This window comes from Ammodytes marinus (assembly GCF_949987685.1).
Source record: "Ammodytes marinus genome assembly, chromosome: 3".
Lineage (NCBI taxonomy): Eukaryota > Metazoa > Chordata > Actinopteri > Uranoscopiformes > Ammodytidae > Ammodytes > Ammodytes marinus.
The window spans coordinates 18131773-18199625 of record NC_137232.1 but is presented as its reverse complement, the minus strand read 5'-3'; the positions used below and the strand labels follow the sequence as shown (position 1 = coordinate 18199625).

Sequence of the window (67853 nt, the reverse complement as noted above, 5' to 3'; positions counted from 1 at the left end):
GACAATAATAAATTATCATTGAATTTAAGCAAAACAAAAATCATGTTGTTTGGAAATTGTAATTTAAATAGTGATGTAAATGTTAAGATAGATGGTGTTAATATTGAAAGAGTGTATGTAAATAAATTCCTGGGTGTGACAATAGACCACAAGCTATGCTGGAAACCTCACATAAAACATGTTAAATCTAAACTGTCACGAAGCATCTCAGTCCTGGGTAAAGCAAAGCATATATTGGATCACAAATCATTGCATATTCTCTACTGTTCAATGATCTTACCTTATTTAAATTACTGTGTGGAGGTCTGGGGGACCACTTACAAAAGCTCACTGCAACCACTAGTCACACTTCAAAAACGAGCCGTAAGAATAATCAATAAAGCTGGATATTATGATCACACCAACCTCCTCTTTTTACATTCCCGCATCATAAAGTTCAAGGACCTGGTTGAATATCAAGTTACACAAATCATGTTCAAAGCTAGAAACAAACTGCTACCAGGTAACATTCAAAAACTTTTTTTTGACAGAGAGGGTGGTTATAATTTGAGGGGACAGTTAAACTTTAAGACACTGGCTGCACGCATGACTTTAAAATGTCATTGCATCTCTATTGGTGGTGTGAAACTGTGGAATGGTATGAGCACGGACCTAAAGCAATGTCCAAACATGATTCAGTTCAAAAGAAAATTCAAAGCAATGATTTTTAAAAGGTACAGGGATGAGGGAGAGATTTAAGAAGGAAAATATATTAAAAAATAAAAAATAGTAATAATAAAAAATATATAGGGGAAGGTGGGGTGATTTGTGCAACTTTTTACTCAAAGTGATTTTAAAGTGAGGCCTTGACAGTTATGTCTCCAACTCAAATATGTATATATATTTCAGGATGTTGTGCATCCCTGGCAATAAAAACTTTGGATCTGGAATAAACTGTTTAAGAAATATAGCTTTCGGAAAAAAAGTTGTCTTGTCGCACAAATCACCCCACTACGTGGGGTGATTTGTGCGTCATTGTGTCACAATGACAAAGTCACCATCATCATCTTTCTGGCCATCTGAACTCTCATCAGTGGTGTCGTTAAGTGGAATTGAGATGTCACTCTCTTCTGAGCTACTGTAGACAATCACTTTCTTTTGGTGACCAGCGTATACAGCCATGCCACTGGCACAACTCTCAGAAATGTACTTTGCACTAGTTGCTCCGTGCTTGTGGAACCAACTGCCACCTGACAAATGTGATTCCCCCTACATTTCTGCCTTTAAATCAAGGCTCAAAACCCATATGTACACCCTGGTGTTTCCTCCCCATTAACCTCTGCACTACTTACTTACCTCTGCACTACTATCTGTGTTTATGTGGATGTATGGGCTTTACGTCTTTTATTTTGGTTATTGTTATTTTACCTTCATTGTTTACCTACTGAATGCACTATGTACAGCACTTTGGACAGTGCAAACTGTCATAAATGTGCTTTTATAAATACATTTTACTTACTTACTTACTTATAACTCACCCAGGCCCTTGCGCACAAATCACCCCATCCCCAGAATTTTGGATAATAGGCATGATGCAGCAATTTAGGGTTGACATTGTGCTAACTATATAGACTCAAAGTGTAGCATACCAAAGCACTAAAACATGTGTCAAATGTTTTCAAACGTGTCTATAATTGTTCAGACACAATAATCAAAAAACCTTGATCATGGAAATTTTACTTTGAAAGGCAAAACACAGTTTTTTGAGCTTAAATGTGCTTATATCTTATTCCTTGTGTCTCCCTTCTTTACAGGATGAGTCAAATGGATGGCTCTTCTTAAATATGTGGTCACATTTCCAATTTCTTCCACGGTTTTCTAGAAACAAGGGGTTTTGCAACTTCCAAAATGCACAAATCACCCCACCTTCCCCTATGTTTGTTTTTTTTAATTGTATATATTATATATATATTTAAAGTGTAATTATGGTGCATCATATTGAATGAATATTTGTATATAGATATATTGATTGTATAGATATGTGGATACATGTATATAGATATAGATATGTGAATTGTACAAATATAAAGATATAGATATATGGATTGTATAAATGCATATAATAGATATATTTTTGTATAGATGTATGTATATAATAGATATAGATATATGGATTATATAAATATAAAAAAAATAAAAAATTATAGTATCAAATTGTATATTTGTATGGATTGTATCAAATATAGTATAACCAATTGTATAGATTTGTAAAAAGGATCATAAAGAACACAGGAAGCTAATATAATAAATATAAGTTATTGAGCTGTGGAAAAGGGGTAGGATCAAATAAGTTTATACTTCTTCCTACTCCTTTTCAGGCATATCAATTCAATATGTTATTTGTTTATTTTGTTTATTTTTATTTCTTTTGTGAAATCATTTGAACATATTTTTTTTATTGTATTTTCATGCTTTTCATTTTTCTTTTTTGTGTAAGCATGTTGACATAAAATATCATTTTGTAAGGTCAACTGTGAGTGATGGGAAGATAAGTTTGAACTTTTGCCCCACAGAAGAGATGGTAGCAGATGTGATGACAAAACCTGCAACACAGTTTAAGTTGATTAAGTTTGCAAGGTTCATGTTTGGAAACTAACCATGTATATGAAGTAATGTGCATGAAGAAAGCAGAAAACCTTAATGTTTTGTTTTGTTATTAAAGTATGTACCAATGTGAGCGCAAGTGGGGGTGTTGACATGTAAAAGTATATGCCCTCCATTGTCACAATCTGTTATATATACTTTGTTAAACATAATATACTGTATGCTGCGTTGTGTACAGTGGCAGCCAATAGGATGTCCCTGAATAGACATGTGACCTACGAGAGGTCAAGTGAGCATGCGTTTAATAAACGACTGCAGTTCCAGTCAAACAGCAATGATGCCGCACTGTGTGTTATTTCTACATTTATTATATTCGGCCTAGCACTGGGTATGCACGCCAGGATCGTTGAGCGGACCATCTCTGCTAACAAAGCTTGATATGACACACTTTTTTGAAAACTACACATCAATAATTTTTAGTCTTTTGTTTCTGTTTCTATTGCATGCATTGCACTCCAAGATTCCTACTTTTAGCTCTGCTTTTGATCCTCACCAACTCTTGAGGCACATATCTGGCTTTTTCGCTGATAAATGCTACACTATGTTCACCAGAAGAATAGGCCTATATGCTAGGTAATAAAAAAAGACACAAAATAGAAGCAGTAAAACAATACACACAATGGGCCTAGTAAAATGTAGATGAATAACCCTTTGTTATCAACTGATATCTCTGCCTTCCAGGAGTAATCAGGAAAAGAAAAGCAATATTGTACCTTAAAAAGTTTTCCGTATGCTATCTGATCAGGTGGAGACTTTCCTATCTGCATCATCATCAAGCCTTGAGTTTTCAGGCCAAACCCTTTGGGTCCAATCATCATCTTGTGATTAGTCAGATATCAGTGTTGGCTATAATCACAGGAATCAGGCATTATTAAGCCAAAGCATGGGGCGTGGGTGGGATCAATAGGTGGGCTGTCACTAAATTTGCCTAATAGCAGACTGATTTGAGCCTATTTACACATATAGGCCTATCTATGCTGTTTAGGCCTGACATGTAGCCTATGCTATGACATATGCTGACAGTAGGCCTAGGCTACAGTGATGCTTTGGAATCCAACAAATTCCACTCTGGAACCTGGTTTCAAAAGTATATGTTTTTAGTACGCTACCAATAAACGCTGTTGGTATGTAAACAAACGGCCCTAACTGAAAATACTTTAAAGTAGTAGTGTATTAGGCTACGTGACCTTATAAACAGCCCCCGGCGATTTACAATGCTGCTTGCACCTGTTTTAATTTTATTGGCATCTTCCCTGATGGGTTCCTGACACGGGGCAGGTAAGGAATGAAAACTAAATAATTGAGTAGGGCCCATTATTTTCATGATTAGGATATGTCCTAGCTACGGGAGACTAGTCTGTTCGATAGACCATCTGCTCAGCTGACTGAAGGCATCGGCTCAATTGTTAGCTAGCAAGATTCAAAGTAGAAAAAAAGAGAAACATTGCGCACAACAAATAGTAGGCCTAGGCCTTAATTGATTCAGCCAATATATTTAAAGAAAGCTTTAGCTGCTTAGCCAGTCAGCCATTATTCCCAAATATAGTCTATTAAAATAAAATAATAAACAAACATTTCACGGAGAAAATGACTTTTGAACATCTTTATTTAAAAGAAAAAAAATTACACTGGCGAACGGGCTACATGAGTATTATTGGCTGCAGCCTGAGGCAACGTGGGCTGAACAGTGACTGATAGCAGGTCAGATGGACAGTGAAACCGGGCTTCAGTGGCTGAACATATTAAAGGTGCTGTAAGCGGAATGGTTCTTTTAGCTAACTTCCTGTCAGTTATGCCTTGTTTCCACCGAGTAGAGCGGGTCGGATCGGATCGGTTCGGTCCGGGTAGTTTGGCTTTTCATTTGCCAAAAGTTGGGTAGGGTACAGCGCACCTAACCGCTCTAAGCCACTCCTAATTTCGGTACTCCTCCGTTGGGGTACCAGCCGCCTGAAAGGGTGCCGAAAAGGCGGAGCTTCACATGCCGTCCGTTTATTGGTCGAAAGAATCATTTCCGCCGTGTGTAGTCACCTCGGCAAGAGTAAAGAGAGTCTTGTGTTTTGGCGAATATGTTTATTGTGTGTTTTTTTCCTCGTCATTAAATGAATCAGTTGGCTACACTGTGTCCCACTGCTACGATGTCTCGTAGCTGCCGCAGCCAACGCTGTTCACTCACTGTCTCTGTCAGTTGCACCGAGCCGTCTCTGTGCGTTTACGCTCACAACAACACGGGGTGAATAAGTAAAGAAGCGGCTGGTTTGACCAAGCAAAAACGAGAGACCGCTGGCTTGACTACAGTTGTTCCACAGCCTGATAGTTTGACCCATATTCTGGCTGCGGCTATCGCAGTCCAGCCTAAACCCCGCCCTACCAGTAAGGGTAGGGTCGGCGGTGGAAACACCACAATATTCTTAAAAGTGAGCTGTCCCGCTCTGAGCCGCTCCGTCCCGACCCGCTCTACTCGGTGGAAACAAGGCATCACCGCAGTTAGCAGTCCCCTCGCTCGTCCCTACGTCACCACATTAATGCACTGTGGTCTTCAAGCAGTGAGTTATCTAGCGTCATCTCAGATCCATAAGTGTGATAAAACATGATAAAAACCATCAAAAAAGACATTGGGAAGGATTTTTACCAGCTCCGCCATTGTAGGTGCATAAACATTCACCCATCTGTTGCTCTGGCGTGCACCGTCAGTGAGACAATGAGTGAGACGGGTGTCGGTTTGTTTGCTGTGGAAACCACCCGCTTTAGTGGCAGTGTTTCAGCACCGCCAGTAATACTGCTTGCTTTTTTAGCAGTTGGCATTTTACCAGTCCCGTTCACAATGTCACATTTTAAGTAATGTATTAGCTAAAATCAATAAAGTCATAAATATGTCCTCATTGGTGTAAAATCACCTCTGCCAATAATCTGAATTATCCTCCTGAGCGGAGAATTACAAATATTAATATTACATTTTGTACATTGAGCAGGCAAGTCTTATGGAGGCATCCATTTTTTTGGAATGTCATTAGGTGCATTGTTTAGAATTTAGAATTGTTCTTGTCCTTGAAGGCCACTGTAGCTTCAGTGGCCTTCAAGGACGAGAACAATTCTAAATTCTAAACAATGCACCTGATGGCATTCCAACTATGACTCTTCCAACATGGCGGCGCCCAGGCCTTGGTCCAAGGTATGGAGAAATATGGAGATATATGAGACCCTTTCTAAGGGAAAACATAATAATTGAAAATAATAAAAATCAGCTATTATACACTAAATTAAACGTACTCAAGGATATTATAATTATTTTCTACCAAGTCTGCTATGAAAAAAATCCCAAAATTCTACACACTGCAGAAACTATTGTTTCATCATCATTCTCTAAAGAGTTTTTTTTTATTGTTTTATCTGAAATCCCCCAAATACCATAGATACAAGATATTATTTAAGATACATAGATATTAAGATATTTAGGCCATTAAGGGGCAGCAGTACACTTTGTAAACATTGACATGTTATCACAACAGTTGCCCATTTACATATTCAGTAGTTGTGTTTTTGTCGGCCCCCAATTCCTTGGCAAAATAAGTCACTAAATGCTCCTCTCTGTTCTCTTTGTTACAGCTCGTTGCATTCTCCCAGCTTCAGTTTCCTAGTGGAGAGAAGATGGTGAAAACCTACAGACCAGTGCAGCCCTTGAACAGACGGCAGGTGTATTACTCGGGAGGCCATGTTGCTTTGGTTAGCACTGGGTTGCTCATCATGTCAGTGCTGGTATCCAGTGCAATGTCCCTTCACACTCGAGATTGAGAGGTCTGTTTAATGTCTGTGTATCTAAATGTGAATTTTGAATGTGAATCTACCATTTGCACTGTGTGCGATCATATTTCCTAGTACAATGACAACCTCATACCTCAATAACAGAATTATCTTATATAAATATTTGTATAAAGAAACACTTCATAATTTAGTTGATCAGAATTCAAATTCAAAATCATCAGATTTGGAAATACGTGGTTTGTACTAACAGTAATTCATGTTGAAAAATAGATTTTTTCACCCCCTCAAAAAGGCATTTTTAATATTACATGTAATATTGTCATTGCTGTTATGGATTTTTTTTTTATTGTTTTCATTTTCTTTTTTGTTTCTATACATTTCCTTTTGTTTTAACGGTATGATTCTGTGCTTATGTAGTGTTAATTCACTTATTTTTGTGTTGTTATAGTTTTTGGGTGGACAACGAGGAAGACAAGCATGGACCTTGTGGAAGCTCATAATCCAAATAGAGAATTGAAAATGTAATTTAAAAATTTTACGAATATTCATCCTTTCAGTTTTATTTTGAAATGTTCTACATTCCACACTGGATTTTGTAAATGTCACCTCCACAAACATCCACTATGTGGCAGTACTGAACAAGTCTAAATGGTTGTTTGGCTTCTGCTTTATAGTGTAATAATAGCCTTCTAAATGGATAAAAGTCCTCAAACGTTAGTGTTTCTAACTTCAAGTGTCCTGGGGAACTTTCATCTCTTATTGGGTTATTTTCTAACGAACCCAGAGCCATGATATAATGAGAGAGTTAAGATGTTGACTGAACTGAAACAGGAACAGTGGCTTTTTGTTATATTTGTTAACTCACAGATAGATGAAGAAGATTCCAGCTGCTGTCCATGACCATAACTGCTCAATCCTGGTTCCTTATAATATTTGTAATACTATTTTCCGATTTCATAAACAATTGCACTACCCCTTTAAAAGGAAAGTGCAACTTACAACTCTATTGCACGAAATTGACTCTCCTGTCTGAGATCAAGCATCACAGGTAAAACATAATTCAATCAGTAGACTAGCAGGAGGGCCCCTCAGATTTAGGCCTAAGCAGTCACTTGGCAGGATAACACCTACTGGTGTCATTACATGCTACACTTCTTTTTGTCACCACAGCGCTATCTATATCAGACTAAGTACTCGAGGAGAGCACTTTGGATGTAATCCCATGTTGCACAGAAATAGATGTCTGATGCAAGCACATCCTCTAGCCTCGCGCAACAGTGCTGAGTTAATCTGCAGGATGCAAAGTCATGCTTGCATGTTGCAGAGCGTCATTCCTTGTTCACATATGGACTCATTAACACAAACATATAAAACCTTTTATAGAGCGGGCAAGTGTTGTTTGACAGGAAAAAGTATTTTGTGGCAAATTCACCAAATTTCACTTTTTGCTAGTTCCTGCAACCTGTTTTTTTATCACTATTACTATGTGCTTGTCATTTCTTCTTTCTTTCTTCTCACAAGGACATATTTTTCTCGGTTTGTGCACGCCACCCATCCCCCACTTCCTCTTATTGCACTTAGTGCGACTCTGAGGTTTGGGTTGTCGTGACTACGGAGGACACAGGCCCGTCTCTATTCTATTTGTGAAGTTTCTGTTGTTGCAAGCATATTGCACATTAGCTGCTGGGATAGGGAAGAGCAATGTGCCGCCACCGCACCCACACCTCGTCACAAACATGCAGGCGTGAATGAGTTCTCAGAAATATAGACAAGATATTAATCTCTTCCTGTAACCTATGCAGAAGACTTTTGGACTAGCAGAGCTGTCAAATATGTACTGTTCGGGGACTGTGCTAAGAAACGGCACACAATTGAACAGCTTCAATATCTCCAAAATGAGCTCACTCAATCTATAAGTCTGCAAAGAATCATTAATCGAATACCAGTATGTTAAGTATATGCCTCCATACAGCATTGGTCAAGGGTATTTTGTCCTGAGATCATTTGTACATTAAACATTATGACTGGGATCAATATTTGTCTGCTTGAGCGTCTGACTTCATTTTTTAAAGCAGGTGTCTTTTCATCACTGTATGTCCTTAAATGGGATGAGCTCAGGCTTAGCGGCATTGGTGCAGTCTGCAAGAGCTTCATGGGCGTAGCCCCCCCAACCCCCTCCCGGTACTACATTTGTCTGATGGCTACGTTACTTTCATGAGTAAAATCTGATAAAATATTAACCTTTTTTGCGGGGAAATTTACATCGTGGCAACAGAAAAAGGGCTAAGCAGGTAAAAGTGTTAAACGCATAATAAAATAAGTATACAAATGTATAGCCAAGTAAGTAACAAACAAATAAATGAATTAAACAAACATACATAAGCGAGTGAATGAACAGTCTGATATATAAGATAAGTAAAATGTACTGCAGGGCTTTGTTAGAACCACTACCCAAAAGTATATGAAGTTGTAGAAACTTCATCCTTCTGGAGCTGCAGCTCATACACTAAATTATTTATTTCTTCAAAAATAAATAATTATTTCTCTTTTAATTTATTTTAATGGACATGTTTCACATAATATTCCCACCACTGTGTGTGTGCGTGCAAGCATGTGCACATCTGCCCACAATTCCCTGCATGTTTTGTGTGCGTGTGTGTGCGTGTGTGTGTTTGCATGCCTGATTGTGTGTGTGTGTGACTGTTAGAGCTTTTCCTGTGTTAACCACGTGTCTCAGACAGGGTTAATAAAAGATCACGTTCACTTCTGGTTTTTTCTTTCTTCCTTGGAGTCCAAGCTTGTGGTAAGACCCTGACAGCAAGTAACTTAATTTTAAAAAATCTGACAATGGCTGCTTTTATTTTGTTGCATCTTTCCAATGAAAAGGCACTACAATATATAGGAGGTGCTGCTCTATGTATTATTAGTGACTTATATTAGAATGATTTTAAGCAACATTACTGTCTAATGCTGTGGGTGCAACTGATATTTTCATGTGTTTTTTATTTACTCAACCCTGTCATGTCGCCAGAGTTTTGAGGTGGAGCGACTAGAAGCGTCTGATGTACAGTGTTGTCACCCATAAAGTTGAAAGCACTACTAAACTTCACTAAACAGTGTAGTGTTTCCTACTTTATGGATGAGTATACTGTTGGCTGCAGAGAAAAGTAAAGGAAGAAACCAATGGAGTCCGAGATTTTTAAAAAACAGAACAACTTGTGGGCCCGTCATGGAATCCTGATGTGTTTCTGTTGCTTTTTCTCATTTAAGTTTTTATTTGTGTTAATTGATTACAAATTGAAAATGCTGACTATGAAGGTTATTTAATTTAACATAGTAAAATTACAAAACAGTAGCTGAGGTCTCAAGTTCATAGAAAGCAGGTAAGCATTGTACACATTTTACTTATTTTATTTAAAATTTCTGCTGTACAGTTCTTTCGCTGATATCATTATTTATTATTACATTTATCATTTCCTTTATACAAAGTGTCTGTTGTTCATTTTCCCACAAAAAAACTGCTGCAAAACTCATCTACTTCCTCTTAATTATAAAAAACTAATAGCCAATTACACAAAATATACAAACAGGGTATAAGGCAAATATGGATGTTCTATATTAATACACTCTGGTCTGCACAAAACTGAGACTAAAAGTGATTTATTAAGGCTAACATAATGTATCCATTGCCATCAGGTATGACTGAAATAATTACAACTTGTTCATATTGTAATTGTATTTACTGATATACATGTATATCCACACAGTTCATTGTGTGAATTCAGCTATTGGCTTAGGTTGGACTTTTTGTGAAAGGGCAGAAGTTTATGTTGGCATTTTTCACACTGTGAAAATTCTATATTTTGTTTTCACCAAATTATTTGTAATTGTCCTTCATTTTTTTCAATAAACTTATTATCTGACAATTGTATTACAATGACTTTTTTCACACCACACCATCCTGATCAGCACTAGTCAGAAACATGTAGTAATAGTAATTGGTGACTTACTGCATTGGCCCCTCATTGATTTGCTATCGCATTACAATATAAACATTTTAAATAAATATATTTTTGACACATAAAATGTTCATTAAACTGTTTTGTTTAAATAAAAACTGCTGTTTTTTCAGACTTGGCATTGGTAGCAAACATCCTCGCATTGTATTTTCTTCTAATCCCAGGGAAGCGGCTGCAGGAAGTTTGATGGAACCAAACCTCGACGTCCAAGCAAATCCCCCTAAAATTAAAATTACACTTGTTTGCAAGAGTCACTGTAAGAACTTAAAAGCATTGTTTGTACTATGTAGTAGAAACATGATGGCACTCACATAGTAAAACCCATCAGGATCCATGTCACCCAACACATAGATGATGTCTCCTGAACGAAAGCCAAGTTCAACCTTTCGAGAAAAAAAAGTAAAAACTTTTTAAAACATCCACTCAAACCACTTAGTTGTATTTAAAATCTATTTTGAAGAAAGTGTTTAAATGCATAATGTGGTTCACGTATCATTGTAGTGCTTACTTCACTGTCCATGTTGGGGGAACTTTCCCATGGATCGTAATCGAATAAGGCCACCATGCGTCGAACGCCCACGTCCTCAGTGATACTGGCTATGTCGCTCAGTTCTGGCGTTGAAGACATACCTGAAATATGAGTAACAAACCACAAAGAAACGACTGCTTAAAAAGCTAACATTCCTTTTTATATTTAAATTATATAATCATAATTGCAAGTTTTCACATACTTCTGGTTGATGAATTTAGTAATTTTTGTAATATACTCTCAAGATTTCTGTATTACTTCTATTTTTATAGGTTGCAGTGTTTTCTCTCTTCTAACTTCCTATCATCATAAACTCAGTGCAAACTGCAGCTCACAGACGATGGGAGAGCTGAGTTCAATAGTAACGCCAGAATAGTTTTTGAAGGTGGAGAGAGCATTTCTTTTTGACATGATTTTCTGGGTTAACATCTGTGCATTTGTAAATATGTTACCACTCTGCTAGTGTGCTACAGTCCTGCAGAAACAGAGGGCGGGTACCTGTGTGATCCACAGGGAGGAATCCCTGCTGCATGAGTAGATGCTTCAGGTACTCATCGTCCACGGGGATCTCAGCCACCATGTTACTTGGCACATAACCGGAGAGACCACCAGACTCACCGTGATAGAAACCGTCAATGTCTTGGTGTCCTAACACCTAAGAAATGCAGAGAGAGCTGGTTTTGTAATTCTATTTTGATGCTTCGAAAAAGACAAAGAAATTGACGTCTGTATTTTCATGTTGAAGCCGCCAGACAGATTCGGTGAAAAAAGGCGGCAAATAATTTCAATCTGTCGGAAATGGTGGCAGGAAGTAAAGATAGAAAAAGGTGAAGGCTTTGTACACATTTAGATGGCCTGACTGTAGCACAAACAGGAAACATCATAGTGTTCTTTCAACTGATGAAGTGAGGAGATACAGCTCAAACATGCCAGCACAATGAGAGTGCACCATAAAAAATAAAAAGAATACTTTAACTATTTTATCTGCAAGACTTTAACATTGGGTTGCAAAGCTAAAAAGTACATGTTTCTTACCTTGATTATCTGGCCTGGTACAAAAGGTAGCTCCTCTGCAGCCGTCTCGTAGTTTGGAGACATTGCAGCGGGGTTATACGGGTAAAGTGCCACAAAGAGCCGGACGACAGGGAGGGACACCTGGCTGGCCGTCTCAAGATCCCATTGTGTGATATCATCGGGAGTGGCGATCCTCACTCGGTCTGGGAAAATCAAAACATCCAACTCCAGACCTGTCTCCATTGACAGCAGCGAGAGCGCTCGAGCGTCCACAGACAGATGGCCGCTGCATGTGTAGCCTACAGCAGAGCTCTCCTTTATCCTAATTTGAAGTAACTAAGCTAAGCAGAAAAGTAATCCTCTTTGAAGCAATCGGGAGAATCATTACTTCAGCACAAAGGTGAACTATGCAGTTTTCAAGCGACATTGCTTTGTTTACATTAAGTTAGTTTACAAAACATATTTTCACTATGTAATTCCTATTATTGAATTATTCTACCATCATAAATCAAAACTAAATTATGCGGAGGCACCTGGAACCAAAGGTAAGATGTTTGTAGACAAAACTGTGGGCCCTGCTGCTGTAAACAACAACAACAACAACAACAGTGAAAAAGTATCACTTTTAAGAAAGCTTTCTAACTTAAAACAGTGTTCCAGGGATCCAATTTTCCTGTGAGGAAAGTGTGTTCATTCAGTTATCAGAATACACCTTAGACAATCTTTACTTCTTTAACACCCAAAGTGACATAGTGCACCTTTAATGCTGTTTCTTACTTACATGTGGCTTGTCAAATGTTATCTAAGGTTATTTGATAAATACATTTAGAGGATACTCTTATGGAAGTAGAGGTGCATTGAAAAATAACAAGGTTCATTCCCAGTATTGGAATATATAAAAAGGCAGAGAAAAGCGTTCATCATTACATATTCTGTAAAATGCCCAAGGTGACTATAGCCAAGAAGAGGTATTATTTATCTCATCATGACAGGACTTGACCTAGTTTCTACTCCATTGGACGTCAACACTTTCTCCTTTGACCTTTGTCCGGTCAACATGTCATAATCTCCTCCTGCAGAGGAAGGGAAGGGTTAACGCTTCTCTGAGTTTGTTTATGTTTGTGTCTGTGCTTTAGAGAGAGAGTGAGCAAAACAGAAACACAGACTCACAAAGGTTTGGATCAAGGGATCTCAAATGTGTGGTTTTTTGTAAAGCCACCCTGAAAAAATGTAGGTGGTGTTTTATTTTTTTCAGATGTCATGCATCTAATTATTAATCATTTTAATTGACATGCGTACACCCCTTAGCATTCAAATTTTTCCCATTTAATATATTCATTATTCAGTTGTTAAAAAATGGTTTTCAGCTGATTTTCTTTAAATTTCTATTATGTTTGTATACACTGTTGTAGGAGGCAAAATCCTGCAGTCTACAATAAAGTCTAATTGAACTGTCCCCCTCTGGCCAGGGCGTCTTTAAAAACTGCTGACCTGAGAACAATTTAATTTGTGTAGGTTTAAAAAGACAGCACTGTGGTTTTCAGACGCCTTTCCTTAAAATAAAAAACAAATATATTATTTTTAAAAGACTCACTGCAGAACATGTCTCAACCTCTTTGAATTCCACTTTTGTCCACAGGAGGGAGCTGTGGACAGTTGCCTATTCAGGGGATTTTAAGTAGCTATGTACTGACTGATTCATACTCACAGTATGAAGTGAATATGTGTTTGTGGTTGAATATAAAGATGCTAAACTGCTGCCTTTGATAAACATGTTCTTTTCTCAGTCTTTGTATGAAGTATCTGCACAGATGCAAATGCACCAGCAGAGTTTGCCCTTTGCATTGCTCTCTAACATTTGGCCTTGAGGACAGGAAGTGCTGGGATCTCAGATTACAGTTCAGTGAGAGAGCTGCCCTAACAAAAATGATGTCATGCTTTTGAAAAAAAATTACAGAAAAATGTAAGCGATCAGAGGTACATTTCTTGTCAAACTGAGAAGCAAGAAGATTTTTCAAACAAAAAAATTCAGTTTAAACTCAAATCTTAACCCAAATTGATCTAATTTGACACTCAAACAATAAATAGGTCACTGAATTTGATGACCCATTAGACACTGCATCCAAACAAGATTCAGTTTATCATTCTGATTCATTTAGTAGAAGACAAACTCTTTGCTGAGCACTGAATTAAAATGTATTTAGACTTGCAGCACAAATGACTTTAGTATCGTATGATATTTCAACAGCTCCCACAAACCTACAGTAAGTCACCAAATACTGTATATCCATCAGGATCTCCATCCTATCCTTATGTTTGCCAGAATACCAGCTTTTCATTTTGAGATCTGTCCAGGAACACAGAAGCTTCTGACCCCACTTGTCTCAGGGTCACTGAGCTCAGCTGTCTGTGAGTGTCGTGTTACAAGTATGTACAGTAGTTCTGATTTGGCCAATACGTCTGCAATATCCTGTTCAGTGAAAACCCAAAGGGCTTAATGCTTCAGGTTGGTGATCTTACTTAAAATCCCTTTGAACATCATCATCTGACTGCAGCCGCATTAGCTCAGATGATCTAAATTGCATAAACTGTCCAATACACCCAATCAGCTTCAGTTATTACTTTCACTAAAAGCAGCGAGTGGTGCAATGATCGATGGGACTATGGCTGGTTCAGGGCCTTTCAAAAACATATTAAGGTATTACAATTATCAATATAATAATATTAAGGGCTACCAGGCAAATATTTGCTTACATACACACACACACACACACACACACACACACACACACACACACACACACACACACACACACACACACACACACACACACACACACATTTAGGAACCACAGTATTACATGTATGCAAACAAGGCTACAGTGTGTCAGCAATTATTTAATTGCAATTTGCAAAATGACTCAGAAGTGACACATGATGGTATTTGTCACAGCTGGTGTGTGCACAGGGGCAACCGTGATGGGACCCAAATGCAGACAAGCGAGGCAGGTTCAATGAATTATTCACAAAAATATCATCTAAAGGCCTTACAGGACCACAAGGTAGGCAAGGGTAAACACAAGAACAGCTGAGAAATTCCAACAAGGAGCAGGCAATAATCTAATAAAGTGTCTCAGTTACAGTAGAAGGTGACAAATGACAGAATAACAGCGGCTACAAAAAAAGAATCCTGTGAGAATTTCAATAATCTCGAATGAACCTGGTGTATGTGCTGTGAGGCTGGCGAGGGAATGAGATGTAGTAATAAGGGAGGGACAAGTGTGTAGATGGGATCGTGTTCTGTGATTTGATTTTAAAATTCGTATGCTGGTAAATTAGCTTGATTATGATGCTGGTTCGGTTTTGTGGTTCTCACCACACACTGAGGCCAGTTTGGTTTAAAATGGACATGTTTGGTTGGGGATCTTCATATACAGTATGTACTGCTTCTTTAAATAATGCACATTTCTCTTGTGTGGCCCAGATCGACTGAATGAGTATTTTTCAGTCGACTCACCCTGAAGTTTTCCCCCATTAACCCCTTTCTTCTTTGCATCCGGTAGTTTTAGAATTTTTATTTAACTGTTTCAGCCTTGGCTCATAGCGATAATAATTAATGTATGGCTACTACTGAACAATTAATGTATTACTAACACTTTAGTTGATTGTTTCCATTTTATGATAGCCTACTTTTTCAATTAGGTCCAATATAAGGAGGAACATATTGTACTTTTTATGACACTACATTTATTTGACTGCTAGAATTACTTTGCAGATTAAGATTTCACATTTCACAAACACTTCAAACCATCAAGTCTCTGATGTATAGCGTCGGTGTGAAACAACGACTTTGGACATCAGGGCACTTCATTTCCCTTAAGGAATTTAGCCGCCCAGCTGCTCCCATCCATCCATCCAACCATCCAGCCATCTATCCATCCATCCCCTACATGCCTGGCTCTCTGGCTCCCATGTACGGAGTGTTACATCATTGGTACAGAGACACCCACCTTCCCGAGTGATGACGCAGCCCTGGGAGAGTGCGTGAGGAGGAGGGGGTGAGGGAGAGAGAGGAGAGGGTGTCCCGTCTGCGCGCAGCACAGACAGACAGCAGGGAACAGCTGCAGCGTTAGGTCCGCGTAGGATTTCACTGCATTGCGATTTTGAAATATCCATCATTTCATTTGCCCCGAACCCAAGTTGCGCAGCTCGACTAAAGCAACCAAATATCAATTTAGAAAAATGGTCGATCGCGAGCAGCTGGTGCAGAAAGCCAGGCTGGCTGAACAGGCTGAGCGATATGATGATATGGCAGCCGCTATGAAATCGGTAAGTCCATTCAGAAAAAAGTAAGAATGATAATAATCTAAGGTGTGTATGAATTCTGTTTTTACGACTGCTCTCTGTGCGTAAAGTCTCGCAAGCTCGACTTTGTCGCGTGTAAATCTGAACTCTGGCTTCATATTGCTGCACAACAATATGAAAAATGAATGATAATATCTTCATTTGTATTGTCGTCAAGTCACCGACAGCACGGTGCCTTTTTTTCTCCCTTTTTGAGTTGAGTCCAAATCGCCTGCTCATTGGGCGGTGCCTTTCTGTCAGTGGTGCCGTTCAATGAAGGGATATTGCAATGCAATGCACACAGGCCTGAGCTTCATCTCATTCTCAATCAGAGGCTCACATCTTACCAAGGCTCTGCTCTTTTGCACTTTCTTATTTAAAAAAATATTTGTTCACCACCCCATTTCTCCCTCCCATCCATTATGACGAATTTCTTAAAAGCTGCTGCTGGAAGGCATGTGAGGTTGCTCGGAAAAAGCCCATCAACTGCTGCTGCTGCTCCCTCCTCCTCCTCCTCCCTCTCCTCCTCCTCATATTTCTCTTCCTTTTTGACACAGTAATTACATTCATATACATCATCCTGCATATTTTCATTCTAGTTCAAAGGCTAAGAGGCATTGTTTGAGCATGATTGCTTTATTTTAGAAGAGAAAAGAATGCTCACAAAAGAGCCCCTTTAAAAGTGCTCTTTCCTCCACACATAGGTAGGAGGCAGTAGAATCTCTCTAGAATATTCTTTGTCATATTGCAGTGAGTCAATGTGATCAGATTTAATTGTGGGCTTTGTTTCTCACCCCCTCTCATTCCATTTTGCTCCTTGTACGTGCTCTCTCGTGTCTCAATCAGTGCATGTGCTGTAGGTGCTGTGTCAGAACCCTTCGGAGTCATTTTGGTTTAATGACCCTTATCAAGAGATGCAATATTCAATGCAAAAAGGATGGCACAAGCAGAATCTCGCCACACATGCTTTTTCTCAGCTTTTATAGGCCAGTTTTTAAGGACAGAGCCTTTGTCTGCTTTTTTTTGCCCCCTTCAGAAATTCTGGAAACTAGATTAACCAGTGGGTTCAAAACTGCTGTGTCACACCTGCTCATTCGAGACCCAATGGAATCCTGGGAGCCTGTGTTAGCTGACATACAGTTTAAGCATTGTCATTCCTGCTTTAAAAGCGAGGAATATTTTGTCTTACGTCCCTCAGGGGGACAAACCCTCCCCCCCCATGGATGGTTTGTCATTGATTTTTTTTGGGTTTCTGGTTGCAGGAGGTGGCACGATGTGTGAGCAGGGGATGGATTCCTTTCCCTTTAAAACAATCTGCCATGTCAGTGCGGGCCCTTTTGCAGGAGTGTGTGCTCTCACTCTCGGATCAAAGGGAATCCCTTGCCATTGCAGACAATCTATATGTTCTTCGTGTGGATTCTCATTGTAACAGCCTTTTATGCCTCTTTTCAGACAGGATTTTATGGATATGCTAGTGCTGCAACTAACAGTAATTTAAATTATTGATTAAACAACTGATTATGTTCTAATAATATCTTTAAATGTCTTGATGCATCTGAACAACGGTCCGAAACAAAAATATTTTTTGTGTAATGTCAACAAAGATTAAAACTGTAAAAATTCACATTTGTATGTTTTAAACAAATGGTCGATCAATCTCGGACAATCAACTGATTGATTGATTAAATTATTGATTGTTTCAACTCCAGATGCATGTTGGGTCAGGGTAGATGTCATAGGTTATTATTAATGTCGCCGAGGACCTTGAAATCACAATATGTGTGTCCACCTGATGTGGCCATGTGACGTGTTTGTCTTTTGGATGCAGATGTTTGTGTTCCAGTTGTGGGCAGGCAGATAGAAGGCTTCTCTATAGGTTTCTATAGGTTGAGCCTCACTCTCCATCCATCCTGTGCCATCTTTGTTCTCCTCTGCCTCAGCAGCAAATGTCAAAACCGATAAATGAGAAATCTTAATGCATCATGCTTTTCAGAATAAAAGCCAGTTATAAGCTACATGTTGCTTTTTTCTCTATATATTCCAGCAACCTGTGTTAGATATCGATCGGACAAAAGGCTGTGATCCAACACAAGGTTGCTTTTCAAATTGGATAATGCTGAGTTATACTGCCTTTTTTTTTACAGTGACATAGCCTCTTTGACGACCACCCAACTATCAAACTGATCCGTCAAAATCTAAATTTAACAATCTAACCCGGGGTGATGTCACGGCGCTGCGTTTTAGACAGGTAAAAAGGTCAGCTTCAGCCTGAGAGAAGGTCACTGGGACATGTGAACCGCCTGTGTGTGCAGTGATGGTTTTCACTTACAGTGCAGCTGCCCCTGGAGTGCGCGTGGGAACATTTTAGCCATTGCCAGGGCCCCTTTCGCCACCCCCCACCCTCTTACTTCCCAACCCCCCACTGCTGCCGACTATCATGACTATTTCTCTCACTAACTATCATTAGCTGTCTATGTTGCATCTGGAGCGGCTGGTGCACTAAATAAATGGATTGGCATGGAAACCGAGAATTAAAAATGACAAGTGAAATATTGCTAGTCTTCTGTGCTGTACTGTTCGTCAGGATTATTTAACGTAAAAAGAGTGTTTTTGAATATTTACTGAAACTTATATTCATCATCGAATCATCTGTAGATATTTTACTTGATTACTTGAATAATGGTTTGGTTTGTAAAATCTAAGAAAAAAAAGGCTGAAGGTGACTTCCTTATTTCCTTTTTGTTATTTTTATGCCTTAATTACAGACAGTAGAAGGGAGATGACAGGACGACTCGCTAAATCCAGTGACATTGCAGTTTGTGGTCTGGGTGTTACTCCCCAAACCACTGGCGCGCTCCCAAATGTTGCATCTAAAAACTGCTTTAGAACTCAAATCCAAAGCTGAAAGTCATCAATTTACAATGATGTAAAGCAAAGTACAGCAGACAAGCCTCACTTTGGTAGAGCTGTTACCACGAAAGAGTTGCCAACTCTTGATAGTTGATGTTAATCGAGGCTTGTGCTCCTAAACTGGTGATTAACAGGTCAATTTCTTCCTTCTCTCCAGGTGACAGAGTTGAATGAAGCCCTGTCCAATGAGGAGAGGAACCTCCTGTCTGTGGCCTACAAGAACGTGGTGGGGGCCCGCCGCTCATCCTGGAGGGTGATCTCCAGCATTGAGCAGAAGACCTCTGCTGACGGCAATGAGAAGAAGATAGAGATGGTCCGGGCCTACCGGGAGAAGATTGAGAAGGAACTGGAGGCCGTGTGCCAGGACGTGCTCAACCTCCTCGACAACTTCCTGATCAAGAACTGCAACGAGACGCAGCACGAGAGCAAGGTGTTCTACCTGAAGATGAAGGGTGACTACTACCGGTACCTGGCCGAGGTGGCCACAGGCGAGAAGAGGGCCACCGTGGTGGAGTCGTCAGAGAAGTCCTACAACGAGGCCCACGAGATCAGCAAGGAGCACATGCAGCCCACCCACCCCATCCGTCTGGGCTTAGCACTCAACTACTCTGTGTTTTACTATGAGATCCAGAACGCCCCGGAGCAGGCCTGTCATCTGGCCAAGACCGCCTTCGATGACGCCATCGCCGAGCTGGACACCCTCAACGAGGACTCCTACAAAGACTCCACTCTCATCATGCAGCTGCTCCGAGACAACTTGACACTGTGGACAAGTGACCAGCAGGATGACGAGGGAGGAGAGGGCAACAATTAAAGAGAAACCACACTTCGACAAAAAAAATATATATTATGAAGGGCCTGTGGACTTTGGCAGCCGCTTTTGCCGATGATAACTACCGCAGCAGCAGTTCTTTATTTTTCCATGTGTTAAAAGAAAAGAATCAAAAGAGAGATGTGAGTGGAGGTTAAATCTTAGTTTAAATATATATAGAAATATATATACAGTTGAAAGGGGCCTCCGTCTTCTTGATTTCCTCTTTGACATTTGCCAAAACCACTGATATGTCAGTCAATCAGCCTGAAGTGGTTGTTGTTGGATTGAAATGGCAGCCTCACACTGGCATAGGAACTGATCTTGTTCTGTCAAGATACGCTGCTTAGTTAGGTTTTTGCGTGATAGAGATGCATTTGAGTCACCTGAGAGAGAAAATGCTTGAATGGGAATGCCTCACCAATCTAGTTTGCATTGGTTCCAGATGTAGTTCATATATGAGAAAGGGGCCCTAAAAGCCATTGATGTAAAAAATGACACTGATTAATTTCCCCTCAAAATTTTAAAGGATAGATCGCATGGGAGTGAAATTGAGGACCTGGTAGAAAACAAAAATATCCCATTGTTCTGTCTAAAGTGTATTTGGCATTTCAGATATTAGTCTGATATGTCACTGGAACCATAGATTCTCTTGGAGGTGAAGATTACTAAAGGCAGAGACTTAACAATATAAAACAAAACAAAACAAAACAAAACAAAAAAAGACAAAAAAAATAAATAAAAGCAGCTTCAGAGTTTGTGGTTTACTTCTGTGTTTGTTTTATTAAATGCACTTGCCTACTATACTGTTTCTTCAGTGTAAGACTATGACAACAATAATATCGATTATTCAATATTGTGCATGCTGGTGATGTATTTATATAAAGTAGCTTGACTTTATTAACTTATACTGTGGGTGTTAAGTATTCATATAATTGAGAAAATCAGGCTTCATCTGATGTTGATTTCTAATTTATTTTCGGTTTTGTTTTGGTTATTGTTTTTGATTTGCTATACCAAAATGGTGATCGTAAAAATTGACCTTGTAATGGGCGTTGCTATAGTGACATGCAATGTGTGTAATTTGTTGCTGAAAGAAAAAAAAAGAGGAAGATAAAAACTCACCAGTGATCACTTATCGTACCAGCTGGTGTTTGTCACATTGAAGTATGATTATGATATACTATTTTCTTTGAACAGTATTTAAGTACGTTTTTCTGACATGCTATCCAGTTTTAATAATGGTGAAGTTTCAAGCTCAGTGTTTCTGTTATGAATTCGCAAACATGGACCATATTTTATTTCTGACAATATACTTTATTTTGTTTTTTTATACATTTTAGCTGTTCCTGAGTGACAAAATATCTTGAATGTGAGTCATTATGTAGCAGTTGCACAAGAATCGAAATAATAGCTATGATAATAAAAAATAATATGACTAAATTATACATGCACCATGTTTGTGGTGGTCTAGTGTATTGTTGTATCGTCACCCATAAACATACAATTTGTTTTAAGGAAAACCATTTCCTAGGAAAAAAATGTTTTGACGCTTTGCTTTATGCCCTGAGTACAGCATGTGCAAGCATGATAGAAGGTGTAAAAATGTTCCCTTCAATGTCTCCCCACTTGTCAGACGGTACCGCTTGCTGTACAGCACATACAGTATATATGAATATTCAACACCAATGCACAAAGAACAGTCACAAGGAAAGCATAGGCAATTCAGAAGAATTGGTAATTCTGTGAGAATTCATATCATCAGAACAAACTTTAGACACTACAAAGCTGCTGAACGGTTTTATCTTCATAAGGCTGCTACTTCTATAGAGTATTTCACACAGATGGAAGTTTGGGGGGGTGCAGTTCTTTATTTTTTATCTCAGATGCGATGGCTTACGAGGGGGGAAAAACCAAAAGCCTCGGTCACGCAGCCTCATTCACGTATGCCAATTATGTCACCATCATGAGTCAGCCTCCATGAGCTCACACTGTATGTCACAGCTGCTTTGATTTATTTTTAATCGTAGTCGAAAGTTAATGGTGTTGAAGGCTTGCTGTGCAAATAGCATGAAATCCTGACGGTGATCTGCAGAACTGTTCACACAGTATATGGGTATTAGGAGTACACTCCTACACTTTAGTTTATAGTAAAACAAAATTGATTATGCAGTGGAATATTATGGGGGGGGGGGGGGGGGGGGAGAGTCAGTAGATTCTAACTCATTGCCAAGAAAACATGCATTGTTCTCCTTTTTAATTAATGTGTTGTTTTTCTCTCAATGGTTTTGTGTTATTTAAAAATTTTCATTAATTTTGGATGTTGATTCTGTGTTTCTGTGACACGAAAACATACAAATACAATAAATTAGGACAAAATAATTTTTTTTTATAAATAATTATATTAAAAAGAAGAGCCAACCTACTGGAAATTAGCAAGCAGGAACATTGGATTATCACTGTATGCTCTGAGGAATTTTGGTTGCCATCTGTTGCCCATTAAAGTTATTTGTTTATCTGTATTATTCTTTATTTTAATTTCTCTCTGTAACCATTTACAGTCTTACCAGAAACCCCACAGCTCATTCCTTGTCATTCCGAAGTTCATCAATAAAGACATTTTCAGAGGATTTCAGCCCACAACTTTACAGGAAGTTAATATGACCTTATGCAACCCTTGTGGGCCACATCACGTGTTTGTGTTTGTGTTTGTGTTTGTGTGTGTGTGTGTGTTTGCATCCATATCTGGATGGCTATGTGTGTACTGTATGCCTGCACCACTGCATGTTTTGAGTGTATGTGGGTGAACGTACTGTACATGAGATGGAGTATGAGCTGCAGTGCAGAGACGCTACCTGCTCACACAACAGCAACATTAGCATATGTCTTAAATAAGGCTTTTTAGGTGGATTTGCTCATAATTAGCTAAATTGGGGCATAGATCAAAGAATATTGCTTCAATTACAACACATTTTATTATCACAGCTTTGGAGTTTTGTGATAAAATACAGTAGAAACCTACATCTGATGATGGACAATGAAATAAGAATCTTCTTTTCTATAAAATGTACAAGCAGGTGGTATTTTTACACCCAAAGCTCAAGCTCATCTTGAGTAATTATTCATATCTGTGCGTTTCAAACATTGATAAGCTGAAGTGGGAAGTTGCTGGATCACCCGCCCTCAGACTGCAGCCTCCTGCTGCAGCTTGCTGCACTGAACCTTTCATGAGATGAAATTGTGCGCTTCCAACGTTGGTCCTCGTCAGCCAATAGCTGACAGGCTCCCTCTCCGCAGCCACCAATCCCATTCCTGTTGCTAGGGCTATAACAAGTATCCCACCATTAGCCCCGGCTCCTTGCTGCACTGCTCAGACACCTATTGCATCCTGTAAAAAAAGAATGCTCAGAGCACACAAGAGGCATTAGGATTCATCGCCAACCTTTCTCCCAGCCTGGGTTTTTATGCACTGCCACACTTTCAGGGACAAGAGTGTCATCGTTAGAAGGATAACGTTGGTGACATTAAACAAACACACCGTGGGCCTGCTGATGGACATGTAAGCTACTAATTCATTTTAGCACTTTCAATGACTCAAATTCTACATACATAGAATAATGTATGATAATGTATTCATGCTGTTGACGTGAACCTTTACATCTAATCAAATGAAATTGTTTGAGGGTCGTCAACATCTCTGGAGAAGATTATATTTCAAAAGGTCACATCTACAGGAAACACACAAAACTGAAAATTATGCTACCGTGCTTCACTTCCTCTTACACAATATCTGCCAAGTCTGATCACTTTCATCACATGAAGCATTGGACAACAACGCACAAGTGATCATCCAGCCGTAAACATCTCACACTAAGGAGAACGCACAGTAAAGCACTGGATCAAATTCCTTGCTAGCATCATTGGATGCCCAAGATGGTGCCACTTTAAAAAATGTCTTGCTAAAAAGAAGGTGCCAATTATAAAAAAAAATACCCATCTTTGATGGTAGATTAAATATAAACCAGAAGGTGTATCTTGAAGATGATGCAGGTAGGTTAATATGTCTTCATTACATTTCATGAGCGCTTTCAATAGTGCACACATATCCCATCCTCTTCACCAGTCAGGTACAGGAAAACAGATGTAATGCAGGGAAATGGAGAGTGCCAACGAACACACTGGAGTGGATTCATAGAAATAGTTGGGAAATACACATATTTCACAAAAACCACGACCTGCCAAACCTTGTTCTTGCTAGGAGCAGTGACCTTCCGAGACCTTCTGGACCTTAACCCTCAACAGTACAATGCTGACTTCTGCTACAGCCTCATCTGCCCCAGACTTTTCAAAATGACTGCGCTGACCACCATCTCCATAAGGTAACAGACTAACTATGCATAAGTACCTCTTACAATATCACAAGTAAACGATCACTTTAACATCAGATTACCTGTTTTTTGAAGTCCTTAGTTTGCTAGAAGGCATGAGGTCAGTTGTTTTTGTCAAAAGGTCATCACAACGGGGCACTTGTGGCGCAGTGGTCAGAGCGTTGCTCCCTGGGCCCAGGACCCGCAGCAGACCCGGGTTCGATCCTGCCCGGGTCAGTTCTCTGCATGTCTTCCCCTCTATGTCTCTGATTGTTATCTAATAAAAGCAAAAATGCTCCAAAAATGATCATAAAAATAAAGTCATCACAAGGTCTGGGCTTACAGTGTATTGATTTCCATTGTTAGCTCATCACTGAAGGCAGCACTTCTTGCTGTCTACAAATTCCTACGCTAAATGGCTTTAACCTCCCGTGGCTTCGGGCTTCTTACAGTCGTTGTTGAGCCATTCGTCATCAACCAACCACATGGCTGTCATGGCTGGTTTGAGGCTCTGAGGCAAAAGTGATATTGACTGTACACCGGGTGACAGCAGCTTTAGAAACCATCAGCCTGAGGTAATTAAAACCTGAGACATTCCCATAAGGGATATTTTTGTCTAATTACACTGTGGAATGGATAAAGACCGAGGTCTGGCTTCTTGAGATTGGGTGCTTACCACTACACCACAAACAGAAATCAAATAATTTTCTCAAAATCAGACTAGATTTTTTTTTTCAGCACACACAGAACAGACAGGTATAGATAAAAACTGATTTTGACAAAAAGTGTTTTGACAACAAACATTCTCCAAAATTGCTGACTCCGCCTTTAACTACTAATTGAATCGCTATTCCTCGATGATGATAGGCAAACTCGAGAATGCCAAACGAGTTGCGACATGTTGCATTTTCGGAAAAAGTTTATGATCTGACTCGATAGGATCTGCACGTCAAAGATGAAAGAAAAATAATAGCAGTAGGCTACGGCTCCAGAAATATCCACGCAGTATAGGGAGGGAAGGGGATAGAAAAGAGAGATGGCGAGAAAGAGGGGACAGATGAAGACGCAGAGAACAGAGGCACATCTATAAATAGGCCTCCCTGCAGCCCGCTAGTAGACAGTGAGTAGACCAGAGACATCAATGTGACAGGCTCTCCACTATAGAGACTATCGGTCCCTGTATGGATGGTAAGAGTTCAGATCTTCCGTAAGAGAGTCTGATTCATCCGTTTACCCCCAGCTGAGCAAACGCACAACGTGACGTGCAATTACGCAGATGATCGACTCTGCTATTTTCTAAAAACTTCATTCTACTGTTTTATTAGGCCTACTATTATTATTATTACTATTGTATTTTTTTGCGGCATTAAGTTATGATAGCACAAAGAGCGCTGCGGACTCTTTCAGGCACAGAGACAGCTCTTATGCATGAGTGCAGCAAAATGAATTATTCAAAGTAACATTTAGACATTCTATTATTTATCAAAAAGTGCCACGACGTTCAGCCGAAGATTTTTAAGAGACTATTTCAGGGAGCACTTGTCCCGAAACGTTGCAGGATACATCTGATAGGCGGTGGAGAAAGTGTCATCACATTAAGTTTTGGGAGAGCTTCAACTTCCCCCTTTCGCTCTCCATCTTGGTGCCAACAAACATACGACCACACTGCTGTCACTTAAATAAATTAATAAAAACTGCTTCCGCCTAATAATACCGGAGGTGATTATTCATATCTTCAGAGGCCCGTATGAAGAACAGAAGCTTGTTAGAAGGTGAGTCTAAAAAGAAGTGCTCCCCCCTCCTCCTGTCTACGTCACTCTGCATGTTCTCTCAAGGCCTCCCATTGCAGCAGTCTCAATCACACCATCGTCCCCGGATTTTAAAAAATATACATTATACATTTTACAATATTTGTACCATCACCAGTTATCTTTTTTAAGGTGATATTTCTGTGCTTGCTTATCAATTAGTCAGTGCTTGTTGAGCAGAGGATCTTTGACACTTAATCCTAGAGGAAATTGATGAAATGTTTGAAGCTTTAAGTGTACAGTATATCTATAAATGGAGTATCATTTTAATATCAGCTCCATTGATCAAACGATTAAGTAAGTTTGACGCATGAACATAAACATGCAAGAGTGACTACACCCACAAATACCCTGTACTCTATGCCAAGAGGCTCTAAAGACCAACCGTATTTTATTTTTTCCTCTTCTTTGCTGGCAGTAGATTCATCCTCAGTCCCTCTGTAAAAAGTCTGATAGAGCCGTGTACTTAATAATGAGGATCAGCTGCAGGACAGAAACAAAAAAAGGAGAAAATGCATTAGGTATAATAGTTGGAAAAGTATTTTGAAATCTTAAAATAGCAGATATAGAACATGGACTTTTGGACAGTCGTAAAGTGCAGTCAGCTCTCCGTGAGAGGAGCTGACCTCTCTGTGTGACTTGAAGGAGGGGGAGACGGGCTGTTAGTTAACACCTTGTGTTTTGCTCAATTTAGCTGCATCTGTTATTACGTTTTTTTCCTTGTGTTTCTGTTTGGAGTCATGCAAAACATGGACGGAATTAAGGTCTAGCAGTCTGTGATGTGAATCTGCACGTTTTGGGTAACATCTATTTTAGAAATCTAATCTCTTGCTCCAGACTGGCTCACAACATGATAATTAACTGTTAAGACTTTAAAGGTACTGTGAGGAATATTGGTATTGTGCAATTGTTTTGTGTAATAAGTATTGGAAGAAGTATTCAGATCTTTTAAGCAAAACCACAGAGTCAAAATGGTTCAATGGCATTGATCTGTATTCATAATCCAAATCTGCAAAGTAACTAAAGTTATCAAATACATAGTGGAGTAAAAAAGTGCAAGTTTGCTTCAAAAATGTAGTTGAATAGATGTGTAATGTAGTATCCTGCCTGTGCTGATGTTCCTCAAAAAGAGAGAGAGAAAGAGAAAGAGAGAGGTCTATGTGGACCATGCTGAGGCTGAAGGGGTGAAACCAAACGTGGTGTGGTGACAGACTTACAGGGTAAAGCCAAGGGTCAGTGTTTAGCTAAATATCTGAGGCTGAACTACTGCTGGCTCTGGATGTGGAAACTGAAGGGAGTCTGGGTGTGGAACCAGATGCTGAAGCAAAGTTTCCCCTGCCCGGCGTCCACCAAACATGACACATCAGTTACAAACCAAAAATAAAAGACCTTATGCATTTGGAAACACAGAAAATAGAGTATATTAGTATATCATAAATAAAACGTTGCCTTACTCCTCAGTTGTGAGGAAAAAGAGCTGTCATAAAGTGAAGTTACTCTGTATGAGCGCAGTATTGTGCTGTTGCATGGCAACAGTTTCCACAGAAATCTTTGCTTAGAAACACTCATCTTTGGTCTTCACGTAACTGCAACGGCAGAAATATGGGCTGACTGCAGGAATACAAATGGTCTCATGAACCATCTGTAGTTTTTTATTTTAGTTTAATTAAACATGTTTCCAGAACAAAGACACAGAAAATGCAATATGAAGGTTTCTGCAGTCCACCTCTGTAACACCAAATACGTGCCTGTACCGTCACGGTACGGTACAAATACGTGTATCGTTACACCCATGGACCTATAAAGAAATTTATTGGAGAATTGCAGCTGTATTCTTTTTAGATTTGTTATGCATTTTATTTGTATGTTAGCTAGTTACTGACAGGTAAAACTGTTCATTCTCCCTTAACTATGAACCGTACCGTACTGTACCGTACCGTGACTTCAAAACCGAGGTACGTACCGAACCGTGACTTTAGTGTACCGTTACACCCTTATAAGTAAGTGTGATAAAACATGATAAAAACCATCAAAACAGACATTGGGAAGGATTTTTACCTGCTCCGCCATTGTAGGCGCATAAACATTCACTCCTCTGTCGCTCTGCGTGTGCACCGGCAGTGAGATGGGTGCCTGTTTGTAACGTTCTCTCTTCTGATTGGATATCAGTTTCGGGATCCCCAAAAAGTTTATTTGCCGATTACATGCAGGGCGGTTGACTGAGAGATCGGCTTTATGAAACGCACACACTGTATGAATAAAGAGCGATTTATCACTTATATTAACATAAATAAATCGCTTACGTCACCTTTAAGGGAAATAAGATATTCCTTTGTTAGTCTTACACCTGGGAAATATTAAACAATCTATTATTCGAAAAAATTTTGGGGGGGAAAAAGCTTATTTGCTTTCTGACAAAATTGAGACGGGCAGATACATAGGCTTACAACTTTTTGTTTGTACAATGTGTGAGACTACAGCCTGGAAACTGTTAGCTTCGCACAAAGCATTAAAGCAGCTAGAAGTTAGCCTGGTTCCTGTTCAAATGTGACAAATTCATCTACCAGCAGTTCGAAGCTCACTATTAACATGGAAAATGTTTATTTCATGGGTCCAAACAAATAACAGGTTGTATTAATTTTACCTTAAAGGTTCAGTAAGCGGAATGGTCAGTTTAGCTAACTTCCTGTCACAGACTGCAGTTAGCGTCCCCTCCCTCGTCCCCACGTCACCATCTCAGATAAGTAAGTGTGATAAAACATGATAAAAACCACCAAAACAGACATTGGGAACTGGGAAGGATTTTTACCTGCTCCGCCATTGTAGACGCATACACATTCACCCCTCTGTTGCTCTGCACGTGCACCGGTAGTGAGACGGGTGTCTGTTTGTACCGTTCTCTCTTGAGATTGGTTGTTAATTTCGGGATCCTCGAGCATTTCATTTGCCGATTACATGCAGAGCAGCTGACTGAGAGGTCGGCCTTATGAAACGCGCACACTATGTAAGTGATCACTGTATGAATAAAGAGCGATGTAACACTTATTCACATAAATAAATCGCTTAGCCTATTTCACCTTTAAGTCGGAGACTGGACCTCGGAAGATTGATTTGCTCCTAGACTGGTTAGCTGTTTCCACCTGTTTAAAAGAATGTAGGCTATGCTAAGCTAACAGTCTCATAATCTACTCAACTAACTCTCAACAAGAGCATGAACAAGAATTCCCCCCATAATGTCCTTTCGTTTAAATTATCATTAGGCCTGCATCATAATAATATAGGCTACAGTAATAAGGGCCTGTCTATTAAGGGCTCTGTCTTTATGGAACTGACAGCGTCAAAAACGGTTGTTTGCCTGTGCAAATGTTTTTTTCTTTATTCTGCTGCACCAGCTAAAACATTTTTTATTTTTTTAATATAGGATCCGAAGCTTGTTGCCAGTGTCTATTTCCTTCAAAGGCTGCTAAAGTCCATCAGCGTTATTGTTCCACCCACCACAACACACACGTACAGAGAAAACCTTCAGGCCCTATTCTGCAGCACATTGTCCACTGTTAGTTTGGACCTGTATGTCTGCCTGTATGGAGCCTGCTTCTCCTAAAACTAATGTTTCCACAGCCTCAATGTCAATGTAACAATCCCTGAGGTTTGTGCATAGATCATTTATTAAAAGTGGTTTGTGCTGTTCAGTGCATTGCATGGAAACGTAATGCTTTGATGTTGACTGGCAGCGGCACTCTTGCTCAGGGTTTTACATTTAGCAGCATCATTCTTCCTTGTCGCTATTTTCAGAAAGCATGTCAGGAAGTCTATTTCTGCAGCACAATCAAAGAAGAGCAGTGATCATCGGATACAGTTTGTACTCAAAATAAATGAATGTTTGCTAAAAGACCCGCTTTACAAATGGTTTGCAATATAAAAGAGAAGGTTTGAGGTATGCTACTCCTTACTTATTACAAAATGTCTTTTTTAAGTTTCCACTGGGTTTGGTCGACCTGAGAATTGAGGATGATATTAAGTTTTTATTATCGTGTGTTGTTGGCTTCACAGCTTTGAATCGTTTCTCTCAAAATAAATGTCCCCAAAATGTCACACATTAAAATGTTCTCTTTCATAGTAATATTCTATGTAAGTAATCTTCCAGATTTTCCAGGAGACCTGAGAAATATCAGATAAGTGTTTTGCATGAACGACAGTCCATAAATAAGCAGTTCTGTTTACTTAACTGTAAAACATCATCCAGGAACAGTATTCAAAATTTTGTCGGAGTAAATTTAAGATAAATAAATATATTCATAACCTCCTAGGTTTATGGTTGATCTTTTTTACTTGCAGAACAATTATGCCCTCTACTGGTCTAGAGAATAAAGTGCATTCGATCTTTAAATGAAAACAGGCCAGTAGCTGCAGAGCATATTTAAAAGTTTGACTAGAATGCATGGCTGCATGGAGTATATTTATGCATACATTTTTAAATGTTTCTTAATGTTTCCTATGGCTTAATATAAAAAAATCCTGCTAGAAACAAAAACATGAAGACTTTGCTGAATGGGGAACTAACCAAATATAGAAAATAATAATATTGTGTTTCACATTTAACACAACGATGCAACACATCTTGATTTATTCTGTACATAAATGCAATACAATAAATAAATGCAATACATCTTGATTTATTCTGTACACTCTGCAAATGCATCGTCTTCAAACAAGTCCTCCAACTCTCCTTCTTTGCTGCCGTCTCTGCAATTCCTGCGGGTGAAAAACGCTCGTCACGTTGTGTTTTAACACTAGTCTAAAATGTCATAGAGAACACGTCCTGCACAAAACACCTCATCAGTCTTTATCCACATCAGGAGACATGGGGAAGCCATCACAAGGCGCCCAACAACAACAACAACCATGTGTTTACATTTATTTTTGGTACATCTTGTTGTTGGGAGCTTTGCGTTGTCTCGCCCCTTTTAAATCCTCTTATGATCGAGCAAACAACTGATGAGCTGCATGAATGAACTTTGTCAGCAGTGCATGAAGCCGTGCATTAGCTGAACGCTTCATGGAAAATATACCTCAAGGAAGGATGAAGGTTAGGCGAAGACCCCAATAAGCCCCAAAAACCACTGCAAGAGGGAAAAGTTATGAAAGAGATCAGAGCTTATACTCCATTAGTTTGCAACACAGCACATGATGAAATACATTGTTTTTTTTTATTGTAGCAGGACTGGGGAAGTTTAAAGGCATAGTCAGACATTTTGGGAGAAAAAGAAGTGTATACGCTATTGTACAAAGTGAGAACAAAGCTACAGGCAGCAGCAGGTTATCTTAGCTTAGCATAAAGACTGTATGCAGGGGGAAACTGTTAGCATCTCTCCAGCCAAGTCCACCTACTAGCACCTATAAAGTAAAGTAAAAAAAACTAAACACAAAGTTACACTCAGGAAAATGAATCGAATGAGATAATATATGAATTATGGAGCTTTTGAGTCGATGACAAGCAGATTGTTCACCTTTGAGCCAGGCTATCTGTTTCCTGTATTTTAGCTTATCTAAGCTTATTTTGTCGGCTCATTTGTTCGGCTCTGGGGTGAACAAAACGTTAATTAAAGGTGAAGTAAGCGGTTTATTTATGTTAATATAAGTGTTAAATCGCTCTTTATTCATACAGTGATCACTTACATAATGTGCACGTTTCATAAAGCCGATCTCTCAGTCAGCTGCTTTGCATGTAATCGGCAAATAAACTTATTGGAGTATCCCGAAATTTGTATCCAACCAGAAGAGAGAACGCTACAAACCCTCACCCGTCTCACTCATACATACTACTGTATATACACTCATGGTCTCACTGCCGGTGCACGCCAGAGCAACAGATGGATGAATGTGTATGCGCCTACAATGGCGGAGCAGGTAAAAATCCTTCCCAATGTCTGTTTTGATGGTTTTTATCATGTTTTATCACACTTATGGATCTGAGATGATGCTAGATAACTCGCTGCTTGAAGACCGCAGTGCTTTAATGTGATGACGTAGGGACGAGCGAGGGGACTGCTAACTGCAGTAACTGACAGGAAGTTAGCTAAAAGAACCATTCCGCTTACAGCACCTTTAATATTGAATACACAAAAATATCCAACCAGAGATCAGATTTTTAAATAAATTATAGCTTTTAATTAATTAGTCTATATTACTGTCTTCAGAAAAGCGTAAACATTTGGAAAACAATGCCACAAATACAACTTCCCTCCAAGAAGTTCAAATGAAAACATATTGATCTTCTCCTTCAAGGCAACTGCAGAGCCCAACTATGCCATAACATCTCAAGTGTGAAAGGGATAGAGAGCTGCACAGAGTGTGAGCCTGGTGCCTTGGAATGAGTGGAGGAGGACGCACTGTAGCTGCAGCTCCACATCCCTTCACATGGAGGTGTAATTAGCTGTGCCAGCAGCCCCCCACAGACACCATTGGCTTGTTAATGGAAAACAAAAGCAGCACAGCCATTACTGATGCTGCAGGGGCTTCCATTTAGCTTATCAGGAGAGGATAAATGCTTTTATCTGCCTGAGTGGGCTGCTCATTCAAGAACCAAGACAAAACTAATACTAGTCAGAGCTAGTCAGTATTCTAAGATAAATCACGGAGCTGATATATACGTTTGAGAAACATGCTACAGACAGAACAGATATAAAGTATGTACCAGACAAATCTATTTTTATCAGAGCATCTGCTCCTCACTTTGTTTTGTCAGAGGCCTAATCGCAGAGCTGGCAGTTCTGTCGGAACAGTGCGGGCAGGATTTGCAAAGTAGACTACTTACGTAAGAAGACCTCCAGGGGCAGACATGGACCTCTCTGCCCGTCTGGGCTCTGGTAACTCAAAAGGATTACCGAAAGACCGCTTCCTCAGCATGGACTTCACCAGGATCTGCAATGGACATCAGAGGGAGAGTCTCACAGAAACATTTCCACAGTGCCAAAATATAAACTGTTAAATGTCAAATTCGAATATAAAAAAAAAAATATGAAATTCCATTATTTTCATCTCTGGTGAAGTTGAGTTGTCATCTAAATATTGTTATTTCACAATTTGAAAGTGATGATCATGCAATAAATGACTTTATTTTCCTCTGTAAAGATTCATATATCTGTCTATATCTTGAGAGTTGAGTGCAATAGTTTTGTTTAACCTAAGATTTCCTATTTGGACACTTTAGGCACTGCACTGTCCCATAATGTTTTTCAGGCAGGAAAAGGCTGCAGATAGAATAAATATTACAATCGAGATGTTCCTAATAAAATAATCAAACCACAGCGGGTCCCTTGATTTGCGACTCACCATAGCGGAGAGGCTGGGGATGAGTTTGACACTGTTCTGCACCTCCTCCTCTGTGACCTCCACCACAGTACAGTGCTCCTCCTCCAGGGGGAGATGATTGGAGCCGTTCTCCGTCACCCAATGGTGCAGCTGAAAACAGACAAAAAAGTATCACAAAAGGTCAGACAACACATGGTCTCTTGTGTAACATTTGTCAGGATGTAGTAACCTCTCAGTCACCTTAATTTCAGGAATGGTGATTCTTTTTTGGGGTTTTTTATCCAGCATCTTTTCAATGAGCTCCTTCAGTTCACCACTTATCAGCGGCCTGTGAAGGAAGTTTTACAGATTAATAGTTAATAGATAAATGACTATAGTTCCCAAACTGTCAAAACATATATACATACAGTATGTTGCAGGGGTAATCATCATAGGATATATCAAATAAAAAAAACACTGATTGGAGAAATTAAACCACTAACAAATTGTTTCCTATTAATGACTTTGTTTGTCTCCTTTAAATCGCTTTTTTCTCTTTCTATTGTAAGACCTTTAAAGGACTGACATTTATAATTTTTTTGCATCATAATCAAAATCACTTCCTGCCAGATGTTCGGCCCACTGAAGTGATACTTCACTACAGCAGTTTAAACAAATAGCAATAGTATGTTGGAGCTATATTGTAGGGCCCGACCGATATGGATTTTTGAGTGCCGATGCCGATTATTTTCAGAGAAAAATTACGATAACAATTAAATCATCGATTTTTTTATCCCCAAAATATATATTGAAAAAATTAACTTTTTTGAACCCTTAAATATATATAAATACTTGTTACTGTCGATAGGTGTACAGGAACTTTTTATTTATTGAAATGTGCATTATCTAAAAAAAAATTAAGTGTTAAAAATATGTCTAAAGTGACATGACGCATTTTTTAACTCAGACATTAAGCATTTTATGTAACTGCACCCAACCCTCTGGAACTCCCTCCCTCCGAACATCAGCATCTCAGACTAAATAAACTCATTCAAAAGTCAACTCAAAACTCACCTCTTTAAGAAAGCATAATTACACCTGACTCCACAAACCTTATCTTTAATTTGTCTGTATTTTGTTTTCTTTTTCTATAAGTATGATTTTTTGTATGATGTAAAGTGTCTTTGAATGACCTCCAATAAAGCACTATATAAATTCTATCAATTACTATTAACTGTCAGGAGATGACCATGACTCTGCTATTGGTGTCAGGGGGAACTGTCGAGTGTGAATTAATCCAATGTATTACAACACACCAGCTGCTGCTGTTAATAGGCTATAACTTTAAAGATATGCATGTAGGCTACCTCCAGGGCAGCAATGCATCTCACTCAATATGATTGCTTGAATCTAAAGAAAAAAAAAACGGCAAAAAATCGGCCATTTTGCCGATTGCCGATTTTTCGGAGATGTGCTATAATCGGCCGATTAAATCGGCCGGCCAATACATCGGTCGGGCCCTACTATATTGTATATCCTTTTAAATAACAAGCTGGTCAAAAGTAAAATCTAATTATTTTTAGTTTTTAACTAAATGTTTGCTCACGTCTCTGGAAACTCCACAGGTTCTTTCTCGATCTTGATGCGCAGAGCCACAACGCATTCGTCATAAAAAGGGCACTGGGACGGGACAGACCAAATGAAAGGATTAAAATGTTGCCGGCTGTTAAGTCAACATTAATACCTGTTAACTTGCCTACCTTCCCAAAGACAAAGCAGAAGAGTGTGACTCCCATCGCCCACACGTCTAATGCCTGGTAAACACACACAGTAAATATCAGAGCTGTGTCATCACTGAGAAACTCTAAAGTCTGCGGTTTGGACAACGTCTCTTGCTAATTTCCTCCAATTAAAGGTGGAGTCAGCAATTCTGGAAAACACTTGTTGTCAAAATTCCATTTTGTCAAAATCAGTGCATAGCCTATCTCCTCACAATCCACAACCTGTACGTACTGAGAGTGCGCTGAAAACAGATCTTGAGTTATTATACAGCCTAAGCTCTGTAAACTGGTATGGGAGTAAACAAAGGGGGCCTACTGTAGCCAGCAACATGCCCAAACTTAACAGAACCTATATATATTTTTTTTAAGGACCAGATTTTTTTTCAGCACACACACAGTAAGTACAGGTAGCAGAGCAGGAGGAGGTATTCTTTGATTTTGACATCAAGCATTCTCTAGAATGGCTGACTCTACCCTTAAGCTCAGTCTGTTATCAAATTTGTCTGTTTTTCCAAGTTAACAATCAAAGTAGGTTTGGCCTCACCTTCCCGCTGAAGCGTTGCTCTTGTTCGGTCATCATCTCGGGGGCCATGAAGGCCGGGGTTCCCGCGGTGCAGGACAGCAGGGCGTCTGTCCCCTCAAACTCATTACTCACTCCAAAGTCTGCTATCTTCACATGACCGTCATCCCCCAGCAGCAGGTTGGATGGTTTGATGTCCCTGTGGACTATCTTTTGGAAGTGCACTAGACAATGCCAAGAAGGAAACAAGGAAATATCAGCTGTGCACTTCACTTAGAGAACAGCTTGAAGGAACTGTGGTGCATTTTGGTGTAATTGTAGCCAATACTAAAACATTTATATTAATATAAATTAGGTTGTTTTTCTTTATCCTGAACAGAACAACATGTGCAATATGTCTTGAAAGTAGCTTAATAAGGCAGTCATTAAGCCGTCTGTTGTGCTTGTCCTCAAACCAAATACATTTTTTCAATTAAATTTAGTTTACATTTGAAATTAAACAATTTATGCGATCACGTGTGACTTTATAAATTTCCATTTTTGGGAATAAATCTTTATTTTCAGCTTGTAGTTTAAAGGACCAAAGTTGTAAATGTTGACATTCTGCACAAAAAGCAAATCCACATTGTGTAGAATGAGCTTTTAAAACAATCAAACAATCAAAGATAGTAAAGTATGGTAATGCATGATATTTGTTGACTATCAAATATTTATAATTCACTTTTGTAAACGTACAGTACTCGATTCCCAGGACGATGTCTATGAAGTAAAAGCGAGCCTTCTCCTCTGTGAACGGCTCATCGTTGGGCACCTCCATCACCGGACTGACCGACATGAGAGGAGGACAAGTGCAGGGAGAGGAAAACATGGAGATTAGGCCAATTTAAATACACATTAGGACAGTTTGGGAACATAACAGAATACACAAATGCACAATAGCATACCCTTGTGTCACCAATTCGAAGGCTTTGAGGAAAAATAATCAGAATTTAATGACCACTTTATTTTGACACATAAGTGATTAAAATCAGTTACTGAAAGAGGAATGAACATGGTCCCTACCCATATGAAGTCCATCTTCCTGGGGATCATCAAGCACCTACAAGACACGTTCATTCAGTGGTCTCTAATCCTGTACTTGTTTGACACAAATACTGTTCATCAAGTCCAGTAATTATTTTGTACTATATATAGAAATAATCATTAGAGTACTACTTTGGGTTTTTAAAGACATCCCGCATTGTACACCCACACACACACAGGTGACTTTCTCTAATTCCTCTTATTACATCTAGTCCAGTGACCACATGTCATCTCCAATGTATTTACCACCTTTAAACTGAGCCCAGTCCTAATGAGCCACATAAATAAAATAATAACCAGTCGAGGTCATGTGCAGCAGGCAAGTCATGTGACTGACCTCTACTAGTTTAACAATGTTATGATGGTCCAGTTTCTTCAGGATGGCGATCTCCCTGTACACTTTGTCCAGAGGTAGCACAGCTTTAGGGAAGGGATCCTGTGGGGAGTTTGGGCCTTGAGGAGGCGGGCGGCCTGAAGTGACACACACACACACACACACACACTTAATTATTAAACTCATTGGACATTTAAATATTTGTTGTTGTCGTTGTTTTTTTAACTCACGCAAAAAACCACTCTGCCTCATCAGCCTCTTCTTTGAAACAACTTTCATAGCCTAAGAAAAGGTGAATACAATGGAAAGAGTGTCACGACAAACTGACATGTAAACACTTTGACTGTAAATGCACAGTTTATACGCATCCACTTACATAGAACTTGTCAGAATCTTCATTATAAGCTAGTTTTACCACTCCGTAGGAACCCTAGGGTGTGAAAATAACAGCAAAGGTAAGCAGCTTTATAAATCATCCCTTCTTTTTAACTTTGCTCATACAGGCAGCAATGAGTAATCACCTTTCCAATCTGTTTGTTCAGCTTATACTGGTTGAGCTTGACGCAATCCTGCAGAAAATCAAAAGGAGAATTTATCTCATTGTTGACATATTGAATTAAATGTGCACCATGTAACTTTTGATGTGTCAGAGATGTAAACATTTTCTAAGGTATATTCTCATAACTGAAATAGATTACTTTTCCTCACAGGAAAATTGGATCCCTGGAACACTGTTTGAAGTTAGAAAGCTACCTCAAAAAGTTACTGTTTCACTATTGTTGTTCACAGAAGCAGGGCCCTAAATTTTGTTTACAAACATATTCTAGTCTTACATTTGGTTCCAGATGACTCAAAATAAAAAATTGTTGTATTTTTGATGCAAATGTAAACAAAACCCCATTCCCTGAAACTGCATAGAGCACCTTTAAATCAAAACTCTGAGAATCATTTCTGTCTCCTCACTTCAGCGTCTATGATGGAGACACGTTTGGTCTCGATGGTGGGCTCCCGGGCGATGCGGCTGCTGCCCCTCTCCTGCAGCGACATCTTCCTGAGCCTTGTGCCGGGCCTGGGAGCGCCCGACCGGTAGCCATTAGGCGTCGTCACACTGTTGGTGGACACGTTCATGGCGGCCACCATGTCGGCCAGCTCGGCGTGGTGCTCGTGGTGGTCCGAGTCCAGCTCCGCCCTGCTGATGGAGCTCATGGTGGATAGTTCACGGTTCACTCACAACAGAGGAGGCATCAATGCACTGCAAACGTGGAGAGAAAATCCCATGACATGGCACACCCCAAACAATGCCACTGAATAGAGAAGACACAGCATAGGTGTGCAAAGACTAGCAGCTAATTGACTTTAACTCCTGATACAGTGGTTTGGTTTGATCATGCAAACACTTTCTTGAGACCATTATGAAGGAAAAAAAGCAAGAGAAAATAATAACATCTTGCAAAAAGCAAAGATGCAGAAATGTAAAATAGAAATGTACAATTCTAAAATAAGTCTGTTTTTTTTGCAAACAATTTTATGACAGACAAACAAAATATTTAAATGCGTGTGGACATGAATCAACTTCACATGAATGTTTTGACAGGTCTCTCTGCAAGTTGAATACAAATAAACTGTGCTTTATAAGGAGTCTTTTGCAGTGCAGAGTATAAAGGATTTGTAAATAGGAAAAAACATATAAATGGACTGGACTTATATAGCGCTTTCTAGACGATTTTCTCAGCCCCAAAGCGCTTTACATATTTTACCACATTCACCCATTCATACACACACTCATACACCGATGGTAGAAGCTGCCATGCAAGGCGCTCTCTGAACCATCGGGGGCAATTTGGGGTTCAGTGTCTTGCTCAGGGACACTTCGACATGTGGCGGGGAGACGGGGGATCGAACCTCCGACCCTGCACTCCAGAGGCGATCTCCCTACCGACTTCGCCACTGCCACCATATAAAACCACAACTGGTGTGGCAGACTATATAATAATATTGGCGTCCTCTTTATAAGCTGTCACCCATAAATGAGTGCCAAAACTAACCTTACGGATCAATTCATTACATTGCATTCAATCCTTACCCATTGATTTCCCATGACAGAAGTGCTTCGCCCTTTTTTACCAAATAACATTTATTGCTTTGCTTTGATTGAACAACTCGCTTAATAATAATAAGATTGCCACCCATGTCATGCATCAAATAGCCACTTGTTGTACACTTGCCATGAATATATGTGTGAATTATTGACCAGTGACCAGACTGCAGCTCAAAAACAGTATACAGCAGGAGATAAGAGTGGAGTCCTTACGAGCATGATTTACTCATGTACTCACTTAACTGAAAATCCTTCTTATGTAACAAGACGTAAAGCCTCAACAACAGGCAAGTCAATTCACAATACTTGCACTGCACACTACGGAAGTCTGGTACAGAACAAGCACATATTTAGAAGAAAAAAAAGTACATGCCTTGGCAACATGTTAAGTTATTAAAACGTTATTCATTGATTAAAAAATTATAAATAAGACCTAAATCCAACTTGAATCACCTGTAATAGAGGCTATCACACTGATAAAACACAAGAAAGGATGAAATATGAGTTAAATGCATTTATTTACTCACACAGTGGCGTTGTCCTGTTGCTGAGGGTTAATCTGCATGTTGCCCTTTCGTTCTCAGGAGGAGGACAGTCCTCTCTCTCTCAGTGCAGGACTTTCACTGGTGAGCGGTCAGAAGTCTCTGCAGCACGTCTTTAAGGATTAGCCGATGCCACATAAAGCTGAGGCGGAGCTATTCTGAGGCTGGGAGGCACTGCAGTGGTCTCTGGTGGGGACTGGATGTCAATCACACATGCATGGGACAATAATACCAAACACAGTTTTTTCAATAAATATAAAAGCAGTATTAGTCTCTTTTCATGTGATCCCTGTTCTGTGATTATTCTGATATTATATGAAATGAATAGAGAAAAGTATACATGGTGGTGCTCTTCACAACAGGACAGTGATGGAAGACATAGGCCTACTTAGATCTTATTAATTAAAAGTAGCATAAAAAATGGAAGAATCATTTGTTACAAGACAAAGTCCTGAATTAAAAAATAATTTTAAGAGAAAGTACAAACAAACAAAAAATGAATCAAAAAGTGACCAGTAATATTACTATTTTTAATGTTGCAGCTGGTGTAGGTGGGCTGGGGCGGGGCATATTTTAAGTAGGCTAGCCATCATACGCACAAAGTATCATATCAAATGTTCATCATCATATTCATTTGTTTTGTTTGTAAAATCGCAATATAAAAAGGTAACTCAAGCTATCACATAGCCTAAAAGGAGCAAGTAGCCTAAAAATGTGCATTAGCTGAGTGAATGGGCTTGTACTTTCCACCACTGCAATAGGCTACAATTATAATTGGTATAGGCTACTCTGCTAAGCTTAAATATGAACAAATAATATGTAGGCTTTACAAAAAATATTTTTACTTCAGTATTTGTATAATGTTATTTGTAATGTTATGTTTATGTTACCTGCCTATAAGGACAATGGACGTAAATTAGCATTTTTGCTAACTCCAGAATGTCTACAGTTTGTATTTTTTATAGGCCTTATTATTTTTATTGACATACCCGTGCTGTCCCTATAAACTAATTCAAATATAATTAACAAATAAATATAAATAAATAAAACAAAACTTACTTTATATCTCGGAAACACGTCGCTTCTATAGCTCTTTCTTTACAGTAGTAGGCTAATGCTATTAAATTCTCATATAGTTTGGTCCCAGAGTTTTCCGACAGCCCTTGAACGCAACAATAGCAGCTCACGTTGCGCCCCTGCAGTACGCGTCAGGTACAAACTGGTATCAAAGTTGGATGAGCAAAAAAGCATCCAGCTCGAAGGGTCCGGGTCCGACATGTTTCTGTCGCTGCAGTTTTCTGCTCTGAGGACCAGAGAGCTGCACGAGCTGCTGCAGGATGAAGACAAGATCAAGCACATTATCACGTGCACCGAGAAGGTGAGAATGCCTAACCTATATGACAGAGCAAGGGACATAGTCTACTCTACACAACAATAAAGACAAACAAATGACTAAGTAGAGCTTCATTTTGTAATATCAATTATGTTGTTTTTATTACTTATTATTTTCTTGCAAAACTTTCTCATTTCTAGGTGCAGGGACTGCATAGGGCTGCTGAGAAGATGCTGCTTTCAAATCAGAAATTGGCAAAAGTCGCTCTTTCTCAAAAAACAACTCTTAGAGATAATAGGTTGCTCCTTGCAATGAAGTACATGGAGCTGGAAAAACTTAGATTCTTGATCCAGGCCAAACAAGAACAACTTGGTGAGTTCTTTTTTTCTGTAGCCTATTTAATGGCCGTATTAACTTCATGTTAAATAGTAGTATGCATTTTCTCATTTTGTTTCGAGATATGCTGAAAATGTTGATTTTGTTTTGCAGCAGAAAAACACAGTTTGCAGTACTCTGAGTGGTGCCTCCTGCAGAGGATAAGTCATGCAGAGGAGGAGTGTGAGGTGAGCATTCACTTATTGAATCCCTTTTATTTGTCTGCAGCTGATTCTGACTACAGTTAAAGCTGGGGTATATGATTTCTGATTGGTCAAAGTTAACATGAGCTGTACACTTTGACCAATCAGAGCGAGGCTCCGATTCTCTGTTCTTATTGGCTGTTGGGACTGTCCATTCAGTGTACACTCAGTGTATCAGAAGGAGATACATGGTTTTCACTGGAGTAATGGTATGAACGATTGTTATGTTGTGACAAGAACTGTGGCAGAAAGAGCTAGTCGACAGTAGAGAACAGAACAGAAAATGAATTCATGTAGATATTTTTATTTATTTTTCACACAAAAGTTCAGGGCGATGTAGAAGAAAAGCAGAGTTCTAACCTGGTGTATCTGATTATCCAAAGGTAATGAGATATTTCTCCTAACAGATGCTGTTTAAGAAGTTCCTGGAAGGAAAAATACATCCGGCAAATTTCTTGGATTCCTTTCTCGGCTCCAGGAAACTCCAGCACATCAAGATGTTCCTGGTGAAGAAACTCCAGGAAATGTTTGAACTGCAATCGACACAACAACACAGACTCAGTGAGATTCAGCCCAACATTCAGGTCCTTAACGCCTGCAGTCTGAACACAGCTTACGTCTTACCCGCCTGCTGCCACCCTCTGTTACTGATGCCCTTAGGTGCCCATGTGCCCCAGTGTATACAGCATTTACCACCATTTTGTCTTGATTATGACAAGCCCCTGCGTGCAGGAGGCCGTGGACGAGGCGCCAAATGGCCAGCGAGACCCGTCCGTCTTCAACCGCTGCTGCAGCAGAAGAGGCATCAACAAGCACCACCATGAAGTCTAGTCCAGCCTCAGATTGATACATGTTGCATTGGAAAGAGTTACTTGGTAAATTTTTGCAGCATCAAATATTAAAAATGTTCACATTTTAAAAAATAACTTTAGTGTGGCATGTTTGGTAACATATTTATAGGCAACATTTCACATTCAGGTATTTCAGTGGTCTGAAAAAGGTGAAACAAAAGACGGAAATAATAAGTACAGAGGAAGTTTTCACCATGGCATATGGGGTGGTAGGATGGCCTAGAGGTAAGGTGGCCGACCAGTAACCATGAGGTCGCTGGTTCGATCCCCGGCACCGGACAGGAGGGTGTGAGTCGTAAAACTAGCAGAGGCTGGTATTGTGTCTACGGTGCCCACCATCTCTACCATTGTGTCCTTGAGCAAGACACTTAACCCCAAAACTGCACTGCGGCTGACCCTGCGCTCTGACCCCCTCCGAAGTGTGGAAAGACAAATTTCAATGTGCCTCGTGTACAACTGACAAATAAAGATAACTCAACTTATATTACATTTTAGAAAGGAAAGACAATAGACAATGTAGCACTGTTATGAAAATCTACATGTCTGAGCTTGGTGTCTTTTACTGTCCAATCGTCAACTTTCAAACACGTTATGGCTTACTAAAGAAATACTCCGAAAAAAGGACCACTATGAACTGAAACAGTGGCTGCAGCACTGAACACATCGCAGTCAACATTTTCATACACATGTGTAGAAGTTAGTACCACAATGGAAATAGCAATGCAAACTACAACACCCTTTTCAAACGGTTAATAGCACAAAGGTCACACGTGTGTTTTCATGTCTGGTGAGAAGAACATATATATTTGCGTTCCTTGAGTAATAGAAATTGTGAACAGAACAAACACACAGCTGGTTCAGAAATCTTGAACTTCTCACCGACACCTGATATCTGTCACCGCCTGTGGCAACAACTCCTGCCAAGGTCGACAGGATCACAAACAATTCTTTATTTACTTCATACCTCGTCACTCCTGTTCATCCTATTTAATAGGTATTTTGACAAAAGGCCACGGGTAATCTTCGAAAACTCATCACTCCAGTATGAGTGGTATCAGTTATGTATCTTTGACTCAGTTGCCATAAGAGGTTAGCCACAGTGCCATATGGCCTGGCACAGCTCGCCATACTAATTCAACCATGGAGAAACCTCACTGGCGCTACAGGAGATGATTAGCAAGGTGGAGCACGTTCAAAGGGTTTAGTTACACCACTGACTTCTGTTACATCTTTGTCAGCGACCTCTTTTGTCCCATAAGACTCAAATTGGGCAATTTTCTTGTCTGTCAGCTGAATGTTTTGTGCTTTTCAGCTCTGTGTCTCTGCATTGGTGGACAACCTGGTCATTTTTTTGCACAGAAATATGTGTAGGTTTTTTTTTTATGTGGAGTTTTCTTTTTAAAAAATACATTTCATTTACATTTAAAGTCAAGCCCTGAGGGTAACAGTTATTAAAATACCACAACAAAGACACCTTTGCTCAAAAGTATAAAGTATAGATTACAATGCTGTAGACAACAAGCAACTTTGGCTCATATTTAAGAAGTATGGTAACACATCATATAAAACATATAATCAATCTAAATACAGCAGGCATAAAAACCTCAGTCAAGTCAAAATGCATTTAATTGTCGCTCAGTATTGATTCACAGTTAGGATGTGGTTTATCTTCACATTGTTCCCCTGCATGGTCACATGTAAAGGGGATTATCTAGTAGAGTATCTATAACAGCTTCCAGTAGTGGAGCAGGTATGGAGTGACACTTTGTGGGGTTCTTTCTGTGCAAATGTGGGTCAATGTTGGTTGACCTTTTAAACAAGCATTATGCAGTATCTTTTATATATTTATTATCAATTATATCACATTTTATATAGACTTTCTAATATCTACATACTATGGAACATTTGTAGATTGCGAATTATTCAATGCATTTGTGTTATATATTTATTGTGTTTATTTTAGTTTCAATTCAGTTTGGCAGTATAGATCTATAGAAGTTGATTGGCATAAAAATCATCAAATTTGATAAAAAAAAGGGCCCAGTTCCCGTGTTATGTGTCAGTGTATTAAACATCTTAGGAGTGGTTGGAGGGTTTTAAACTGTTAGTTAAGATAACATTATTTAACTAATTTGTGCTGGACATTTTAAAGACCAAAAGACTAATTGTAAACAAATAATAACAAACGGAAGTATAATAGCCTTTTTCACAGCAGATATTTTGACAGATTTGACTAATAACATAAAAACGGCTCTGCCATATTCAAGTGTCTCAGTAGTCATGGTGGGGTGACAGTGAGGATTGGAGTATGCACAACACTGGGACCCTGAAACTTAAGCAGCTAAATGGAATTCAGTCGTCGTTATCCTTGAGCAGGTGCTGTTGGATGTTGTTCTATTATACTGTACATTATTTTATACATATATTAGACTTCATATTACATATGAAATTATTTTCGCTATTATTATTATAAGTTTCTTTAAACTATAGTTTTTTTGTACGTCTTAGAATCTCTGTGTTTTTCTTTCTTTTAGGAGGGTTGCGGAGATTCTAGAAAGTCGTTGCCAAGGACTGCGCCGGTGCTTTTTGTGCATATGATAAATTAGGTAAATTGAACTGGACAACACCACTCTGGTGCCTAACAAGCTGTCAGACAGTTCAGTAAGAATTCCGGGGCTGCTGAAATGTCATCACAGCTCTCTTGATCTGCTCGTAGCTCACAAACATCACAATGTTCCAGGAAACCAAGCGAAGAAACGAGGGCACAAATCTATAGAAAAAGAGTCAGATGATTCAAGAAATATGTTTACCTTTTCCCACAAGTGATTGCGACATTATGCTTGCATTCGGTAACTACACTACTTACCCCTTATAGAAGGATGTGGGTCCTTCTTTAATCAGCATGGTAAAGGCACAGTTCGCAGCCCCGCTGTACTGCCCTGGCACAGAGTTCATGAAGCGTGTTTTTACCACATCCACCGGAGACGCTACGACGGTGGTGCAGAAACCCGCTGCGAAGGCGGCTGTGAAATGACACGGCATGTTGTCTGTTGGAAACAAACGTATTGCCTTCAGTTATTAAAGGGCCACAAAGACAAACATGCCGACATGATTCAAAGTTTATATACATACCTGTCATAAGGTCTTTCTTCAGGATGAGCTCTTTGATGATGTCATAGGTCACGAGCTCGGAGCAGTTCACAATGGCATTACGAGTTATATTTGGCAGGCAACCTAAACAAGACGACATCTTAAACAGTTAAATTCAACCTGTTCCAGAGATTATTTTACATATTCTTCTTACTTGTGAAAACCTGCTGCCTTCATGACCCACAATGCAACTTGGTTGTTGGTTGAAGCTGCAAGCATCAAGCAGCAATGGGGAGTGGGCTACACAGTAACTCACTTCTGGTATACTTTCAAACTCCACACCCTTCAGATTTGTTTCATTGTATAGTCTTAAGAACCAACTGACATTGATTTTTCACATATACTACTCTGATTTTTCAAGTTTAACATAAAAAAACATCTCTGTGTACTTTACAGTAAAATAAATTATTGTTACCTTTCCAGAGCCCTCTAATTCCCTCTTCCCTGGCAATCGTCTTGTAGGCATCCATGGTGCTGCTGTACCTCTTCAGAGAGTCACTCTCAGGCAGGCGGACCTGAGCCTGGAACCTGACTTTCACCACATCAGTGGGCTGAGCGAAGGCCACCGCCATCGCCCCGGTGGTGCTGCCCGCCAGCAGCCGAGTCCCAATTCCTGCATCTGTGATGCAAGCAATGCATATACGTAAGACTCTTCACAGGCAACAGGCAAGTTAACACAGTAATTAGAGACTGAACAGGGGGGCCAGTTTGTATGATGACAGCAGTGATAAGATATTGAAGTTGGCCTTTCAAAATATCTTAGATATTTTGAAAGGCCATTTTTGTTAGACTTCCTTTATTACTGACAAGCCATCAACAAGAAATTACAACATGATCCATCAAAGATCTCCCTCAATTCTTACGCTTAAGCAATACCATTATTAAAAACAGCAGGACTGAAGCGCATTGTTCACTTGCAGGACACTCACAGTGTCCTGCAAGTTTGACTAAACTGTCAAACTAGAGTGGAATTATCACCTCCGGCATAAACACGCATCCATTCTCTTGAAGAGGAATCTGGCATATGCTCTATATCAGGGGTGTCAAACTCATTTTCACAAAGGGCCGAATTACGACATGATAATCACACGAGGGGGCCAGACATGTCGCTTACTGACATGCCTTCTTTTTATTCCAAAAATCAAACAACATATCTAGGTATATAACCTGCGTACATACGGGGCATAGGCTAGGTTTCGTTTACATAATTTGGGGGACAAATTATAGGTGGGGGGTATGGGGGTGCTCCCCCAGAAATTTTTGTGCGTCAAACACTTAAGTTCCTGTATTCTGGTAGATGTTTCTGTTTTCTGTGCCTTTTCTGCATCAATTTATTGTGGAAATGTCTTTATTTTTCTAAAGGAAAAGACAACATTCAGGTTCCTGGTGAAACAATTATAAAGGACTATAATGCAGTAAGGCTCTCAGGCATTCTGGATTGAGCCACAATATGTTTTCTCTTGGATTTTTCAAAACTTTCTGCACTTTTAAAACATATCACGTTCTTTTATTTTTTTATAGGAATCATGACCCAGCACCAGTGTTAACTATTTATGACACTTTACATTGGTAATGAAATGCAAAGCCACCATTGGAAATGAAAGGGGTGGGCTATCAGCGGCTATCTAACGTTAGCTAGTGAGCTATATTGTAACTTGAGGCAAAAGTTAGAAACCAGATAATGTTAGCATTCATCCTTAGATAGTTGACACAATCAATCATCATATTAGCATGCTATTTAGCCACATAACATCTATCTATGTTTAATCACACAATGTTTTAAAAAACTAGGATCTGAACTATAATTCAAGATGAATATGGCGAATGTATCGTTGTGCTAAATGGGGACAATTTAAATCTATCTCGACTGCTTCACTGTCATTTGAAACCTTATGTCACATACTTTCTGACCCGCGGGTGTAGAGCTGCTTCATGCTGTCATACAGGCCGATGCGGACTGAGGCGAAACTCATCTGCCTATGCAGCCCGGCCACCAGTCCACTGTACAGGCTCCTGGGGCCCTCTGTCCTCACCATGGTGAACATGGTGCCAAACACACCTCTGTATTTCATCCTACTGCCGTCCAGTGAGGGCCTGGATTCACCTTGAACCTAATGTAACATAAACGTGTTAGAGACAGTTTTAAACTTAATTTGAACTAAGTTCACAACAGTCTGCTAGAAGAACAAAATGTCTCCTAAAGGTTGTCATAATAAACAAACCAGTCCCTTGTGAAGTGTAGGCCTAAAATATCAGGCCGAACAGGAAAAACAATTCAACAAGCAGGGTTGTAAATACCATCAAGGAAGACAATGATGACGTGACTTGTTTACAAGAATCTGTGGGGTGTAACAAGCTGAGAAGATGTTTATGTTATACAATGACATAGGAAATACATGGTGAGGTTTTTAGAAGGCTGAGTCAATATTCTTACATTTGGCTGTTTTTATGCCAAAAACTAAATTTAAATGTAGTATTACATGAACTGTATGAAATGTACAGAAAACCTTATTTCATCGCCGTGAATGTATAGAATGTTAAGAATACATAATAAAACATGTTTGATATAGCAAGTTAATGAGGTGCTTGAGGTGATATTTTGGGGGTTCAATGATCTTAGTAATTCTGACTTTATGAACATGATGACCCTCACCTGCAGTCTGACTTTGGCTGTGTCCAGGGGGAAGGTTACAAGGTCGGCCACACAGCCAGCTGTTCCAGCCGAAAAAACCTTGACAGCGACAGTCGGGCACAGATCCACACTTCTTCCTCCAACCATGATGAATTGAGCTCCGAGGACAAACCAAGTTGTATCAATACAAAAAAGCTGATCCCATAAATCAGAAAGAGACCAAGCAGCTACTGGGCAGTATCCGTGTTAAAGGATTAAATCCGCCAACTTAAATATTTGAGAAAATGAATCATAATGTCTTGTCATGAGTCATGACAAATCCGGGAGGGCTATATATATAAATATATAGCTACTGTAACCAATGTCAAGTTTCAGGTATCGAAAAGATTATCCTATGAAAGCCACATCCTCTTGTTGTGTTATTAGCCATAAAAAAGCTAAAAAATACAATGTCACTTTTACAATATGTAAGAAAGGAAACAAAACAAAGCTCTGGAACAGCCGGCTTCCTTAAGCAACACAAACACACACAGATATGACTGACTCCAGCTGCCGGCACAGCTGTAGACTCTTTTAAACCGGAGCTGCAGCTGCACCACCCCATATGAAACACCTGACACGTGACAAGCTGATAAGAAGCTCCACGCCTATAGAACACGCACTGACTGTGCTCACCATGTAACAGGAAAACCTGTTGGTCGTGTGTGTACGTTCCTAAATGTACGTTTCAATTATTTCTGGCATTTCTTTTCAAACATGTGTGTGCAACAGCCAATAAAGTGCAGGTACAGTCACTCAGGACATATTTCTTAACAAAGCCTGAGGCTTTTCCTGGGAAAACAGTTTGAGTAGGACATTTTTAGTTTTTTTTAATCCCCCAACAAAATACAAATACAAAATGTATCTAAAAACAGTAAACAGTTAATATTTATTTATAAAAATACAAAACATTTAATTTACATGATATTTTTCTGGACTGAAATGTAAAACTTTTAAACAGTACAGTAGCGATAGTAAATGTTTGGCAAACAATGCACCACGTACTAAGGATTGTCGTCAAAGTGAGCAGCAAATATCTTTGCTATTCTTTCAGTCTCTTTCTTCATGGTTGATGGCGACATGTTGGGACGCTGTCGAGCACTTCTGTGAACCGGACGGCTCGATCCCTGGAAAGATCAAAACAAAAGCACACCAGCAGTGTTAGTGATGCAGCAATGAAACTATGGGTATTTTATTTTCAATTTAACTTCACAGGACCTACAGAGACATAGATAAGATGGCATACTGAAGCAAACAAAACGAACAACAAGAGCAGTAGAATACGAGAGAGGGTCTACTTCACCAGGTTATGTCTTAATCTAGTGTGTCTGATCAACATTAACGTAACAAACTGTGGTCTTGCAAGATCTGCAAACAACCTAAATGACTGGCTATGGGAAGCACATCCAAAATGTTGTGAACAAAGCAATCATTGCTATAGTAATATGTGGGAAATTAGCTTAGACAACACTGACAACGCACCTACCATCATGGAGTGGATGGGCAATTAAAGCTGGGGTGGAGGATTTGGGGAGAAAATAGCGGTTGGGATAGAGATTTGAATTCAAATACCTCAACCGCTCCTCTTGTTCTCTTTGGTCCCTCCCCTATGGTCCCTCCCTGACACGCTCTACACACCAACAACGTTGTGCCAAAGTGAATGGACAGTCCCAACAGCCAATAAGAACAGAGAATCGGAGCCTCGCTCTGATTGGTCAAAGTGTACAACTCATGTTAACTTTGACCAATCAGAAATCATATACCCCAGCTTTAAGAGAGAAAATGGCACTTTGAAATTTTGACCAAATTTTGTGCTGTCCTAATTGGTAGACCAATGACTTCAGAAGGAAATGCTGGAACATTCCCAGTCAGCAAAGTGCCTAAGACATTTGAGGCTAACCAACTCACCTAAAGGCAAATTACAGCAGGCTATTGACAGGTTAGCAACCTAAAAAAAGAGTGCAATGTGACAGGAATGTAAATTAGCTGGACTGGCTCAAACTACTGTAGTGTGGCTTGGTGAGATATGAAACTTCTGATGCCTAAAAAAGATCTCCTATTATACTACTTTTCTGGTCTTAATTTCTTGTTAAAAACTGCTATAGAGCAACCTGACACGAATCGCATCACAAAAAACCATGTAGCGAGCACAGCAGTCTGCTCCACACACTGCCTTGAGCTTCTCCGCCCCTCCTCCCCCCCTCCTGCAAACCCCACTCCGTTGTGATTGGTTACCTTCCTTCCGGAACATTTCCAGCAGCGCGCAGGGAGATTTCTGAGAGAGGAAGGTGGGGGCATGGCCGGAGCTTGCCTGAGCAGCATTACCATACATGGAAACATCCGGGAACGTGACGACACGATACCCAGAAATTTGAACAAGTGAATTCTCGACCGGCTGCCCTAGTGTTTAGTGCTCTGCATAGCCACCCCGGACGGTAAGCAGGGAATACGTCTAAATGCATGTACGTAATTATTTGATACGCTGGTATGGTTAAACATGACTATAAATCATTATAACAACGTGTATAGGTCATAAAAGTCGAAAAGTATCATAGGTCCTCTTTAATAAGTAGTTGTCCTGGTTCTGTCTCTGTGTAGGTTATCTAGTCCCACTCCACAAAGTGTTTGTATCCTTGTATCCAACAGTATCCAATCCACTTTTGGACAGTATGTGGGAACAGCCATCCCTTTAAATTGATATGAAATGACTTGATCTTGTGTGACTTACAATTCTCATTGCATTGTAAAGTTTTTTCTGCATTGTATGCGAAGTATAGTTAGTCACATTACCCATTTCGAACTACACAGCATGTTTTGCTTAAAATCTCCATCATACCCACATACTATAGTAAGTCTTGTAAGTCTCTTTTTCTTTTTGGAGAGGCACTACAAACAACTGACGGATGTTTTGTGACGGATGTGCAACCATGTGTGCAAATACAATCATTGAGGTCTACACAGCACCTCTCAGCCCAATCAGAGATTGGTGATCCATTTCCATGACACATACCAGTTAGTCAAAGGATATTTCATTGTGTTTTTCAGTCACCAGTCAAACAGAGCAAACATTTCTTTGGTTAATGTTTGTGTTAATGGATGGTAAGGCTTGTTGTGTGGCTGTTGTACAATCTCCATCTGACCAGCGACAGGTGACTGGCTGGACCATATTTGTATTTAAAAATGTCTTGTATGACCTCTCACCTCAAACTCAAGCGTCTATATGTACTCTTGTATTTCCACACCCTCCTTTAAACTTAATCCATTAAATATTGTGTGACGCAAAAGTACTTTTCCAAAGCTGAGAGGGAGCCATTCAACTGAACTGTTTGACACTATACATTTCTCTGTGTGCATGATATGAATGTACTTAATCAGTATCAGCAAATAAAAGTTTTTTTTAAATGTAAAAATTTGAGATATCTTTCTGTTTGCTGATGCATATCAGTCAACTGACATTCTGCACTAGGAATTTTAATGATACAGTAAAATATCTGAATGAATTAATATTTGCTATGAAGTCTGATACATACAAACCAAGACTAATAGTTGACAAAGATACAATTGTAAGGCTCGAAATGATTGCAAATAAATCAAGTTTTACGGATATTCAAAGATTAATCGAAGCAATCAGGAGATTTTAAATATCAGAGTTAATGGTAAGTTACCACGTTCCTCTACAATTTTATTTTCTCTGTTAAATTTATCTTATTTTATATTATCTAGACTATTGTTTTGATCGCATGTTTCTTATTTATTTATTATTCTTTTATTATTTTGGCATATCTACAGTGTCTTATTTAATTTGGTAAACAAGCAACCTACTTTTTGAAGTTTAACAAGTGTCATGACATTTCAAAAACAAGTCAAATGTTACCAGTCCGGTTTTATTGTGCAACGATGTTTGGTGTTGCCTGAAATCTTTGACTGTTGAAGGATAGAGTTACTACTCAGGGCAGACAGGATTGTTTTGTTGTAGCAATAGAAGAGCCATCGCAGACATTTGGTCACATCACAACAAACACATTATTTTATTCTTATTCAAAGCTAGAGGCTAGATACACAACACACTCAGAAAACTGGCACTGTATTGCGTCACTAACACGGCCAGATAAAATAAGCAGGGGCAGAAAGAACAATGAACCCATAGACGTACGCATGATCTTGTGACAACATCTATGTGAAACATTTCTAACACGTTAGATTGTACAACTGTGGGCGAAACTAAACCTGTTCATCCTGCACAAATGAGAGCTAAAGTGCACTGAACCTAAGTTGTTAACAGTCTCACTATTCTTATGGCCTCTGTTTAAAAAAGCATAACATTGAAAGTAAAGTGATCTATTAATAACACCCTGCTATTGCATGGCACCTGGGTCATTCATTTAATGCGTTAAAAGATCACAACTAAAAACAAGTACTCACCGGGTCAATGGCCGAATGGGAGAAAGAAGGAGCTAATCGTATGGCTCTCATCGAGGCCTCCAGTTGGTGAGAGGGGAGGAAGAAATTAGGGACCTCCACAGCGTCCAAGCTTAATTCAGAATGTTAAAGAAAAATTCACAATAATATACGGTATGATGGTTTTCTAAAAGACAAGATCAGAGATTCACGTGATAAAATTAGTAGATGTCAGATATGTAAAAACTCGGGGGCGCTTTAGCTCAGTTGGTAAGGCGTCCCTCTCCCGGGCCGGGCCCAGCAGCAGACCCGGGTTCGATTCCCACCCGCGGTCGTTCTCTGCATGTCACTCCCCTCTCTGCCCCATTTCACCTCTGTCTCTCTGCACTGTCAATAAAGCATAAAAATGCCCAAAAAAAATCTTAAAAAAAAAAAAAAAAAAAAAAAAAAGATATGTAAAAACTCACTCTCTCCCTCTTTGGTCAGCGTGTGGGCAGTTTGTGTTTTTTCATACAAAAAATCCTACCTACTAACTAAATCGACGTTACTAGCTGTAAACAGACTGTATGTGATGTGATGGGAGTGTGTCCTTATGTCTTGTGTTGTGCTGCAGCTCATAATGATAATAATAAAGCCCAGAAATATATGCAAAATTTGCATCTTTCCATTGACTACACATGCAATCACAAAAATAATTCATTTCATAATAACAGCTGTGCAAAAACGACTCCCTTCATAAGGGTTATAAGTGTTCAGTATTTGTTGTCACTAATAATGTCACTTATTCTCATTTTGAAAGCTGCAGTTGGTAGTTTTGTAATGAACCTTTGATTTTACACGATCGTCAATAACAAATTAACAGCAAAAACTTATCTGAAAGAAAACAACAAATACAGATCAAGGATACGATGGGGTTGGAGTGTCTTGATCGTCCCTGGAGCATGATGCATCATGGGTATCTGTGGAGTGCTCTGTGCGTGCTGGTGAGCTTTTGTCACCAGACCCCTCATTAGAGATGTTGGGTTCTTTTGCTCTTCTGGAATCTAAAGCTTCCAGAGTCCATTCATCATCTCGGTCTGTGTCCGAGTCTGAAGCGTCTCCTGCTGATCCGTCACAGCTCACACTTTGTTCACTCTCATCTGGTCTGGCACATCTGTGTTTCCCGCTACAGTCACAACTTTGCAGATTTACCACCTGCCACTTTTTGCCCTCGTCTTGACTCAGACCCGGTCCGTCCTCTGGCGCCTCCAGGCTCTCCAGAGAAACCAGGTCAGGGTCTGACATGATGCTGGTCCAAGGGCTGGTTTTGTCTGTTAACGATGTCACCTCATTCAGAGACCTCGGCTTCAACACAACCTCTTCATAATCTTCTTCATCATCATCATCATCATCATCGGTTTCCTCGCCTCGACTCCCATCTGTCCTGACTTCATCCTCATTGGTTCCTTCTTCCTTTTCATCCTCGGACTGAGAAGCCTTGTCGTCGCGTCGGCCATTTTCTTCCTCCGCCTCAAAGTGGTATTGGTCTTCAGAGATGTTTGGCACAGGAGAACACAGAGGAGACACATCTTCCAGGGAAGAGTTTAAAGCCGGGTGTGGTGGACTGCAGATTCTCTCAGGGGTAATGTGAGAGGGGTTGTCTCCAACAGGGGAAGTTGATGAGCTGCTCTGTGGGTTTGATGGAATCGTTTCCAGGTGGTGTCCTCTAAGACCTGGTTGAAAAAGGACGTAAAGTTTTTTTTTATTTTTAGCAACAATGCTCTTTAGGTGATCAGGTTTATTATTTTTTTTATACTATCTTTGTTTGTCAATTCATCTTTATTTTCAGCAATCAAGTTCATACTTATAAAATAACTTATTGTATCTGTTCTAAGTGTTGGTAAAATTTGGCAGTGGTGCTCAAGGCTTAAGGTTATCATAACTTTATATGAAGAGCGTTGGCACCCAGCAAATAGCATAGCATATTCTATTAGTTGACATTTCAGCACCAATGATCTTTCTCCAGATGACTGAAGTCATACACAAGAAGACTTAGATGCCTCCATGTATGTTTTGAAGTGTTTAACTTACACAAAAGACTGTCAACAATTAACTCGTCAAGGCTGAGTAAAGTAGAAAAAAATTACCTGCAAAGAATGTTTTTAAATGGTAAGTTCAAAAGAGATATACAATCCATTATACCATTATAACATGCTAAAATTATGTTTTCCCTAAAGACCATTGATGAAAATGTCACTATATTGGCTGGTTATGTACGACCAATTAGGTGGAACTTCCTTAGCTTGGATGAGAAGCTCACCACTAATGATATTGTTGACTTCTCCAACTAACTGGTTAGACTTGTGAAGAAGCTGACATGGGTCCGATTCCGTGTCCTTCTCCTCCTCAGGCTTGGCGTAAGACTCCTGCTCACTCATGGGCGGGAATGTGGGAGTTGAAAGCTTGCGGCTGAAGTATCTCTGGATGTTGTCGAGCTCGCTCAGTTTTTTCCTGTAAAAGCAACGAAATGTAGTCCAAGCTAGCTCAGATACAAAAAAATAAAAGAAGAAAATGATCTTGGCCGGTGTGTTTGAGGAATGATACCTGAGAGCTGAAAACAGGAACGAGCTGTTGGGACTGAGATCACAGACAGAGGTAGCAGCCGTTTGCTCCTGCAGACTCTGATGGTAAAGACGAATTTTGTCCATGTGTTCAAAATGCCGGTCGCTCTCACTGGACCTGAACAGTTTAAAAGGAAATTATATAAATACAGCACACAACTAATGTTTCATTCAGCATGTGGAAATACGTTTTGAATCATATGTATACTAAACATTGTGGGGGTAATTGTTGTACAAACCTTTCAGAGAAAAGCCTATCCTTGAGGTCAGGTGAGGAGATCTTCTGCTCAGGGTATCTGCTGATGTGAGAGGGAAAGCTGCTGTATGTGGCTGTGGTATGATAGCTGAGAGGGAGCGCCTGGAATAAAGCCTGTTAATCAAACACAATAATGAATCACCTTTAAAAAATAATGACATATATATCTAAGCATCAAAAGACATTCTGAATATCTATGCCTTCTCTCACCGATGAGTTTGTGGCAGCTTCTTCATTCACACTTCTTCTCTGTCCTTTGAGGTCTTGGACCCCCTTTAATGGAGTGACGGACACTTTGAGCTGGCCGTGACACTGTCCACTGAAGTCTGTGATGTTGTACCAACCACACACTGACGGGAACCCACAGAGTAAAGGGGACAGGTCCACAGAGGCAAATCCGAGCACCCTCTCCATTTCTATGAATGGAAAACAACCCAAGAATGAATCAATATATTAAACGCATCACTGCAATAAACGTTATAAGTTGACGCTTGTTTCCTGTACCTCCTTTGTGCCAGACTTTGAACACCAGAGATTGTTGTGGATCAACCAGTAGCTGCTTTGAAAGCCTGTAAATGTGAAAGCAATCATCAGCCAGACATTTGATAAGTTGATTATTGTTTAGTGTATTACAGATATTCTTAAAAATGTATTGTCTTATATGATATAACCAGACCTGCACTCGTGTTGATGGTCCCACACAGGGGAGTCGGTGTTAGCTATGAGAGCTGTGGACGCTGGTTGTGCAGAGTCTGCAGTGACGTACGAAACACAGCAGCATGGTGTGTCTCCACTGCGCTCCACTAGAGGACAGCCTGCCAGACAAGCATAACACACACATCATCAATAATGAACTGTATATTGGGAGTGGGAAAAAAAGGGGAGGAAAAAATATTTACAAGCTAACCTTTCAAATTCAGGTGCATGGCCCGATCCACTGCAACAGTCACGGGGAAAGATTCCTCTGTGCTACTTTCTGTGTGTTGCTGAGATGTGATGTCTGGAGTAGTTTCGGAGCATTTAGTTTTGTGTCTGCTTTGGGAGGGGGGCGGATCTGTTGCTTCCTCTTCTTCTAATACGAGCTCTTCCTGGCTGTCCGAGTCCAGCTGGGTGTCACCTGCAGCAGAAACCTCCACAGGGATGATACCTGCCGTCAGGGAGATGTGCACCCTGAGCGCAGCCCCTTTTAGATCTGCTGCAGAGCGTCTGAACAGCGGATACACTCCTGTGCGACAAAAAAAAAAAAAAAAAGGTGATTACACTCAGAAAAACAGCCATTGTTTTAACTAAAGTAACGCTATTAATAATTTCTTACCACTAAGAGTTAGCTTCTGCTTGGACGTTTTTGCAAGAGAGGACATATCAACGAACGCTGAGCCCACAAGTCGGTCTGTGTCTCGAGGCCTTTGGGTTTTGTCTTTTTTAAAGGCCACCCACAACTGAACCTCCAGCCTCTCCTCTCGGAGATACCACATCAAGGGCTGGGTGCTTCTCAGCTCCACAGTTCTACTTCCCTGGAAAGCCACCGTGGCCTGTCCTTCCCCACCAGCCTCTTCCACAGAGGGGTGTTTCATCTGGGAGCAGAAGGCCTCCTGCTCGTAGAACTTGTACCGGAAGTAGCAGTAGGTGGAGCGCTCAATCTCACTGTGGCCCGGCAGAAGCAAACAGTGGACAGGTATCCACGCTCTAGGCATTGAGAAAGTCAAAGACGTTTTTCTCGTGCTCTCTCCCCAGGCTTCTTCTTCTTGCATGTCATTCTGGGACATTGCCCAGCCGACACCCTGAGCGGCTTTAACCACTCGTTCCCTGTCCGAGTTGTGGGAGAAGTTGACCGAGACCTCGAGGCCCCCGACCAAGATGTGATGCTGCTGAGAAGAACTGGTTTCCTGAGGCATATAGAGTCCATACCAGCCCGAAATACCTTTATGTTGGGACAAAACATTACAACTGTGATATTCAACAGAATCTATGGGAGCCAGCAGCAATAACTAAGAATTCAGCATACCTGTTCTTTTATGGATGAGATCAGCCAGTGGTATTGAAACTGTGCCCAGCATCACATCCTTAGGCTTATGAGTTAGCACTGCTGTAACAAATAGCACACAACAAATTAGTAACTCACAGAGATATACTATGAACAAACAAACAAAATAATAACTTAAATAATAATTGTGCAACAACATGATGTGTATATTACAAAAACTGAGGTAAAACCGATCCGCCATTTTTTTAACAAACTAGTTATGCTGAATGAAGTAATCATGTTCATTTGAATATTTCCTGTACATTTTTTTTTTATTAAAGAATTAAAAGGATAAAAGTAAGAAAACTGCCTTGCAAAAATTTGTAAAATATCATACATGTAGTGTTTCTGGAAAACGTAATAAATAACACACATCGTAATGTATAATTAAAAATGTAACATATCTATCAATATGTAATCTGTAATATGTATGTAAACCTTTGTTTTTGTCCATGTTCCAGACAGTGAAGACAGCAGAGGCCTCCACCAGCTGCTCTGCCAGGCTGCATGTTTCTCCGCTGCTCCTCTGAAGCAGCAGATCACAGGTCAGTTCCATGTGGTGGTCAAACTCCGGGCAGAAGGTCCTGGCGGCTATACGTGTGGACCTCCTCTCACTCTCAGACAGGAAGGAGAGATGGACTGTGACGTATGTGTTTACACCCACGCTGGCAAAGTAGCTGAATCTATCGTCATGTTCTGATATAGCTCTGCAACAGAGAGGGAGAAGCATAATAGAAAATATTAATTATCTGTATGTATGTATAAGGAAGAAATTAGTAAATACATTAAGTGTGATGCGGTTAAGTTTTGAGGTGTCCTCTGCAGCAACCCTTATCAGAATGGAGTCGAGTGTCATTTAATTTGCTGATGTAAAAAATACAGTTGAGGACACTCGACAGTCAATGCAATTAAGCTGGTGGTAGAAATGTCAAAAGTGGAGTTCTAACTCTGCAATTAAAACATTGCTTTATTAACTGATGCCAGATATTGCCTAGTGCAGTATTTTAGCTTGAACATAACAACCTACCTTTACATATTTTGAATGCCATAAACATCATCCCAATATTAGGGAGACTTTTACTTAACAGTGCTAAAGGGAGTTTCATATTTTGAGAAAACTTAATATTTTCATCATCTAATATTCTAAAAAATACATCTATCCATCTACCTATTAAATACATTTTTTTTAAAACATGTAAAGCTCCTAAGTCGACAGTGGTAGTGGTGATGTACCTTGCCGCTGCCTGCAGACCTGATGCTCTGTGCACTTGAACAGCGAGTGTCACAACACGAGACGCAGCTCCTTTACCAGCCTGCCCTTCAAGTCTCACCGGTCGGTGCTTGTACCGGATGCACACATCCAGAAAGCCTATAGAAACCCCAAAGATGAGTTGTAAGACACTAAAAGGGGCCAATCAATAAAGTATTATATTGCCATCTCTCAGTGTGTCTGTGTACCTGAGGGCTGAGGTTGACGTCCTGTGGGACTGTCCGTCCTAGGAATCAGGGGTAGGGAGAAGGTTTGTGCCTCATTGGGATGCTGTCCCTGCATGGTGACCATGGCACACAGTTTGGACAACGGAAGCATTCCTTTAGCCACAAGCTGGTCTCTGACATTTGGATAATAATATCTGCAGAGACACAAAAGTATTAGGCTAAGATTTGGAGCTCTGCAATTGCAATCAATCTGCGTCTTTATTTTGCATTTCTGAATATTTCAGGATTAAGGCACAGGAAATCTGAGGAAGTCAAATATCCTGGTTAATGACAGGGTGACGACAACGGTAAGGTTACATTTTTCTTCCAATCAGACATAAATTAACAACCACATACCTGCACCACACTTCAAACTGGACACCCCCTCCACTGCCCAGGCCTTGACCTGAGAGAGAGCTGAGCAGCAGCCCCTGAACAGGCACTCCGTCAGGAGCGAGGAGCACATGAGTCTCAGTGTGGCTAAACATCGGGTCAGGGACACAGAGAGTTGTGGTGGTACGAAACAGCTTCAGGTTCACGTCTGTTGGAGATCAACAGGTCAGAGAGGGAAGAACAAAGTCTAGGGAAATTCATCATTTTAGGGTTTCAAACACTAAAATTGCCTTACTAGTCTCTATGAGGTTTTGGTTGACTTTTGCAGCAGGGTCCCCCTCCTGACAGGGGAAACTGTACTGGACGTAGCAGTCAGCCTCACCCCACACTGTGGACTGCAGAGGTGTCAGCCCGTTTACCTTGTCAACTCCTATCACAAACAGATGCTCTCTCATTGCTTCCGCTTGTGCTGCAATCGGCTAAAGGAAAAATACAATGGTGAAGGGAGGGAGAAATAACTCGTGAATTAATTAGTAATATTTCTAATTGTGCAGATAAAATATTCTACAGCTTGAGTAATATATTCTGCATCAGTAAACATTGGTAAAAACAAACATAGTAAAAATAAAACCATGGGAAGAAAAAGACCAGGAACACACATTGAAAAGAAAACACTTCAAGTATTTGTGGACAAAATGACCACTGACCTTTGTTTGCGAATGTGAATGGTGATCAAGCAGATGAACTGGTCTCAGATGAGATGAAGAGTCATATTCTTCACCCCTTGTGCGCTGGAGGGCAACTATCTGCTCTGATCGTCCCAGAGCCAAAACAACCCTGAGGTTTCCTCTACAACTACCCGAGAACACATCAATGACCGGCATGTGGCAGTCCACCCCTAAAACAGGGTACTGCGCCTGCAGAAGAAGACGGGCGATCTTTGGATCCCTGGAGGGGGAAGGAAAACAACATGAGTTGCAAGTACAGCCTCCAACAGCGCCTTCTAGAGGCCAGGTTACAAAAAAAGGATGTAAATGATCCACGTAAAGTGCCTAAACCTTTTGCCCGGCCTTAACTCAGATAGAATGTTCTAGGCCTGCAACTAATGATACATACAATTATCAATTTACTGATTATTTTCTTGATTCACCATTTAGTCTACAAAATGTTATCAAATTGGGAAACATGCCTGCTACAACGACCCCAGTGACGTATTGAATTAGCTTGTTTTATCAGTCAGTAATCCAAATATACAAAATGTACAACCATAGATAGAGGAAAGGAAACCCAGAATTACTACTTGAAATAGTTGGTGATCATTCACAGTCTGTGCAAATTCGCTCCTTATAGACAAAAACTGTTTTTTGTATTTGCTTTTCTAAATTCTGTTAACAATTTTTGTTTTATCCATCCACAACTTGCCTGAAGGACATATAAAACTGGTGAAGAGGTAATTTAACAAGGCCGAGGAGTTGATCCTGCCCTGAACTCCTAGCCCTCTGCCACACCTCGATTATCAACACATTATTCTTCATCCGCTCCAGCAGCTTAGATGTTAAGGCAACAGGAGTCACCTAGATGGACAAAAGGATGGTGAAAAAGTCATGTCGGAGAATGATGCCCACTTTGTAGCACAAGTAGAAGTTGTATTAAATAGTCAAAGGAATCAATCATCACTGCTCACCTGAACAAAGTTGAAAGAAGGATTAGTCTGTCCCCAGCTGATGACAGATCTTGCGATATCATCGCACCAAAATAGTTTACAGTTCAGGTAGACGTTTGGAGCCTGCATGGGTCCACAGTTGAAGTTCTTTCCATCCGGCACCATGAGTAAGGTGTGCAGCAGGATCTCAGGATCCTCCTCCATGTGCTGTCGTGACTTTTGAGGAGATGTGTGCCGACCGGGATGGGGAGAGGGCTCTTTTGAGCGTTTCTGAGGACTCCAAGCATTCAGCCTGGAGTCGTCAAAAGGTCGAGTTGGTATATCCTCCTTGCCAATGTCGAGATGTTGAGATCTGGAGCTGATCTCTCCCAGTGGACTGGGTGCAGGTTGTGAAGGGGATGTGTCTCTCCAGGATAGCTTCATTTGACTTTTTTCAGAGGAGAAATTCTTGTTATCTGTAGTAAGTTCTAGTGATACCTGATTAAAGAAAAAATACATTTTGTTTAGCTAGTGACAGTCACGTAATCAGGCTTGCAAACATGAACTCCTGAATAAAAATATTACCTTTAGCGGTCCGATCTCCTGTGTTTCACTGTTCCCTTCTACGCACTGTACAGGTAAGAAGACGGACTGACTCAGCTTCTTGCTCTGCAGCAGGCAGTGCAGTGGGTGAACTGCTTTACCGATGAGAACCGGCTACAGCAAGAGAAGCCAAGGTCATCACCAGCATTTCATTTATGTATGTACTTTACAGCAATATGTGTTTGTTAATGTCTATCTGAATTCCTAGGCATTTATAAGGAACTGGAACTAATTCTTACTTTGGATTTGAACTGAAATGTGTTGTGAAAAACAAATGAATGGAATAGAGCAGAGAATACAGTAAGACTCAAGTCAGTCAGTCCCTCAGTTTAACCAATCGAATGAGTAATGTAAAGCCCAAAGCTATTTACCTTCTTTTGGTCGCTCTTTCGTGAGTAAATCTTGAAAATCAAATCAGTTTTCCACCACTGTTGAACTGTTGCTTTGCTGAGGTGGACAGGAAACACAGTGTGCTGATGGAACTTCACTGCTATAAAAAGACAAGAGTGTTAGTCAGGCACAATCACAAACCTGTAGAGTGTCAGTTTTTAACTCTGTACGTTTAGTGAAATCAGATTCCAACAGGTCCTACCTCCTCCTGTGACTTTACTGGCAGCCGCTCTGGTCACCTCCCCATCTCCACCCCTACTACGATCACGTTGACTGGAAGAGGAAGCCTTCGGGAACACGTACTCGATAAAATATGTGCTAATGAAAAAGAGGATATATTCATAATGACAATGTTATTTTAATTTTACCTTTCATTTATCTATTCAATTCATTGGACACGTTAGAGTAATACACAACACAAAGTAAAAAGTTATGAGCAATGAAAAGAAAAACAAACGGGATCCTTATCAACGTACTGTATAAGCAACAAATTAGCAATGTATCGATCACAGGCTACCGAATTGTATCAACTAAAAGATTTACATCCCTAATCAAAAAGGGGTAAGAAGAAGTTAAAAAAAATGCTGGTACTACCCACTTTTATTTTTTATACAATAATCATAGAAAAGAAAAGTTCAATTTACAGCAACAGCCAAATGTTTTGCATACCGCTTCTTGCTGGTTACTGGCCGAGGAGGTTTCCCTTTCCGGGAGTTCTTTCTAGGCGTGGTGTTTGCACTGCCTGTAGTTACGGTCAGGGAGTCGACTGTCACTCTTGCCAGCCGGATCAAACTCAGCAAAGTCATCTGCTCTGCACTTAGGCCAGGAGGAGTACCACCAGCGTCCACAGACTGCTGAGGCACTGACTTTGGACTGGAAACAGACGAAATATGGTAAATCATTTTCTCAAATAAACAAAAAGCAGCATTCATATCAAGTTAATTTGTTCAATATGCTATACTGGTACCTTTTGTGTATCCATTATACACTGTATAATTAGTTAATTAACCTTAAGTTGCTTATTTATAGATTATTATTGTTAACCCTTAGATACCTCAGGATCCATTTAAATCAAGCATTCTACTGTTTACTGTCCAAGGAGCATGTCTTTAGAAACGTGTAAAGGCCCTTACCCTCCACTCTCAGACTGCGTGAGCGGCTTTTTCTTTGAGGACACGGTTCCTTGATCCTCTGCATCATTTGGTTCAATATCCGCCATCTGGAAGACAATACAAGAATGAGTTACATTTACCCTCTGCTAAAACAACACGTAAAGTGACACTACTAAACAATAATCAAGAAATCGTGTACTTACGGGAGTTTTGTAGAACAAATTTTCCAGTAAGCTCTGATCATATTGTGGATCATTAAGCTCACTATCCCCACACACACTGCTATGGCCAGACAGGTACTCAGGTGAGGAGCCGTCTCCATCCCATATAGGCAAAGGAGATGTGTTTAGGCTAAATAAAAAATGTAATAAAAAATTTAAACAATTTGGGTGACAGAAATGCTTTAATTTTTCGTAATATTTTGAAGTTAATGTGCACATTTGTACCTGCCAAAGAGCAGATCCACAGCTCTGTTATCCATGTCAGTGGGACAGTCCAAGCTGCTGTCTGTCACAACAGCAACAGCATCAGAAGGCTTCACAGGTGAATCGGCATGAAGAATATTTTGAAGAAACATCCCAGAGGGAGAATGAGAGGGCCTGAAAACACAGGGATTAAGTATTAACACATTATGAGGTGATTAGAAAACAATGTTTGTTTTTTTGGCAAACTTTTGAAACACTAACTTGGAAGGTGGCAGGATGTTATCCTTTGGGAGAGGCAAAGGAGTGTCTTTCAGAGTTGGTGCAGAATCCATTTCACATTTCAAAGCGGATACCACCATAGCATTTCTAAGCTTGTTTCCACGTTCTAGAATAACTGAGATGAGAGGAAAATGTTGGTAATATGTTAAGAAACAATCAAATGTATATGTTTGTGGTAAGTGCATGTACCCACCTGAGAGAAGATCTTTGCCTGTTTCACCACAAGGCACTTTACTTGAAGGGTTTACAGCCAGTCGACTGTCCTGAGATCTGTTTGTCGTCGGCATCTGATTCTCCAATGATTCTTCTTTGCATTCGTCTTTCTCGGCACTTTGGAAATATAAATGGTCCTTCCCTCTGAAGATATTGCAGCAAAATATATCATAAGGTTGCTATGCTCAAATTTTAATTAACAAATGTAGAACAAGACCCAGGAATTTGACTATGAACAGCAACAACTTCAAACCTGGGTGTGTTCCCACTGCTGCTAACAGCCGATTCTTTCCCGCTGCCAGCCGAGAGCGCTCTGGGCTGCGCTGGCACCGTCAGTGTTGTGACCTGCGGTGCTTCAATGCTGATACCTGAGCTGCTGCTGTCATAGGCTTCAATCAGAGCCTCCAGACTAAGGGAAACCTTAAGAGGTAATAGAACATGTTAAGATGTGGACTTGAATTACAACAATGGCAATTAATTCCTGCAAGTATTTTTGTGATGAACTACTACAGATACAACATCTTAAATATATATATAATTTTGCTATCCAACTAACTATCTGCTGTTTTCAATGGTTTGTTTTAAATTACTTTAAGGGCAAGAAGTCGTGCATGGGTGAGATTGTGAAAGGCGTAACAGAACCCATGTTTCAAGTTCTCATGTCTTTAGATATAGCTTGTGTGAAACTAGTTTGCTCCTACACGGTAATAGCACAGTCAGAGACAGCACGCCTGCAGATAAAAATGCAATGCCTGACACATACTGTACTTGCCATAAAGGGAAATAAAATAATATTGTTTGACAATTTCAGTGATGTTTTAATTTATTCACTACAGCTACAAATCTATGCCCTAGACTTAAAGTCACTCAGTATAAAATGCTAAACACTTCAGTACATCAAACATCATTTGCAGGTGCTACTCCATAAAAGCAGTTGGCAGGCAAATATAACTTCAAGCTTTCACTCACTTGTAATTCTCCCAGCTTTTCTGATGTGGGGGACACAAGGGTGTAAAATCCCCCAATGGGGTGTGATAGAGAGAGTCGGGCGATGCCCGCAACCTGAGCCCGTGCGATTGGCAAATGATCTGGTTTTGTCAGAACCTCCAGCACCAGAGATCCCATGTCTGTTCATCAATGACAGAATAGTGGTTAATAAACATATGTTTATGGCATAGCAAACTCAAACATATTATTAAAGCCTTTGTAGTTACCTGTAAGATATGAGGTGAACTGTTTGGGCCCACAGCGTATGGGGAAGCGAGCTGTGGTCTTCATGGTCTTCTGTGACGTCTGTGAGCCATCTCTCGGAAAGAAGTGCGTCCCGTTGGATGACTCTCCCCACCAGCGCAGCCGGACGAATGTTGCAGACGGAGGCTTGTGAATTGTCCATAGTACACGGCTTACTGTCACCTGCAGGAAGCATCTGAGTGGGCCCTCGACAAGAGGAGGGAGGCTGGTGGAGGGGGACACATCACTGGCAACTGCAAAGAGTTATTTTGAATTACAGCAAAGTTGAGACACAAATAATGCCAACACTGCAAATACATAAGTCAAAGGTCAACATATAGTTGGACATATTGGATAATGCATTAACACAGGACGTATTGTAAAGATGTAGTTAACCATCAAAGTCCCACCTTAGCAAGCACATGCAGCAGCACTTATCAACAACAATTCCCTTGTTTTGGACATTCAAAAATACAAAAACAAGAGCCCTGCCTGCATTGTGAGAAATACACTTCCACCAAACAACTGGGTAACTAGCTTTTGATATTAGGAAGTCCTATTCATAAGTGTTGGTCTACGAGAATACTAAAATAAAGGATGTTATACTTCGCTTTTAGCATCTTTTGGCAAACGCACAGGCTGCTTTGAGCAAAGTTTTCAAGCAAACGCTAACTACAAATGTATAACATGACATCACGTGCAAAAACTACAACACAACCCGAGAGAAAGCGAGAGCAACGTAACTCAACATAATATTAGCAAGTGCGCTAACCCTCGAGGCTAATGTGGGACTGACAGCTGACTATAGCAGCTACTTAAACGTAGCTTTTTTTAGCTAAACTAACAACAATTTACCTTTCTTTTTGCTGCTTCCGGCTTTTACGGACCTCTGCTTTCTGCTCTTCATCCCTCCTCTCAGTAAATATGGATAGTGAATGATATCCTTGCCAAAGCAGGGACCAAACCACTATCAGCAGACATGTTTTATCACACTACAGCTAACTAATAATCCGTTTAACAGAGCTGCCTGAGCTGGATAAACACACACAAACGGCAGCGCGCAAAACCGTTCCCGAGCAACACAATCTGAACGTGCCGCCTCTGCTGATCGGAGGCATTCTGGGAAATTGAGTTTATTTCTTGTATCTGTCAAAATTCTCGTTTTTGCAGAAATTGGAATTGTTTTCGCATGTCATAACAGTGACCAACCATGGTTTAGGAAAGTAACGATTATTGAAAAACGGTATTACTGCATAGGTTGTTTCAGATACTTGAAGGCCTAGTTGCAGCTATGCTTGATTGATTTCCCACCATGACAAAATGCTATTTGAAACCCTTAGTAGTCAAAGGCCAACTTACTAAGGGGAAAACAAGTGTTAATATTCTTTCAAAATGAATAGGCTACAATACAGAGCTCAAGTTCTGCCTCTAGTCCAAGTCATCTATCTTCTCCTCTACTATTAGGCTAACATCATGTTTTATTAATAAGAACTTGAAAGATCTAACATCTTATTTCATCGTCAGATAGGACCAGGGGTTGAACAAGATTTAAAAGATTATCAGGCCCAACACCTTCACGAACAGCAGTAACAACAGTTCAATAATAACACTCAAATTAAAATCTCTGCTTCTATTGCTTGTCAAACATTTAACTCATATCAGAATTAAGTTCTTTTCATTCACTTACACTCATGAATTAATTTTCACTTGTGTATAGAATACAAAAAAGAGTGTTCCTTTACAGCAGTGTTATTTCATGAGAAATCCGCTTGCATCACCAAGACAATTAATTGTTCAAGTTACAATCCTTAATCAAAATTCTAAGTATAAATTAAGGTTATTGGATTCTAACATAACCGATTAACTTACAGGGCACTGCACTGCCAAAATGTCAATTTATTACACGTGTGATTTTTGTGCATGTGTAAACATAATTCCCCTTATGTTGTTGTTTCCTGTGTGAATCTGCCTCTCAAGCAGAGATAGTATACCACAATTTGTGACCAACATTGTATAGTGTCAGACAAAAAATACAGTACACTTGAAAATGTACAGTAAATCTATCTATCCATTACCGCTACCTGCTTTTAATGATAACATTAAATAAATTAAAACGTTATCAACCACTGTGAAACGTTACTGTGTTACATTAAAAACATTAATTTCAAAAGAGTATTTCACTAACTCATGCAGCCTTCTTTTAGATAACCAGCAGAGGGAAGCACTGATCTTCCAATCTCTTTGCCAAAGCTGTGATTTTCTTTCTGTCTTGAACCTGATGTTAAGAAGCTCTCTATTCAGTGTTTTTGCCTTAGCCTACTTTTTTATTTGTTGCTGCTTGGCAGTTTTTCCGTCAGTCATTGCATTGAACTGCATCAGTTGTGCACACTGCCACTGGGAAGTGATCAGCTATCAGCTCTTTTATTTCCAAGTTAGGA

The 67853-nt window shown here is 39.9% G+C and overlaps 4 protein-coding genes across 6 annotated transcripts; 1 reads left to right on the top strand and 3 right to left on the bottom strand.

Moving 5' to 3' along the window:
* The first annotated feature begins 16083 nt into the window (after window positions 1–16083).
* Window positions 16084–22195, top strand: ywhag2 (3-monooxygenase/tryptophan 5-monooxygenase activation protein, gamma polypeptide 2). Its single transcript, XM_080053843.1, has 2 exons — window positions 16084–16293; window positions 19376–22195. Exons 1-2 carry the CDS (start codon window positions 16207–16209, stop codon window positions 20030–20032), a joined length of 744 nt encoding a protein of 247 aa, XP_079909969.1. The 5' UTR covers window positions 16084–16206; the 3' UTR covers window positions 20033–22195.
* An 8682-nt stretch (window positions 22196–30877) lies between these two features.
* On the bottom strand, window positions 30878–38418 carry camkk1b (calcium/calmodulin-dependent protein kinase kinase 1, alpha b; the record flags this gene model as incomplete). The annotated part of the gene is made up of 16 exons (XM_080024772.1): window positions 30878–30956; window positions 31274–31324; window positions 33019–33125; window positions 33537–33665; window positions 33756–33843; window positions 35101–35174; window positions 35255–35308; window positions 35820–36019; window positions 36531–36619; window positions 36740–36761; window positions 36858–36894; window positions 37216–37349; window positions 37443–37494; window positions 37589–37642; window positions 37734–37781; window positions 38176–38418. 16 exons carry the CDS (start codon window positions 38416–38418, stop codon window positions 30878–30880), a joined length of 1461 nt encoding a protein of 486 aa, XP_079880898.1.
* Window positions 38419–45260: 6842 nt separating this feature from the next.
* LOC307269771 (dicarboxylate carrier UCP2-like) lies at window positions 45261–48894 on the bottom strand. 3 transcript variants are annotated; one of them, XM_080052805.1, is made up of 6 exons: window positions 48418–48894; window positions 47668–47875; window positions 46180–46383; window positions 45747–45848; window positions 45481–45661; window positions 45261–45384 (listed from the first exon to the last, which is right to left on the bottom strand). In XM_080052805.1, exons 1-6 carry the CDS (start codon window positions 48541–48543, stop codon window positions 45273–45275), a joined length of 933 nt encoding a protein of 310 aa, XP_079908931.1. In that variant the 5' UTR covers window positions 48544–48894; the 3' UTR covers window positions 45261–45272. The 3 variants fall into 3 exon arrangements, with proteins under 3 accessions (XP_079908931.1, XP_079908932.1, XP_079908933.1); XM_080052806.1 differs by lacking the exon at window positions 45747–45848; XM_080052807.1 differs by lacking the exon at window positions 46180–46383.
* Window positions 48895–49415: 521 nt separating this feature from the next.
* c2cd3 (C2 domain containing 3 centriole elongation regulator) lies at window positions 49416–66408 on the bottom strand. The gene is made up of 33 exons (XM_080052832.1): window positions 66271–66408; window positions 65400–65669; window positions 65155–65312; window positions 64439–64605; window positions 64166–64329; window positions 63955–64087; window positions 63715–63867; window positions 63472–63619; window positions 63297–63375; window positions 62826–63018; window positions 62359–62474; window positions 62138–62256; window positions 61749–61880; window positions 61206–61661; window positions 60944–61095; window positions 60229–60469; window positions 59817–60000; window positions 59546–59729; window positions 59171–59343; window positions 58946–59081; window positions 58151–58419; window positions 57695–57775; window positions 57005–57610; window positions 56597–56914; window positions 56366–56504; window positions 56194–56258; window positions 55900–56105; window positions 55673–55803; window positions 55417–55551; window positions 55133–55323; window positions 53741–54545; window positions 52858–52966; window positions 49416–49562 (listed from the first exon to the last, which is right to left on the bottom strand). The coding sequence occupies exons 1-33, from the start codon at window positions 66320–66322 to the stop codon at window positions 49440–49442; spliced, it is 6588 nt and encodes a 2195-aa protein (XP_079908958.1). The 5' UTR covers window positions 66323–66408; the 3' UTR covers window positions 49416–49439.
* Between the last annotated feature and the right edge of the window lie 1445 nt (window positions 66409–67853).

What these genes read in the sequence shown, in the direction of transcription:
- LOC307269771 (XM_080052805.1), bottom strand. Translation starts at nt 48,543, where the DNA reads ATGGTTGGAGGAAGAAGTGTGGATCTGTGCCCGACTGTCGCTGTCAAG. An exon ending in CTACACCCGCGGGTCAGAAA is followed by an intron (nt 46,384 to 47,667) that starts GTATGTGACATA and finishes CTTGCATCACAG; the next exon opens with ATGCAGGAATTGGGACTCGG. An exon ending in AATTAGAGGGCTCTGGAAAG is followed by an intron (nt 45,849 to 46,179) that starts GTAACAATAATT and finishes CGTCTTGTTTAG; the next exon opens with GTTGCCTGCCAAATATAACT.
- ywhag2 (XM_080053843.1), top strand. Translation starts at nt 16,207, where the DNA reads ATGGTCGATCGCGAGCAGCTGGTGCAGAAAGCCAGGCTGGCTGAACAG. An exon ending in TGGCAGCCGCTATGAAATCG is followed by an intron (nt 16,294 to 19,375) that starts GTAAGTCCATTC and finishes CCTTCTCTCCAG; the next exon opens with GTGACAGAGTTGAATGAAGC.
- c2cd3 (XM_080052832.1), bottom strand. Translation starts at nt 66,322, where the DNA reads ATGAAGAGCAGAAAGCAGAGGTCCGTAAAAGCCGGAAGCAGCAAAAAG. An exon ending in ATTTGTTCTACAAAACTCCC is followed by an intron (nt 63,376 to 63,471) that starts GTAAGTACACGA and finishes ATTGTCTTCCAG; the next exon opens with ATGGCGGATATTGAACCAAA. An exon ending in CCAGTAACCAGCAAGAAGCG is followed by an intron (nt 62,475 to 62,825) that starts GTATGCAAAACA and finishes CTTTTTCATTAG; the next exon opens with CACATATTTTATCGAGTACG.